Raw genomic sequence first — 72,089 nt, forward strand, 5'->3', positions numbered from 1 at the left:
ACTTTGTGAGGAAGACAGGGAAAAACAAATGGCAAAATCTTAAGTTCACAGGACCCGTAAAGATGCCGTTTGAATATCGTTGTTATAATTGTCATGAACAGGGTCATTTGGCTAGAAACTGTACGAAACCCAAGGTGAATGATGAGCAAACTCCAGCTCAGCCTGCTGCTCCTGTTACACCAAATCGAGAAAGAGCCCTTGTGACTACAACTGGTGTGCCTGCTGATAGTGTCAACAGTGGAAGCCCACAAGTGGGATTGGCCCAAGCTTTGGTGGTTCAGCCTGATTCGCCTTTTGACTGGAGTTCAGAGATCGAAAGATTAAACATTTCAGCTCCTGAGAATCAAGCCACCCCAAGCAATATCGCTTTCATGGCCAGCAATGCTTCTGTGAGTGACGATGTGAAGGCTGCACAGGAGGAGGAGTCGTCAGCTGAAAATTTCGCCTTCATGACTCAAATTCTGTCAGCTCCGGTCAAGGGTCTCACCAAAGAAGAGGTGCTTTCTGTTTTTTGCACTTCTGAATGTAGGGAACGAGTTGAGGCCTATAGAATCCATAACGCTGAGCTAATTGAAGATTATAATGAAATTAAACGCAAAAATTTCACTCTAACGAAAAATGAAAAACTTTTCAAAGAGAAAATCGAAGCTCAGCGTAAGGATATCGTCCAACTCAAAGACGATGTTAGTGTAGCCACGGCACAACTCATCATGGTTAAAGAAAAATTGTGTGAGGTAACTAAGGAACTGGAGGATGTTCAGGATAAATATCAAATTAATGAGTTAAATATTAAAAAATTTGATTCCTCCAGTAAATTAGTCAAGAATCTCTGTGATCAACAATTGGCTTATTCTAAAAAGAAAGGGTCGGGTTTGGGTTATAATCAGGCTCCTCCTCCGTACAATAACAATTATACCTACTTGCCTATGACCGAGGAGGAGATGCTGAATGAAAGTAAAATGACATACGGACCCAAAAATAATAAGCCCTCGGTAAATGTTGAAAGTTCCAAAAACAGTAAGTCATCAATCAATGGCAAATTTACTGAAGAGCAGGTAAAATCAGAGACATGTTTTGTGTCAAAGGGTACTTTTGATCCTAACAGTTCTTCGTCATGTGCAGATAAAGTACCTGAAGTGATATGGGGAGATGTGTTTGGAAGTGAACAAGTTTTAGAATCTGATTCTTCTAAAACTTCTTTTGATGATACTAATTCTGGTTGTGTGTTTGGACAAGCGTTTTTGAACTCTTTTCATAGTTATGTTTCGTCTTCTTTTGGGCCTGATGTTTTGGGCAAAACAGTGAATGCTTGTGATGAACCTTTTAAAACTGCGTGTGATGATGATTGTTTTGAAATTGCTGAAAGTTGTGATTCTGATATTTCTGATTCTCTAGGAGAAAATAGTGTGACCAACGACGTTCCTCAGAACACATCCAGTGAAACCACTGATGATGCTTCACAAGAAAATCAATCACATACTGATTTTTCGTGTGAATCAAATTCAGTAAATATTTCTACTGATGAATCTGAGGGAACATCATTGGATGACAATGATCGAAAGGAATCGAAATTTGTTGATGACGTCTCAGCTTCGATCGAGACTGAAACTCAAAATGATTTGCAAAAAGAGAAAGAAGTTTTCTTAAATGAAAATTTAAAAGAAAATGATTGTGAAGAAAATCATAGGTCAACACCTGAAAACTCTAATCAAAATGATTTTCATGAAGCAGTTAAAAATGAAAAATCAAATTTTTCGGATTCTCATGCTTGTGCCAGTGCTAGTTCTGATTCTGATCCTCAGGTATCTACAAGCTCAGGGAAGGCACAAGCAAGTAAATCAAAACAGAACAAGCAAGCTCCATCTACAAGACCCAAAAGACCCGCAGCCTCTGTGAATCGTCAAAAATCTTCCGCAGTGAAACGGCAAATTTGTTTCAACTGTGGGATAGCTGGGCACATTGCCAGAAACTGTGTTTCTCCATCTTCCTCTGTGCAGTCTAAAACTAAACATGCACAGCATCAGAAAGTCAAACCAAATCGATCTGGTCCTTCTAAGTCAATGACGACTCATCAGTCTAAGACAATGAAGAACGACCATCGTAAGGTCAAGCCTTCTGATCAAGATTGGAATGCAGCCAAACGTAGACATAAAAATCAGCAAAATCATTTTTCTGAAAACAGATTTCAAGCGTTTGGTAATTATGCTAACAACTGGTCTAAACAATATTGGAAACCTAAACCCAAGGCCAAGCATTCCAATCTGCCTCATACACTTCAGAAAAATTCTGTCAATGCAAATTTATCAAATTTCTTAAACAAAGACAATTTAATTTGGCAGAGGGTAACGTATTTCGATGCTCAAGGAAAACCCAGATCCACTATGGGCTGGGTTCCTAAATCTAACTAATCCCGCTATTCGTGCAGGAACAGCTGTGGAGGACTACCGTGCGCCTCTGGTACATGGATAGTGGCTGTTCCAGGCACATGACAGGAGACTTATCCCAACTTGTGAATGTCAAAGAATTTAATGGTGGATATGTCTCGTTTGCGGGAGGTGAATCTGGCAGAATCACGTTGAAAGGAACTGTTCAAAACGGAGTTCTCAGCTTTGAAAATGTTAACTACGTTCCAGAACTGAAGCACAATTTGTTGAGCATTTCGCAAATTTGTGATAGAGGAAATTCAGTTCACTTTACGAAGAAAGGTTGTCATGTTCTCAAGCCTGGGATTGTTATTCCAGAAGACTGGTTCTTGATGACAGCTGAAAGAAAAGGAAACGCTTACGTCATTGATATGAACAAGAAGCCATGTGAAGAGATCACCTGCTTATTCTCGAAGATTTCAGAGCATGATGGTTTATTGTGGCACCGTCGACTAGGGCACGTGAATATGAAAAATCTGAATCGTCTAGCTAAAGGTCATTTGGTACGAGATCTTCCGATCAAGGATTTCATGTTGGTAGAGAAGTGTGTTGCTTGTGCGAAAGGGAAGGCTCATCGAAAACCTCACAAGTCTAAACCAGTACCCTCGACAAAGGCTGTACTCGAACTACTTCACATGGATCTTTTTGGTCCAGTGAATGTGCTGAGTATCGGGAAGAAAGCCTACTGTCTAGTAATCGTCGATGATTACTCTCGCTACACATGGGTGTATTTTCTCAGTCACAAAAACGAAACTGCTGCACTGGTGAAACAGTTTATTACATTGGTTGAAAATCAAGCGAGTACTAAGGTGAAGGTTATTCGATCAGACAATGGAACAGAATTCAAGAATGTTACTTTGGATACGTTCTGCAGTGAAAAGGGAATTGATCGACAGTTCAGTGCGCCTCGAACTCCACAACAGAATGGAGTGGCTGAAAGAAGAAATCGTACTCTAATTGAGGCAGCTCGTACCATGCTGGCTGATTCAAAGCTTCCTAGCTTCTTTTGGGCCGAAGCTGTTAGCACGGCTTGTTATATCCAGAATCATGCTTTAGTTAATAAACGTCACATGAAAACCCCTTACGAGATTCTGGAAGGACATAAACCTTCGGTTTCACACTTTCGTATTTTTGGTTGTCCATGTGTGTTATTACTAATGGACTCAAATGGAAAGTTTGAAGTCAAAGGTGACGAATGTTACTTTGTTGGATATGCTAAAGGCTCTGCTTATAGGGTATACAACAAAGTAACTAGGAAAGTCGTTGAGTCGTGCAACATCGAATGGCTTGAAGAGAATGCTACGGACGCTAGAGTCGGTCCAGATTGGTTATATGATTATTCTGCTCTGTTTAAATCATTTAACATTTTGTCAAGTGATGTCTCAGTTGCAGGTGAATCAGTTCCAAAACAACCATTGTCGTTTGAAGATACAGAGGACGAAGTACAGATAGATGAAATTGTGAAGCATCATACTGTTGATCCGCCGGGAATGGTGTTCACGCAACATCCTACACCGACACCGGTGGTCAATCAATCCCCTGAAGGTGCATCAACCAGTGACTCTGCAATGTTTCCTGATCCAATCCCTGAGGATTGTACAGTCACTTCTCCTGTAATTCACACTACAAGTGCACCTGATGAGGGGGAGTGTAGCAACACCACCACTGAAGAGGAGACGGTACCAGATTTGGCCATACCGACGAGCGTTCAACGCAATCATCCAATCGAAAATGTGATTGGTCCTGTAAATGCAGGAGTTTTGACCAGGAGTCAATCAGGGACCATTAACACTTGCTTATATTCTAGTTATCTTTCTCAAATCGAACCTAAAACCATTGATATAGCTTTGCAGGAACCTGGCTGGGTAGATGCTATGCACGAAGAGCTGAACCAGTTTGAAAAACTTGGAGTATGGAAGCTTGTCAAGTTGCCAGCAGGAAAGCGTAAGCTTGGAACTAGATGGGTTTTTCGAAACAAGCAGGATTCTGCAGGTGTCATTGTTCGAAACAAAGCAAGACTGGTGGTTCAGGGATTTAGGCAAATCGAAGGACTGGATTATGATGAAGTTTATGCTCCGGTTGCACGACTTGAAGCTATCCGGATCTTTTTGGCGTACGCGTCATACATGGGATTCACTGTCTATCAGATGGATGTCAAGACCGCGTTTCTCTATGGAGATGTGAAGGAGGAAATTTTTGTTGAGCAACCGCCAGGATTTGTGCATCCAGATCATCCTGAGTATGCCTACAAGTTAGACAAGGCACTGTATGGGTTACACCAGGCTCCTCGAGCTTGGTATGCCACCCTAACAGAACATCTGTTGGCTCATGGATATACACGAGGCACTATTGACCAGACTTTGTTCATCAAGAGGATAGGCAGTGATCAAATCTTGGTTCAAATCTACGTTGATGATATTATTTTCGGATCAACAAGCGAGGATCTATGCAAGGAATTCGAGAAAGTTATGAAGAAAAAGTTTGAAATGAGTGCTCTGGGGGAGATGACTCTGTTTTTGGGCCTTCAAGTCAAGCAGAGTTCGCAAGGAATTCTGATTCATCAAGGGAAGTATGTGGATGATGTGCTGGCAAAGTTCAAGTTCTCGGATGCAAAGTCTGCTGAGACACCTATGGCTGAGAGACCATTGTTGACTGAAGATGAAGAAGGAGAGTCTGTCAATCAACGTCAATATCGGTCTATGATCGGGTCATTAATGTATCTCACAGCTAGCCGTCCGGACATCATGTTTGCTGTTTGCAACTGTGCACGCTATCAGGCTAATCCTAAAACTTCTCATCTTATTGCTGTTAAACGGATCTTTCGGTATCTTAAAGGCCGACCTCGGTTTGGTCTGTGGTATCCGAAAGATTCCAATTTTGACTTGTTTGCTTTCTCTGACAGCAATTTTGGAGGTACTGACAGTGACAGAAAATCCACTTCTGCGGGATGTCAATTTTTGGGTGATCGGCTCATTTCTTGGCAGTGCAAGAAACAACAAACGGTGGCGATATCCACAGCTGAAGCTGAGTATGTTGCTGCTTCTGCTTCTTGCTCTCAAGTGGTGTGGATGCAACATCAATTGCAGGATTATGGTTTGACATATCTTAACACTACTATTTACTGCGATAATGATGCTGCAATACAAATTGTTAGAAATCCTGTTTTTCACTCCAAAACCAAGCACATTGATATTAAAGTTCATTTCATTCGAGACTGCTTTGACAGAGGTCTGATTACGCTTGAACAGATCGACACAGATGCAAATGCTGCCGATTTGTTCACTAAACCTGTCAGCAGCTCGAAATTCAGAGTGCTTGTGGATTTTCTAAAAATGATCCGTTTTACTGATTGAGCATATCTTTTTTTTGTTTTGTTTTTCGTAGGTAAATTTGTTCATAAAGCTTTCTATTCTTAGGTAGTTTTTTATTTATGCACAAATTTAGGGGGAGAAAAATCGAAAAATACAAAAAAAAATTGAAAAATCGAAAATACAAAAACATTAAAAAAATCGAAAAATACAAAAAGAGTTTCAAAAGGAAGTATGGCTGGACTGGGAAATGAAATGAATTTTCACTTTATGGTCAAGGGCTGACTCATGTAAGACCAGTATCGAAATTGTTTAACTCTAGTATGATGTGTTGGTAGGCTCTATCCTTAAGATTGGAAACAATAGCTATTTCTGTTCAGAACTAAACCAGTACATGACCTCAGAAAAGAAAATCACTTGGAATTAGCTCAAGTCTATTTGAATGTTTGTATGCTTTCCCGATACACACAATTTTGGTCTGATTCTGAAATCTTATCTGAAAAAGTCGTGTACCTCCTCTGCTGCATCCAGATACATGCTGACCTGGAGGTGCTAGGCAACGTCAGCTTCTGCTGCATCCAGATACATGCTGACCTAGCTGTACGTTGTCGATCTGTAGATCAATTAACACCCGAAAGAGGCCCTCTAGTGCCCAAAAGAAACCCAAGAAACCTATATCAAATTGAGAAAACTCATTTGATTTGTATATTATATCATCTCATTCTAAGATCTATTCTGTTCTTTTCTCAACCTATTCCCAGTTAAGATTTCAGAAATTTGGATTGGGCTTGTGAAATATGTGGTAGGGAAACTGCTTGCATGATAGAGTGAGCTGTGCATAATTCCGGGATTTGATTAGTATTTGTTTGGGTGCTCATTATTAAAATATCAAAACATGATAAAATTAAAATACAGGCAGTTATATGGAAAAGGTCTAGGGAGATGAGTTTAAGAGGACAAAAATACTGGCAATCGTCTAGGTTATTCTAAAGTAGATCAGTGTTGATAAGTGAAGTCATGCCCGAGACCCTGTGATTTGATCCCTGAGCATCTATGCAAATTTCCTGATTTATTTTTGTAAATAATATTTTATTATTTATTTTTGTTTTAGGTTTTGTTTTGCAAAATAATGCTCAATGGGTTTGATGGGTTATTTGAAAATCAGATTTTTTGGTTGGGTTGGTTAAAATTATCTTTGAAAATCATTTTATTTAGCCCAAAATGCTAAAAGATATTAAGCCCAAGTTCATGAGGCCTAGGCCCAACAGATTTGGGCCCATGAGAACATTGGCCATATAAATGCTGATCACGAGTCATTATCACCATAATTCACTCGAAATCTTCTCTAATTTTCTCTCAACAATTCCGGCCGAAATCAAGATTCCGACTCGAATTCCGGTTGCGACTCGCAATTAAGGTAGATCATCAACAGAAATTATGACGTCATTGTTCAAGTTTTGCAGGTTTCCGACGAGTTCTTGAAGTTTCCGATGGGTTTTCCGACGAGTTCTTGAAGATTCCGATGAGTTTTCCGGCGAATTCTTGAAGATTCCAGTCGAAATCAAGAACAACTGGACTCGAGACCAACGATTACGACTCGCAACCTCGAGATTGCGACTCATGGTTGCGACTCATCTTGTTCGGTTGCGACTCGCAATCTCATGGTTGCGACTCATCTTGTTCGGTTGCGACTCGCAATCTCATGGTTGCGACTCAGTAATCCTGGTTGCGACTCACGGTTTCGACTCGAAACCTTGGGTTGCGACTCATGGTTACGAGTGAACAGTAACAGTGTTTATTTTTAATTCTTATTTTTATCACTGTTAAATTTGGGAACTCATGTGTTGTTTGTGTATTTGCAGAAAAATGGACCTCAAGTTTATTGCTTCTCACAATCAAGTTGCGTATTTGGCACCCCCATCTGTAAAGCACAAGGAGTTGTACACGTCTTTGATTAAAGGCTTGAATACATGCCGCATTGTTCATGCTCTTCGAGACAATCCGGTAGTGTATGAAAGTCTTATCCGAGACTTCTGGAAGACTGCGAAGGTGGAAATAGTTGAAGGCAAAGGAGCGATAGCTGCTGAAATTGACGGAACAACGATTATTGTGACAGAGCAGGTTATCAGGGAGGTGTTGCAGTTTAATGATCAAGAAGCGGATCCAATCGAGCTTGCTGCTGGGGTAATTGAAGCTATCTTGCCACGTCTAAGCTATGAAGGGAGATTTCCGCCCCTGGTCAAGAAGTTTGTTCATCCATATTGGCGCTTATTATTGCACACGTTCCTATTGTGCATGACTGAGAACCGAGGAGGAACTGATCAACTAAACACAACACAAACGGCTGCATTGATCTGCGTAATTACAAATGAGCCGTTCAATTATTCGCGATATGTCTTAGAAGCAATGAAGAGGAATGCTATCGGGCTAAGAAAGGATAAGTTTCTGATGTATCCTAGGTTTGTACAAATGATTCTGAATGCTCGATATCCAGAATTGAAGAGATCGGGCAACACACTGGAATTAAAGCCCATGGGTCCTTCTTGTTTTGGAGCACTTACAACAAAGAAAGGAACAGAAAAGAAGTTTGAAGGTTTGATTGCTTTGGAGAAGTTCGGTCAGTTTGCTGAGACTGAAGAAGTTGCTGTGAATCCAGTCAGGGCACTAGCCGTACCAGCACGTGCCATAGTAGCTGAAGAGCATGACATCCAGCAAAGAGATGAAAATGAGCCTGAGCCAGAGCGTATCACCATCAACTCTGACGATGAAGGTGTTGAGATTACGTGTGATTCTGATGATGATAACATAGAGCTTCCTCCTGAAGCTAATGCTGAAACCGTTTCTACTGTTACTCCAGTGATTTCTGCTGAGAACTTGGCTCTGTTGTTAAAGAAAGTGACTGACACGATGGGTAATCCTCCTACTAATCTGTCAGTGTCTACTGAAGAGCCTGAAGAAAGCCCAAGGGATTCTGATGATATTCCACTAAAAAGGAAAAGACGGGATCCGAGACCTGGAATGTTTATTGAACAAAGGAAAGATCAATCTGTTACTGTTGCTGATGATGCTGAAGGTTTATACAACTTTGATTTCGAAAGGAATGTTGATGACACCACTACCACGACCACTACAGACAACATCTTTGAGTTTGATGCTGGTACTCAAGGTGATGATACAGTTATGGCAAATGCTGAAGCTCAAAATGAAGCAGTGCCTAATATTGAAGTTCAAACTGAAGCTGTATCTAGTGTTGAGACTCGTACTGAAGCTGGGCCCTCTGAAGCTGTTGGTGCTGGATCTTCCGGTACCATTCATGAAGAACCGGGCAGCTCTAGTGGTAAACGACCTGTTGAACCACTCAGAATGCCTTTTGACAGTGATTCAAGCGATGATGATGAGTTCATAAGTATGAGGGAAATGAAGAAGCGTTTGGTTGTGCTCGAACAAGATTCCATACATAAAGATGCTAAGATCATACAGCTTGAAGACATTATTGTGAAGAAGGATCAACAAATTGAACAACTACAGGGAGATGTTGGCCTGTTATTCAATATTGTTTATGATATGCGAGGCAAACTTGAGAAGAAGTTTGGTCAAGAGTTTTCTGATCCCACCGATGTAGAGAACAGAAAGAAAGCTTTCGAGAAGGATAATGCTGAAAAGGCTGCTGCTATGGAAAAGTACTTTGAAAGGGTTACTGATCCAGAAGCAGAAAAAGCGAAAGCTGAAAGGTTGAAGAAGAAGAGAGAGTTTGTGATTCTGAAAAACAAGAATGCTAATCCTGACGATGAAGATGCGCATGCTACACATCATTTGATGGATGTGGGTGAAACTCTCTATGACAAGAAAGGGAATAGATCTGGTGTAGTTAGCTGGGGGTATGATCACGACCGTAAACGATGGTGGATTAAGAGGAAGGTTGGACCAGTCGAATGGTACAAGCGATCAGGGCAATTTCAGTCATTCACTAAGGTTGATTTGACAGATCTGGTAAATAAACCTTATGTGGATGATAAGCCTAATGGTCCTGGTTATATGTTCTTCGAGAGATTGAAAAGGGAAGTGGCAAAAGGCTTTCCTTCGATGCGTACAGCAGATACCACAGTTAAACCAGCAAAAGGGATCAGAGATCCATACACCAACAAGCGGATGAAGATAGTGCACTGGCCCGCTACTGATAAAGAAAAGACTATTCCGTTGGTAAGGAAGATTCCGAAAGGGGCGTTGAAGACGATGCACTTCTGGGCATATAATGAAAGACTTGGTCAAGCTGTGATCGTTTGTGATGGAGATGAAAGTTACTGTCTGGTGGATCAGATTGATTTATTGAATCTTGCACCTGAAGATCTTGCAGTATTGGCAAGCAACCAAATCCGAGCCACCGAAAAATATGAAGAAATTGCTAAAGGGTGGACGTCTGCTGTAGCCTCTGTGATGCATATTCACAGGAAGGGATTTGGTGGATACAAGGATAACATGAGTGGTGGTCATCAAGGAAGCTGAAGCAAGAAGAACTTGCATGCATAAACCTAGGGGGAGATTGTTGGAACCTGAAGGTTTATTCATGCAGGTTAACAAAATATAGGGATTGATCTTGTAATTAGTTTAATTATGTTTTGGGTTAATCTTATGTGGGTTGGGCTTGTAAGTGTGTCGCATGGGCTTGAGTAGTTTCGGCCCTTATGTTTTGTATTTAAACACCTTTAATCAATAGATTAAGGGTTGTTGATACCGAATAGAAGCAGGGAGCGACACCAAGCAAGGAACCGAGTTCCTACCGATCTTGTATCAGTCATCTTCAAGTTGAATGCAAGTTTGGTTTGTTTTGTTTTTCATTGTGTGTTATTTGATATATATGTTGTTTCTTGAATCACCTTTGTGTTTGGTTTCCGCACTCTCACAAAGTTAGATTGATATCATTGTGATCCTCACGGGTTTTACAAATTCTAATGTAAATAACCAAGTTAAATGATGTTTCGCATAACCTGCGAATTTAGATCAGGCACTTGTCAAACTGCTTGAGATTAAGAAGCACCAGACTGTCCAACGCAAATATTCTTCTGACTGAGAGAATATAAAGCTTACATAAGAAAGCTCAATTCAAAATATCAATGTTCAATTCAAAAATCAAATTGAGATGAAACCAACAAGTAACAAATAACAAGTTTAAACTAAATTGAAAAACCATTTTTTTTGTTTTTTATTTCTATTACTAGGTTATAGTCCCTTGTTTTACAAGGGTTAACAAATAAAAAAAATATTAATATAAATAAAGATGAACCAAATGTCACAAAATGTGAAACTATAATATGCATATAAGTTATAATACATATACAAAAACACAAATTAACATACCTATAATCAATCTCATTCAAATGTTGCATATGGACTTAGGAATATGTGTCAAGATGGTGGTGTGCTGATTTAGAATAGACTTATATCATATGATGCATAGGTGTCTTAATTTATAAGCTAGGAATGATGCTTAGAAACTCGCCTAGTTTAATCTATCAAACTTTAAACAATTTTAGTGATTTGTATTTGATACTATGTTTTGGTTGATGTTCGATTTTAGACAATGAAACTTGACTAATCTATAATGAAACTATTACTGTTATGGAAACTCATGAGCAATCTGAACGCTTAGTGCCGCACCCCGATGTTTCCGCCATCGGTTGGGGTGTGACACATAGGCGGTTGGTCGGGTGGGAACCAGAGCAAATGGTTGGTTAGGAGCCTTCGTTTGGTTCGGGTCGCCGCTTGATTTAGGAGCGAAACCCTGGTTATAGGGATACGTGGTATAGAGAGTGGTTTTTTTTTATAAAATATAGAGTGAAAAGAATGATGGTAGAGAGATTAGTATAAAAATAAAGGGGATCAAAGGTTTATATAAAGGCTTAAACTGTTTTTAAAAAAAATATTTAAGAATCTTAGCGTTACGGTAACATTCACAATCCCCAACAAATTTCAAGCCGTTATGCCTATCGCGAGAACCCGATTTTCGAACCCATAGCGCCCCAGCGGACGATGTTCCCGAGCGCTATGAGACGTTTTGGATGGATGTGGCGCTCGAGTACACAGTGTTAGAAGTCTAGGAAGATGAAAGATAAATATATCGATTAAATTACATATTTATCTTCTATGTGTAAAGTTCAAATAACATAAATTGGTTTTTGCTTAATAATATGTCATTATAGAAATGATCTAATGTGTTATTTAGTAAAATGAAAGTGAGGATGTTATATAATATAAGAAAGAATAAGAAAGTGTCACTAATTATTTAATAGAATATTAATAAAGTCTGTGATCTACGCATATACTTTTTTTTTGAATGGCTAACGAATAAAAGCTTCACTCCTGGGGTAACTTATTAGCAAAAGGTTTCCCAAGGTAACCCGCTTTCACAGACAACGTTAGATAGCCTAAGCTCACTATCTTCTGCTCTAGAGAAAGCCCGTCGCATGAAGGTCCATTATGGTAAACCTCGATTGGGAACAAATTCAAACTTAAGACATGTGGCCTTCAACCCAAATCTTTACTTCCTCTCCATTGCTAGTTGAGCTACATCTCATTGACGATATACACGTATACTAATATTTTTAATGATATGAGTTAATTTTAACTACTAGCAGTAGCTACTCAAAAGAATATTTGACTTAATATATTTTAGGACACTTATGAAATAATTATTTATTTTAATAATTTGGTAGGGGAGCGCTAAAATGAAAACCACCTCCAGTTGTAAGAAGAACCGAAAGAACCACTTTTCAACCATTAGATCTTCAAGATCAATGGATGAGATTAAAAGTAATTAAAAAGTATTATTAAATATTTTTTGTCTTATTATTTCTTTAATATTTTAATCCAAAAGGTTAGTTTAGTAAATTTACTCAATTTTGTCTTTATTGTTTTTTATTACTATTTTTGTATTATTATATTAGTTTTTATTTTTTAAAGAAATTTTTTTTATTAAAAGCTTTTTAAATTCAGATTTTTTTACAAATTTTTTAATATTTTTACGTTTTACGTTTTAACGTTTTTATGTTTTACGTTAAACTTTCTACGTTTTAAGTTAAACTTTTTACGTTTTACGTTAAAATTTTTTACGTTTTACGTTAAACTTTTTTCGTTTTACGTTAAACTTTTTACGTTTTACGTTTTACGTTAAAAAGTTTACGGTTTAACTTTTTTTTTTTACAAAAACTTTTTTGCGCAAAACGAACGCACCCAAGAATCGCAAATTCAGTAGGTGTCTCAGATAGATTGTTATCGTCATCGACTGGGGAAAAAATATAAAAAACCAACAACATCAAAACAAAAGTGTATCTCGAAAAAAAACGGGGTTTGGCTCAGATTTTCCGATAATCAAAAGGCTGCAAAGTGGGGTTGCGGTTCAAAAACCTACCCTCCACCATACTTGTCACGCCATCGTCATCAAAATCTAGGTTTTTTTTTCATCATCGCCACCCAACCCAACAGATCAAACCCACATAGTTCACTGACCAAAAATCACCAAATTGTTTTACCCTGTTTGACTATTACTCAACCTTACCAATAACCCCATTTTGTTTTCAAAATGCAAGGAATAGCAGGGAGCCAGGGATATTAATTTGGAATTTAGAAGAAAGTAAATACGACATGAAAACATGTCCAAAACATAATTTATAAAACCATTGGAAAGCAAACAAAAACCTAAAAGACTGAACCAAAGTTGATTGTCAACAAAGTAAAAGTATCCAAACATCAAACAACCAGATTACAGATTCAAAATCTTGAACCCCAAAATTACTCTCTCATCGAAAAATCTAAGCTTTGGAGGCAGTCTTTTCTTTTGCCTTTTGAATCTTCAACACCTTTTTCACAATCTTTTGTTCTTCAACCAAAAAAGCCCGGATAATCCTATATAATAACCGAATAATCAGGGTAAAAGGCTGCAAAGTGGGTTGGGTGTTGCCCTGTTTGACTGTTACTCAACAGATCCTCCACTCGCTCGTCTCCCTCCCACGCACCGATCTGTACCGACCACCACCACCGGCACCGATCTGTACCGTCCACCACATAGGTAACATCTGATTCCGGTAAGTGAGTAAAGAGAGAGAGAAAGATCTGACGGGATGGAGTCTTGTGGCGGTTGCGGCGGCGGAGGAGTACTTGTGGTGGCGGAGACGGTGATTGAGCATAAAGAGAGTAACATCTGGGGATTTCAAATGTCAGTGACATTTGAGGATTTCAAAGAGAAAGAGACATTTGGGGATTTCAAAGATCTGGTTTTGTTAATGAAGATGGTGGAGGGGATTTCACTTTTGAGATCCAGATGGGTACTGAGAGAGATAGATAGATGAAAGATGAGAGCATTCACATCCATTCCACCATATTTTCACCCTAAATTACACTAAAAAACACTACATTTTCTCTCTCCTTTTCAATTAAATTATATTCTTTTATACCTTTATCATTATCGTTACTCTCTCCTCCACTCATAACCACTTTCAAAATATATTAAAAAATTATAGGGGGTGAACAGTGTCCCTCCAAATATACAGATGAACAGTAACATTTTCTCTCTACTCCACTCACAACCATTTTTTATACTCTTTATATTATAAAAACTCTACACACAGACTTTGATGGAATGGATGTGAATGCACTAGAGATTTAAATGAGAGATGAGAGAGGTAATTAAAAAGTCAGTGATTTAAATGAAGAGAGAGAGGAGATTTGACATTTGGGGTAAATGACCAAAATACCCCTTTTCTGATTGGTTGAGAGTGGTTCTCGCGGTTCTTACAACTGGGGGTTGTTTTCATTTTAGCGCTGTATACTAATAAGTAATAATAAATGTGTTTTAAGTTTAAAGTAAATGTGGATTACAATAAATTTGTGTGGATATCATAATTTAAAAATTAAATGGTATACCTAAATTTATTTTATATTTTGATTTATATTTATCAATTATATTTAACAGATAAATTGGCGGTTCATACCATTCGATTTCAAATAGTTCTAAATGTTTTACGGAATGGTCAAAAATATGCCCGGAAACTTCCTGTAAAATTTTCAGATCCAACCAAGCTTCCTAACCAGGGTTTCCGGTCACCGAAAGTTTGATCAAACATGATTTTAAAACCATAACTATGGTTAACTAATGAACCCCAAATTTTGTGTGGATCATTCCTATGCTAGATACAAACTCTCTGGAAAATTTGAAGATTTATTGAATCTGTTTGCTATGTTTCCCGAATTAACGCTATTAAATATCAATAAATTCAACAAAAAATCTCAAATTTTGCAGAGACTCTTTGTTTATTGACCCTGTAAAATTTTGATGAGCTAACAATTCCTACGCCACAGGTTATGTTCAAACAAAGTTTAGTGCACTTAGATTCGGTTTATGGGTGTTATATCCTTCTGTTTCTCGAGTCTTTATACGATTTCTATGCTTCCAGATTCAGATTCTGAGTAAGAGTAGATACCATACCTACGACCATATACAAGACAAACATGTACCCAACATCACATATCAAGCCTTAAAATTTATCTTTTTTCGGTTAGGGTTTTGATTAGTTGTTTCTTTCCGAACCTTTGTGTTTTGGATCCATAAACCACTAACTTTTCACCATGAAACCTCATGAACTAACTTTTTGATCATATTAAGAGTTTAAACAACCCCCTCATGGGCAAAAGATTACTATGTATGGATCAAAACACTTTCTTTTTGTTTATAAGCCTTTTAACATGAAAAGGACTCAAAACCACTTAGAAAAGGCATAATACCTTAAGTTTTTGGCTGGAATTTGCTTAGAACATCAGTAGTGGTGGCTTTGGTCAAGATTGATCTTTCAAACACCGGAGGAGTGGTGTTGTGGTAGATTTAAATATTTATCAATCGTAATTAATTTTAACACAATTTCAAGCTTAAGTTTGTAAAAGACGATAAGATACGATCACTCACTACGACATGTTATGCAAGTACACCCAGTGCTGACGTATTATAGTAATGGTAAGAAATCGAGATCATCAAAGACACAAGAGTCTAGTCAAACTAAATGCGTGAACAATTGTAATGGTGCGTGATCCATGGACAAGTTTGCCGAAACTTATATTGGACGCATATTTGTGTGGTTGTGATTCGTGTAGATGCATATAGATATAAGTAGACAAAACTAGGGTGAGGCTCGATTAGGGCATGTTCCTTCATAACATACGGATACATATTTGATGGATAATTCAAACATAATTATGTTATATAAATAGAGTTAGGATCCTGTAAAAAAGGCCCAAAGTGTGAGAAATGTAAAAAAGAATATCAGCCATTAGATCTTTTGATCTAATGGTTGAGATCAATAGGGACCAAAATGTAAAATATTTATATTGATTTGGATTGAATTGAAATATCTAGGGGCAATTGTGTCTTTTTATCTTCATTTTGTAAATCAATTCAATCCAAAATCCCTGCAATTTCGTTCTCTCTCTATCATACGTTCCTAATTTCTCTCTTTCTCTCTCTTTCTTCTTCCATATTCAGAACATAATCCCTGCAAACATCACGAATCTGAAAATCAAACATCAATATGAAGATCAAACGTCAATCAGAAGATCAAACATCAATCGGAAGCGGACCGGCAGTGGTGGTCGACGACGGCGGTGGCGGGCCGGTAGTGGTTGGGTTCGACGGCGGCGGGTGGTTGGGTTAGACGACGGCTGCGGTTGGGAACCATGAGATTTTACTGTCGGGTGGTTGTGTTCGACGACGGCGGTGGCGGACCGGCAGTGGTGGTGCCGGCAGCGGAGAAGAAGATGATACAGAGATGTAAGGATTATTAAATGGTGTTATTTTTTACTGAATGGTGTTATTTTTTACTGAATGGTGTTATCTTTTATGAATGGTGTTATTTTTTACTGAATGGTGTTATTTTTTACTTAATGGTGTTATTCTTTTCTGAATGGTGTTATTTTGTTTCTCAATGGTGTATTTTTCTTTTTCCGAATGGTGTTATATTTATTTACTGAATAGTGTTATATTCTTGTACTGAATGGTGTTATATTATTTACTGAATGGTGTTATTTTGTTTACTGAATGATGTTATTTTTTGTTTACTGGATGGTGTTTTTTGTTTCTGAATGGTGTTATTTTATTTCTGAATGGTGTTTTTTGTTTACTGAATGGTGTTATATTATTTTGTAAAAACACCATGAATTGAACTATGAATTTTTTTAAAACACCATGTCATGAACATGCTCTGATTCTGTGAATGATGCAAAAAAAATTAATATGAATGATGTTATGGACGGTTATAATTCCTTAAATCAAGGATTTTCTCTCTCCAAATCCTTAAATCAAGGATTACCATATTTGAATTTGTTAATGCATTTACAATCATACCCTTTTCAATTAATTTAGATATAATGGTTGAGATTCTTTCTTACCTTTCTCACACTTTTAGTCTTTTTTACAATAACTCCACCCTATATAAATATATAATTATGGTCGCTAATATAAAATATTACACGTGCTTGTGCTAAGAAGTTAGTATACATGTTATGTCCGACTAACGTATCTAACACGACTCGTGGATTCTTTTAAAAACCTATCATATTTTTTTAACAACTAATTTCTTTCTTCTAAAATACTTGCACTTCCCAGGAAGGAATTAAAACTTAGCCAAAACCTGGTAGAAAACCTATGCGTACTATTTTTCGGGTAGAGATATTGTTAGGGTACAGGGTATAAGGAGCGGTGACTTAGGCGGGGAGTGGTGGTCACCGATCGGTGACCACCCCCACTTGATTAACTTGGGTGTTTGAGTTGGAGAGAGGGTGTGGAATTCGGTGTGTAGTCCCTGATTGTGTTGAGAGGAAAGGAGAGAGGAGAGACCAATCAAGTTTTTTTTTTTTTTTTTTTTTTTTTTTAATTGAGGGGTGTTTAACTATACCTAGTGATTGAGTGTAAAATAGAGAGTAGAATGGGGAGTTGACATGACATAATATTATTGGGTAGAATTTCACTCAAACACCCTAGGGTGATTGACTACCCTTAGGGTGTGGTTTGAGAGTATAAAAAATTAGTGGTGGGTGTGGTTATTTATATTTGTTTAAAAAGTGATTTTTTTTTTTTAAAATTCAACCGTTGCAAATGTAGCCGTTCCTCAAACATCGTGCCAATTCAACGCGGTGAAGAAGTGCCGAAGACCCTCCCCGAATCGGGTCCCCGCGGTGATGGCGGCGGTGTTCCCGATCGGGGAATGGGGTCACCGCACCCTCTCCCCGAGAGTGCCCTCTGTTCCCGAGTTAACTTAACGAGGGATAAGAAAAGAAAGCAAAAGTGAGAAAGGAAAGGATGAGAAAGGAAAAAAAAGATATCTTTCCCACCGTTTCCTTCCAAATCGGAAGGAATAAAAAATTAAAGAATTTAGCCAAGTTTTCCTGTCATTTCCTTTCTTTTCCTTCTTTAAATGAAACTTAGGAACACGACATGTTTATTTTCGTTTCTTTTCCTTTCTTAAATGAAACTCTGGAACAAAAAATATTTTTACTTTCTTTTTGTTTCTTTTCGTTTCCTTCCGTTAGTAAACTCTGGAACACAGTAGTTAAAAACAAAAAATAGTTTGTCTGGTGCTCCATCATATAAAAAACCTCCAAACATAATTTTGAACTGGGGATTCAACAAACAAACGTTGCATCGTGTAGCTAGCAACAATGGAGGTCGATCGGATGGGGAAAGATGAAGAAACCCTGGCCTCGAGTGTAGTAGATTCATCCATACAAATTACTGTACGTATCTTAGTTTCGCATTTAATATGAATATGAATGTCCACATCTCAACTCTCTCATCAACCTACTCCGATTGCTCTGTATCATCACCACCATTAAATGTGATATCTTTCACGCTTTATGCTGTTGTACCCCGTGTTCCAAACATTGTACTCTGCCATAGCCATAGCAGTTGGCTTTACGCAGTTAATTGCTTCAGATATTTAGGGATCAAGTTGCAAAATAATATCTAGGTCATTCAATTTACAAGTTGTCTGACCTCAGACCATGGATAAGTGGTAAGGGTGAATAATGCCCCCACCCTTGGGCGTTTTCCGCCATGTGGCAGTACAGTCAGCAAGGGACATTATTGGGCGTTTTTCTAAAATGGGCGTAGTGGGATGTGGGCATTAGGTTAAAAGGGTGTAAACAATTAAATAAAATAAAAAAACTAACCAAAAAAAGGTATTGGTCAAACCTAAAGAAGATAGCTGTGATTGGTGGTTTCAAAATTCATCTAGCGTGTTTCAAATCACGCCGGTGGCTTTTTTTTGCTAAACAACACCGGAAAACGCCCCGGGGGTGGGGGCTCGGCGTTGTTGGGCGTTATTGGGGGAAAAAAACGCCAGAATCCTTACCACTACTGGTGGTCTAATGGGTTTGAATTGGGGCGTTATAGGGATGTGAAGAGGGAGGTATAACGCCAAATGAGTAGAAAATAATTGGAAAGTAATGATTGAAAGGGCATTAAAGTGTTACACATTTTTTGATTGGGCGTTATGATGCTGATGTGGCGGAAAATGCCCCTTATGGGAGGCATTAACCATTACGGATGTTCTCTGTACCCTTGTTTGTAGGTAATTTAATTTCCATCCACAAAACAGGAATTTAGTTTTCAAAATGTGCTTTTTAGGTTATAGCAGTAGAACTTTGTGTTGGTGGGAGACTTTGAAGAAAAATGAATTGAAGAAAGGATAAAAGCATCAATGGTTTTAACTTTGAAGTGGTCCTCTTGTGAATCCATTGACTTGTTGACTTTTGTAGTCAAAAATGATTTTTTATTTGAAACTGGGGTGTAGTCATAAGTCATATCCTTTTTGAACCCACAAATCTGCCTTAAAGTGCAAGTTTACCTCTATTTTTCAATGTTCTGTTTTTTTCTTTCTAATTGAAGTGGTGGTATTACTATACAATTGCTTTATTGAATATGTAGTAGTTATTGGTTAGGATGTGAACATGTATTCATTTTACTAGGCACGTGAATTGCTTTTTGTAAGTTTCTATGTCCCCCATTTAGTCTTACATGTTGACTACAACTTTTAAATTAGGAATCCATCTATATATATGTATATGTTTATGGATATATGGTAGTAACAACTACATTTTTTTTGAACAACTACTTTTTACACCTAAATATCACCTAACCTTTATTAATAGTCGAGTTTACAACTGATTTTAGTTTTAAACATTCTCTTCCCTAGTAAAAACATATTGACTCTCAGACATTTTATATTTTTTTTATCGTTGTCTAAAATATACACTACCATGTAGAAAATTCTAATGTGATTTGATTGAGTAGTTTAGTTAGTTACTTACAACACTCATGATATCTTCTCTTAAAAATTAATTTCTATATGTTCATGGTGTATCTAACCAATTAAGCACCTGTAATATCTGAAGTCATTTTGCTCATGTAATTCCTTACCATATTCAAATAGAAAAGGTTTTATACTAATAATAATACCATTAATTAAATGGATAGAGCATGTTTTCCCTAGTATATATGGGTGTGAATTTCAGACAAGACACAATAACACAACATCAAACCATCATGAAAGTGTTGGGTTTTGGTCAATTTCGTGTTGACCCGTGAACGCGTTTAGCAAACAGTTGGGTTCTGTCGGCATCTAAGCTGGGCATTTTCACAATTTAAAGAGTTGTTGAGTTTTGACTAGGGTTTAAGTGTCTATAACTGTTGATCAGAACAAATTAATTATGAAACTAATCACTATCAGTTACACATCACTAGTCATAAAAAGAGTTTGAAGAAGTATGCAAGTGGTAGGGCATTTAGACATTGGTGCAGTGGGGCAGTAATAATACCAGTGGGCCAATTATACACTTAAAAAATCTGGTTATTTTCTTCTTCTGCATTGTATTTCGACTCTTCATATATTTTTGTAGCATGGTTTGTGAAAATTGAGGTTCCTGATACTACTGCCTTAAGAAATGGATATAAGAATTAAGCTGTTACTTGTGCTAGTATTATTCATACATGTATTGCTTGCATCTGGTCAGAATCAAGATAGTAAGTTCTTTATTTCATCGATCGTATCACATATGTTTCAAGAATGTTTCGGGTTTTAGTTTCATCATGGGTTAACTGAGTTTTATTGCTTTCATTCTATTTTAGTAGTTTAACAAAGTTTAGAACACCAACTATGCTTTTACAATGCTTTCTTTTATAAAGTATTTTCTTAATCATCAAATTATTACTCTTTTAGGTAAGTCTAATTTAAAATGTATCTTCTATAAATCAAATATTATTATTCCTAATATCCTAATGTTTCTTATATGAACCTCTCCAAAGCCACTTAACAAGTCCAATTCAAAATGAATATGAGGACAACCGTTTTGCTCAAGTTTAACGTTGACTGAATAAGTCAGCAAATTGCCACTTCATCTACTCTTTTGAAGAAGAATTGTTGTCTTAGAATGCCGTTCTCTTTTTCTTGAAGTTAAAATTTGAAATAAGATTGTTTTTTCAGGACAATAAAGATTTATTAAGTTTATTTAGTATTGTTTACATAAACTGATGAGTTATTCTCATTGTTAAAATGTTTGGGGCCAAATATTTATTTCCTTGGGATCAAGTGAATATAGAATAACTTTCCCATTCTTTTTGTGAGAACATTCTTGTTTTACTAGCTGAAGATTTATCCAGATATAGAAAATAACTCTATTATGCAGTTGTATATCTACAAGCTCTTATGGATAATTTGAAGAATACACCACCTAGTTGGGTCGGGTCTGATCCATGTGAGGACAAATGGGATGGAATTACCTGCACTGATTCACGTGTCACATCGATGTGAGCTTTCTCACATATATTGATGACCATCCAACTTTGTTGATTTATAATATATACGCCGTAATCCCTTCCATTTCAGCACTTTAGCAAGCATCAATTTAAGTGGTGAGATTTCTGGAGACATTGGACAATTATCTGAATTGCAAATGCTGTATGTCTCCTACCTAAACTATTCTTGTTTTAATCTCCTTGCAATAGAATTTCAAATTTTATGAATTAATGTGACTGACATGTAGGGATCTGTCTTACAATAAGGGTCTGACAGGATCTCTTACTTCAGACATTGGTAATTTAAACAAGTTATCAAGTTTGTAAGGACTTTTCTTTAAGTTCACGAATTACCACTTTACAGTTTATGCTTCGTGGATGACATACGCAGCTTTGTTTTTAAATTCTGTTCAGAATTCTGGTTGGTTGTGGTTTCAACGGTCCACTTCCAGACTCACTAGGATCTCTGCCCCAACTGAGCTACTTGTAAGTAATTTGAAAAGGGTATTTAGGTCATATGATATTAGAAAGATGAGAAGGCTCCCCTTATTTTTTTGTTCTGTAATTATTTGCAGGGCCTTGAATTCTAATGGCTTCACAGGACGAATTCCACCATCAATCGGGAAGCTTACTAAACTTTATTGGTTGGATATAGCTGATAACAAACTTAGTGGATCTATACCCGTTTCTGATGGACCCACCCCGGGCCTTGATTTGTTGGTCAATGCAAAGCACTTGTACGGTAGTTTCGGTATTTTCATTCAATTATCCTTATAGCAATTAAAGAATCTCAAATTATGGTTTTCTTTTGCATTTAATCGCAGTCACTTTGGAAAGAATCAACTCTCAGGTGAAATACCACCTCAGCTCTTTAGTTCAAAAATGACACTTAAACATGTGTATGTTATCGTAAACCTTGTTTGATTACCGATTTGAGATGTGATTGTTATCTTGGGTTGATTTAAAGTTAATTGAGCAGGCTATTTGAAGATAATCAGTTAACAGGCACCATTCCTTCGACATTAGGATTGGTTCAGACTCTCGAGGTCTTGTGAGTATCTTTCTTTGGCTATTTCATGCTGAAAACTACAAACATTTGTAGAGGTGGTAAATTTACCTCTAGTAGTTTATATTAATTAATAACTTAAACTTTGCATATGTAAAACAGGCGATTAGACAGAAATCAGTTAAGTGGAGATGTCCCGTCAAATATCAACAATCTCACGTTGATCAACCAGTTGTAAGTTGGCCAACATAGATCTTCAAACAAAAAAAAAGTAATCATATTTATCCTGGTATTTGCATATTCTTAACTCACCAAGAAAACGTTTTACTTATTTTTTGTAGGTTTCTATCCAACAACAAATTGGATGGCCCGTTGCCCAATCTAACTGGCATGGCAGTCTTAAACTATTTGTAAGCGCCCAATGTTGTTTGGTTTTAATAATTTTACCATAAACTTATCAAGCAAATAATTGTTCTGCAAAACTTCATTGCAGGGACATGAGCAATAATTCTTTTATAGCTTCAAAAATTCCTCCATGGTTTTCATCCTTGCAGTCTCTAACAACATTGTACATTTCTCTTCCTCTTACATGATCAATCGTTCTACATTTCGTTTCATGATAAATATGGTACTTCTTCTGATATGAACCGGACATATTTTTTGTTGTATTAAAAGGATAATAATCTTAGAAATTGGACAAAGCTCCTTCGAAAGTTGACAAGCACACACACCCGATACTACAATATTTAACAAACTTACTAATGGTCTGCTTTTGAGATAGACTAACTCTTCCGCATGTAGAACGTTGTACATTGCTTTGAATTGTAAAATCATATCTTGGAAATTTTCTGCAGCACCTCAATTTACTTGTTGTTTGTTAATTTGAAATATCAGGATGATGCAAGAAATAGGGCTTCAAGGAGAAGTACCCGTTGAGTTTTTTAGCATTCCACAGCTCGACACTGTGTGAGTGGCATCGTTATTTATTTCATCGCATCATGTCACAGTTTCATTTTCTAAACTAAAAAATTTCCCATTTTTTACAGGGTACTAAGAGACAACAAGCTTAATGGCACCCTGGATTTTGGAGCTTCCTATAGCAACCATCTTCGGCTCATTGATATGAGCAATAATAACATTTTAGGCTTCACACAAAGAAGCGGATACCCTAAAAATCTCATGTATGCTTTATATGAATGACTACTTCTTTGCCCAAAAACATTTATGTATCACACAAAGAAGCGGATACCCTACAACTACTAATGCATTTGCGTTCTTTTTCAGACTGACCGGCAATCCAATTTGTACGGAAAATGCAAGAGAATCATTTTGTGAGCATTCCACAGAATCCAACTCCACATATTCAACACCACCCAACAATTGTATTCCTGCAACCTGTGGTTTGTATCAAGTTTCAAGCCCAAATTGTAAATGTTCATATCCATATACTGGAACCTTAGTTTTCCGCGCTCCTTCCATTTCTGATCTGGGCAATTCAACTATCTTTACATCCCTTCAGAGTTCCATGATGACTTCTTTTGAAATGCATAAGCTCCCAGTGGACTCGGTTTCACTGGGTAACCCCACCAAGAATGCAGATGACTACCTCGATTTAACCCTCAATATTTTTCCATCTGGTGATGAACGTTTCAATAGGACGGGAATTACGCGGATAGCATTTATGCTTAGCAACCAAACTTATAAACCTCCACACGCTTTTGGACCCTACTTTTTTATTGCCGACAACTATGATTCCTTTTCAGGTACATCTAAATTGTTTCCTCCCAACGAGTGTCTAATCTATGTTTCGAGTAACCACGAATCACTTGCTACTGCTTACAGGCGGACCCAAAAGAAGACATAAATCAATGAGCATTGGAGCTATTATTGGAGTATCAGTTGGTGGTTGTGTTCTAGTGTTGTTTGTTGTCATCGCTGGAATTTATGCTTACCATCAGAAAGGAAGAGCTGAGAGAGCTATCATCAAGAACAGTCCTTTTGGTATGTGCGCAAAAAAAAAAAAAAAAAAAAGGCACTATCAGAAGACGGCTAACAATTAGATATACTCTTGCAGCTTCTTGGGATCCTGATAAAGGGAGTGGCGGCCGTCCTCAACTAAAAGGGGCAAGATCTTTCACATTTGAAGAGCTTAAGGCATGCACAAACAATTTTAGCGCAGCAGCCAACGTGGGTTCTGGCGGTTACGGGATGGTTAGTTATATAAATATGGAAACTGACTTTTTTTTTTGTCACTTGATGGACCAAAGTTGGTAAATATTTTTGCTTATTATAATGTGCAGGTCTACAGAGGGAGTCTTCCAAATGGGCAATTGGTTGCTATTAAAAGAGCTCAGCATGGATCCACTCAGGGAGGACTTGAGTTTAAAACAGAGATTGAGCTTCTTTCAAGGGTTCATCACAAGAATCTTGTTAGTCTAGTCGGTTTCTGTTTCGATGCAGGCGAACAGATGCTGGTTTATGAGTTTATCGTTAACGGTACCCTCAAGGATAGCCTTTCAGGTATTATTTCTTTATTTCGTAAAATATTATATATAATATGAAAAAACTACATTAATCTATTTGAACAGGGAGGACTGGGATAAGGTTGGATTGGATGAGAAGACTTAAAATAACACTTGGAGCTGCAAGAGGTTTGCAGTATCTGCATGAACTTGCCGATCCGCCCATAATACATAGAGATGTTAAGTCAACTAATATTTTACTTGATGAACGCTTAAACGCCAAAGTTTCTGATTTCGGTCTTTCCAAACCGCTTGGTGAGGGTGACCAGACACATGTCACGACTCAGGTTAAAGGGACCATGGTTAGTCAAGTTTCTTTCTATTATCAGGGAGTGTTTGGATATGGAACTAGGAGGAATCAAATATAATCTGATTATTTGGATCTGACTTTATTGATTGATTAGTTTTAAATTTAACAAACGGGTCAAACTGTTGCAGGGCTACATGGATCCTGAATACTACATGACTCAACAATTGACCGAAAAGAGTGATGTTTATAGCTTTGGAATAGTAATGCTGGAGTTAATAACCGCAAGAAACCCGATTGAGAAAGGCAAGTACATTGTGAGGCAGGTGAAGGAAGCAATGGACACCGAAAAAGACTTACATAACCTCCGCGAGGTTCTCGATCCGATCCTCAGTTTGAGCACTGAGCAACTGCAGGGTTTGGAGAGATTTGTGGATGTTGCATTGAGATGTGTGCAAGAAACCGGAAACCGACGACCTAAAATGAGTGACGTTGTGAAAGAGATCGAAAATATAATGGAAATGGCGGGAATTAATCCAGATGCTGAGTCCACATCCACATCAGAAAGTTATGAAGGGAAAAGCAAGGGAAACAATCATCCTTATTTGAATGACTTTTCCTATAGTGGAGGCCTTCTACCTGCAGATTTAGAGGCCAAATAATTAATAGAAGGTGGCAATTTTAACCCCTTCGTAAATGGATTGTTTTGGGCTATGCTTTTATTCCTAAATGTGTCAACCGGGTGAGTTGAAAAGTTAGCTAAAAGAGACCTGGGTCGAAAATCGTGTGTACGTGTTTTTAATGCGTGGAATTCCAAAATCGTTTACTCCAGATATATGGTTTATAGTTATTGTATTCACCGGTAACAAAATGAACGATGTGATTTTAATGATGACGACAAGTGTTTGCAAACATGAATTGTATATGCATGTATGATTCGTGATATTCAGGTGTATTGGAAAGAAGTATTTTAAAAAGTAAATTGCAATTTGCGTCCCTGTGGTTGTCTGGAAGTCACAGGACCTTGGAGTCTTGGTGCAGGTTTAATTTAACTAGTATTGGCTCGTAATTTAGTTTGGTGTCTTTCTTCTTCTATAAAGTTGTAGCCTCAGGTAGCTTCGTGTGTTTGTTTTGGTGTATGTTAGGTTTGGGTTATTTGTGTGCTACCCCTCGCTTTGGTTGTGTTCCCGAGTTTAATAAAAGTAAGAAAAGAAAAGTAGAGTTTAGTAGAGAAAAGAAAAGAAAAGAAAGGAACAAATAAAAATTATTGTGTGTTTCAGAGTTTCAAGTAAAGGAAAGGAAAGAAAGCAAAATAAACATTTTTTTTTTTGCATTCCCGAGTGGAGAGGAAAAGAAAGGAAAGTGACAATTTTACTATTATACCCTTTTAAGTAATACTGAAATAAAAATAACCCACACATTCTCGTGTTCTTTAAAGCATTTTTTTATCTTCAATAACAAATTAAACTCCATTACAACCAACCTAAACTTGTGTCCCATCATGCAGGAAAAGTGCTAGGGGTGCAAACGATCCGAGCCCAAGCTTAACCAAGCTTGAGCTCGTTTAACATATGAAAGCTCGAGCTCAGCTCGATTCAAGCTATGACTTTAAAACCTCGAGCTCGGCTCATAAGTAATTTTTCAAGCTCGCCGTCGGCTCGAGCTCGACTCGTTTAGTATTTTGTTAATTAATTTTATATTAATTATAATTATTTAATTTTGACTTCAAGTTAATTCAGATTTATTGTACTCAAAGATATTAGTTTTAGTAGCAGATCTTGCTACTTTTCTTTGCAAAACTTTACTGTCATTTTATGCACGGTCCAATCTAATCTGAACCTAAAGTAATCTAAAGATAGGATATTGAAACTATGAAAATGAATTTGTATTTCTATTAATGCTACAATATGAGATTCACTTTGGTATCTTGTAGTATAAAGTAAATAAAATCAGGTTAAACTTTCTTGATTCAAAATTCAACCACATGTTCAATAGGAGTATACCGTCTGTTAATGCCATTAATGGCATGATCATGATAACAAAGGAACCTGAATGATTTAACTCTTGATGATCTCCTCAACTACAGATGGAAGAATATAAATATTACACAAAGATACAACTAACAAACTGTTATCTAATAGAACCCAACCCATTACATGCTACAAATAATTCAAAACCATGTAACTAAGCACGGTAAGTCCTTGTTCGACCCTGTACCCACGAAACCTTACAATCGAGGATCATAGGGTTTGAGTTTGAAAAATCATTTAAGAATCAATGTTCGATCCTTCTTACAAGGGTTCTATGCACCAGTTCAGCTGGTTAGAGTCCAGATCCATCGGTGATATCCGCAAGGCCTTTTTATGGAATTTACGAAGGCTTGTTCGGTGCCCAATACTTATATACGAGTGCAATATACGAGTTTTTATAAAAGATACATCTTTTTTATTATTTATCATATAAAATTAAATTTACGCAACCCGTGTAATACACGGGATTCTAAGTTAGTTCATTAAGAATTCAAAATCCAATTCCTTTACCACTCAAACACATCAAGAATAGAATTGGGATTTGAATTCCAATAAATTCTGAGAAGCAAACACTTTAAGAGTTGCAATTAAGATTCTAGTTCCATTGAATTATATCGAACCAAACGTACCCTTATTGTTCTATGGAAATCAACAAGAAACAAAACGTTTATTCTGCATATTTGAAGACATTATTATTGCTTCTACTCAACACATCATGAATGGATAAACGTGTTTTAATCAGATACTAAACCTACTCCTATATATAATGTGAAAAATTGAATTTTGATCTAACTTGTTACATTGGAATGTTGGTTGTATTGAACTCTTTATTTGTGTTTAATTAAAAGCAAGACTACATTATTAAATGAACTTCATGATTTGTCTAGTTCCGTCTGTAGATTAATGTAGTAGCTAAAGATAAGACAATAAAACATAATTCAAACCTGGATTTGATTTAATAAATAGATATTTTTTCTATTCCAATACATAACCGGAAGATATAATAAAATAAAATAGCAATCTAATTCTAGCACAAGTTGAAATGAACAAACCTATTAAATTTCATTATGGGGTTTTTCAACGTTAGATAGCCAAGCTTTTTGTAAAACTTATTTGACCAAAGTTGTAGCCAACACAACTAGGAACTTTCATATTGGATTCAAACATTTAATGATAATAAAGAAATAACAAGTTGGTGTGTGTAAACAAGACCACGTCTTCATATACGTGTCTCAAAAAGCCGATGGATAAATTGAATTCTTCCTTAAAACTAACCCAACTAGTCAGTCATCTAATATCATATTCAAAACTAATAAACACTACGTCATATTGTTTAAAATCTTTTTAAAAAGAGCTTTAGCCCTCTTCCACTAATAATTAACCAATACTACCGTGGAAGATTAAATCATGTTTCTTTTTTATCAGTAGTTAGAATTTTTATTAAAAAATTATTAGACGAAAGATGATTACATGACCTATCCATCCCTACATGAAGGATGCCTCATTGTACTTGGTTAAGTTTATAAGCGTTCTTATCTTGTTATTTTCTTAATTATTTATTTATTTAATCAACATGTAAATTTTAATATTTACAATATTTATCAGCGGTGATTATTAAACCAAATTTTTAACTAAATAAATAATATCCAAACCTCCTATTATCTACTAATATTTATATTATTAATTGACCGGCAAATATATAATAAACAAAGTGTTTTTGATGCAAAAGGTGTCCATGTACATACGACTTATTCTTGAATTGGTCCCACCCGGGCACCCAACTAGAAATCAAAGTCGGACAAAGCAATTTAAAACAAATATCAATATCAATTGTTGTTGTTGTTTTATCATTGTCATGAAATAATTAGTAAAACTAATCCTCCTAATCTCCATTCAAAGAAGGAATAGTAAACGACTGCTGCACGCTCTATTAATTAATTAATTCAGCGCTGCTGTCTGACAGAAACTTCCTCCAATTGTGTTCCAAAATATCTCATTTAATCCGGTTTCCTTCTCCATTTTCATCATTTGTCTTCCGGTTCATGATTCAACTCTCAAATGGAAGCAAGAATACACCAATTTCTTCTGTTTCTGTTCATCTGCTTTTGGTTTTCAACAGCACAAAACGATGATGGTACTGTTCTATTACTTTCATAGTATCAATTCTTGTTTGATGTCCGGACAGTATGATCTGGCGAACACCACTTTATACAATATATGAATATTTTTCCATTGTCACCCATATGAATCTGATGATGGCAGGTACAATTCTGCGAGCTCTGAAAGATTCAATGGACAATACACCACCCAATTGGGAGGATAATCCCGACCCGTGTAGCGGGTGGGACGGGATCAGGTGCAGAGACTCGCGCGTCATCTCCATGTGAGTCATTCTGTCTGGCATTAACATCATTTATCTAGCTTCTTTAAGCAGTCAGCACAGTATGTGATATATTTTAATATTATTATTATAGAACATTGGCAAGCATGGGTTTGACTGGTACCCTCTCCGGAGACATCGGGCAGTTAACTGAATTGCAGATTCTGTAAGTTTTCCGTTAACTGGATCCTAGATTTTGCAGGGATATTGAAAGCACATTTTTATTGTTTTTTTTTTTTTTTTTTTTTTGGTATGCAGAGATCTCTCTTACAACCAATTGACCGGGTCTCTGACTCCACGAATTGGAGACTTGAAGAAACTAACAAATTTGTGAGTAATTTTAATGATCAAAATGATCCGAGGCTATGTTCTTTAGATGTTAAATTGATTTTTGTTTTTTCTTGGTTGTTAGACTCTTGGTTGATTGTGATTTTACTGGTCCACTTCCAGAAACCCTTGGGAATCTAGAAAATCTCGTCTTTATGTAAGTTGTTGTTTTCCTCTCTTTTATATCCGCTCATCTAAACCTACTTTTAAATCTACAACAAACCACATTATAGTTAATACCGCTCGCCTACAAGCCCCTTGATTCATCTTTAACTATCACATATTTTTTTCGTTCAACTCCCCTTTTATGGCCGGAAAAAAACGAGCATAAAAGGAAACAATTAAGAGTTTAATCCCATCTAAAGTGTATTTATAGGGTATAAAATATCCTAAACCATTTTGTTTTAAACAAGTTAGTATATGTTAACTTCAAACACATAACTTTTTTACTTATATTTATGACACAAACTACTACAAAAGAAAAAAAGTTGAGTCAACCCTACCCTGACCTTAAGCAATTATTAACAAGAAATGGGCATCACAGTTAAGCTTGTTTGGATGAAAAATTATTTCAGCTTCAAGTCCCTAACGGGGTAACAAAACGCAAAGCTAAATGCTCTTTACGAGCACAAAGTACGATATTGGCTAGTATGAGGGGCCATATTTTAAAATAAATAAATAAACAAACAAACAAAAGTATCGGTTTTGTCCAAACTCATTTTTCCATGACTGGCCGGCCATTTTACGATATTCAAGTTTTTAACGAAAGTTAAGAGTGATTAGTTTGCCCATAATTCAACATTATGCACTGTGTAGGTCTCTGAATTTGAATCGTTTCTCGGGATCGATTCCGCCTTCCATTGGTAACATTTCAACTCTTTACTGGTTGGATCTAGCTGATAACCAGCTCACCGGAAGCATACCAGTTTCTAGTGGGACAACTCCTGGACTTGATATGCTGACTAATGCTCTTCACTTGTATGTTTATTTTTTCCAAATCAAATCATTTAGTAAATATATTTATTTAGTGCTCACTTATGTCTGTTTTCAGCCATTTTGGAGGGAATAGGATCTCGGGTGCTATCCCAGAACAGCTCTTTCACTCAAATATGAAACTAATTCATCTGTATGTTTCATCATAACAAACTATCTTATTCTCCCCTGATATATCACACTCGGTTGACTTACTTTCTTTCTTTCGTGTTTTTACAATGCAGTCTATTTGAAAACAACCAGCTTACAGGCACCATCCCCGACACGCTTGGGCTTGTGAGAACACTAGAAGTTGTGTGAGTGACTTTATACAGAGATTTGGTTAGTATTTCATGATTTTATACCCTTCATATTTTAATGTCGTTTTTTCATGTGATATCAGACGTCTTGATAGAAACGCTTTAACCGGGAATGTTCCATCAAACATCAACAACCTTACCGGTCTATTTGAGCTGTAAGCATAAGAAGAACTTTGACTTGGTTAATGCTTCCGTTTCAATTCATTTTCTGATAAACTTACATTTAGGTTCCTCTCAAACAATCTACTGACGGGTCCTGTGCCTGATTTGACTGGTTTGACTTCCCTCAACTATCTGTAAGTCGGATTCATTTTCAGCCAACTCATTCCTGACTACATATCCTGATCTCACAATGTCGGGTTTCAGGGATTTAAGCAACAATACTTTTGATCAGTCGGACGTTCCTTCTTGGTTTTCAACTTTACAGTCTTTGACCACACTGTAATTAATATCCATCTTAATTCACCATTTAAATCTCTCTTTTTTTGAACCAAAATGGCAGATTACTTACCTGTTTATACTACTACTTTACAGTAACATGAACAGGACAAGCCTTGTAGGACGGCTGCCGCGTGACCTTTTCCGCATCCCTAATTTACAAAATGTGTAAGTTGAGAGTTTGTCGGTTTTTATAGTTATATTATTAGTAGTTTATCATCACTTTTGATTATTGGTAGTCTATTGGAGCCGGGGGTGTTAGTGGGAGCAACCTCTCTATCTCCTGGGATATAGAGGAAAGGTGTGCCCTCATCTCACCCTCCCCATACCCTACCAATAGCTTGCTATGTGTGGAATTTTAACGGGTCCGTTTGTATTACTTGTTGAAATACTTACGATTTGAAACCCATGTTTTCGTCAGTGATTTAAGTGACAACAGACTAAATGGCAGCTTGGATCTCGGCAGTAGCCAAAGCAACCAACTACAACAGGTCAATTTGCAGAATAATCAAATTGATGTCTTCCAACAAAGCGGCCAAAACAGTATTGTAGTAATGTGAGTTTTTCTCATTTCAATGTCATCTTTTCCAGAAAAAAAAAAGCCCTCTTTCCTAACTTGAGCAACTAAAACTTAGGATGCTGAACGGGTCATGTTCGTGGCTGGGGGGTCGACTTGACACGAACCTGAAAATCGTTATTGACTCGTGAACCAAAAGGGTCTTAAAGGACTGACACGAACATGACTAGTTTAACCAAGATTTTTTTAATCTTTAATCTTCGTTTATTTTTGCACATTAATACTCTAAAATTAGAAATGTATATAAAACAATTCTGTTTAAATTATAAAAGTTGATGTAAATTTCTCTTTTAACTTTTATACTTTTGCATCAAAATACCTGACCACTCTAACACATTTAAAAATTGACATGTAAATGGGTCACCCTGTGACCCTCAAGGTCAATCCGAACCTAACCTAAAATTAGAAATTTACAACACAATACAAAACAATTTTGTTTATATTACAAAAGTTGATGTCAATCTCTCTTTTAGTTTTTAAATTATTACGATAAATTAACTGACCACTTTAAGTTATGACATGAAAACATGTTTAAGAAATAATTTTCGTGTAAACGGGTCAATCCATACCCGTTTAGGTTTTTTGCAACAAAATACCTGACCACTTCGTTTTTTTTGCACATTAATACTCTAAAACTAGAAATTGACAACACAAATATAAATATATATAGAACAATTTTGTTTGAATTACAAAAGTTGATGTCAATTTCTCTTTTAATTTTTAAACATTTGCACCAAAAAACCTAATCACGTTAAGTTATGACATGAAAACATATTTAAAAAAAAAAAAGTGATGTGTAAATGGGTCAACCTCCATATTAGTCCGAACCTAACCTATTTTGCTAAACGTACACACGGGCTTGACCTGAAACTGGTACGGACCCATTTAGACCCTTAACTAAACGGGATCTGTTTATGATTTTTCTGCAGACTTGTAGGAAATCCGATATGTATGGAATCAGGAAATACAGGTGCCGAATTTTGCTCCATTCCGCCAAATACTGATACTCCTTACTCGACACAACCCAACAGCTGCACGCCTACCTCATGTAGGTCAGGTCAAATTTCAAGTCCAAACTGTAGATGTGCATATCCCTACACCGGAAGCCTTTTCTTCCGAGCTCCTTCGTTCTCTGACCTTGGAAATTCTGCTATCTACGAAGCTCTCCGTAGTCAACTGAATGATTTTTACCGGAGCACTCAAATGCCAGTTGACACTGTTTCGCTCCGGGATCCTAGCAAAACATTGGACGGTTATCTCAGGATCATCGTACAGATTTTCCCATTTGCAGATAATCAGAGGTTCAATAGAACTGGGCTACTAGACGTTGGGTTCTCGCTTAGTAACCAAACATTCAAGCCTAACAACACCTTCGGGACCTACTTTTTCCAAGCTGCTAACTATGACTTCACTGCTGGTATTTTTTTCCACTCTAAATCTGTATACAAATATAGTTGTGAACTAAAAAGTAACGGTCATTCAACTTATTTTAGGATTTATACCATAAAAAACAAATATAATTTATATTTATTTTACGAAAAAGTCACTGAATCCATTTTTGCTATATTAAACTCCATCAAATTGTAAAAAATATACGATAAAGCTAATTTAATTTATATGTGCTTTTACATAATTAATGACTTGTTAACAATTAAATTGATCAATATCTGATAACGTGACATTCAAAAAACATATTGAATGCCACGATATCAAATTTTGTTCAACCTAAAAGTTTACTAGTGAGGATTTAAAAATAATTACACAAGAATGTGCTTTTTAGACAACTTTAAGGAAATTAATATGCAAAAACAGTTTTACAAGTTGAGGCCCATTTTCCTACCTCTCCTTTACATTTATGTATAGTTAGTCACTTATCAGACCATATGTTGTGTGGTCTCACAGGAGCATCAGGGGGAAATTCATCCAACACTGGTGTTATCATAGGATCGGTTGTTGGTGGTTGTGTGCTTGTGGCAATATTGGTGCTTGCAGGAATATACGTATTGCGTAAAAAAGATTCAGCTGAAAGAACGACTCACGAGAGCAGCCCTTTTGGTATAATTTACTATGATCCTCTAACTTAAGTGTTTGGATTACCTTTAAATATATATAATCCAGATTCTGATCGGTTGTCTTGTAAAATTTGTAGCATTATGGGATGAGAACAATGGAAGTGGTGCAGTCCCTCAGTTGAAAGGAACAAAAGCTTTCTCTTTTGAAGAGCTTAGCAAATACACAAACAACTTTTCAGAAATAAACAACATAGGAACCGGTGGATATGGAATGGTAAGCCCGCACATGTGTGTAAAAGTGGGCAGATCAGACGGGCTGGTTTGACTTTAAAAATATTCATTTGACCCGTCTCATGCAATATGGATAAAGATAACCCAATGGTACTTTATATACGTAAAGGGTTTGAAATTGATACCTCTACATGTATAGAGTTCAAAGAAGATGATTAACGTTGGTCTTTTTACATAATGAGTTGATGAGATTATTTATTTATTGTGTGTAGGTATACAAAGGCAGTCTACCAAATGGGCAGCTAGTCGCCATAAAAAGGGCTACACGGGGATCAACACAGGGTGGACTTGAGTTCAAAACTGAGATTGAACTTCTTTCAAGAGTTCATCACAAGAATCTTGTCAGCCTTGTAGGTTTCTGTTTCGATCAAGGTGAACAAATGTTGGTTTATGAGTTTATTGTGAATGGTACCGTCAAAGACAGCCTTTCAGGTACCTTTATCATTTCATTTACAGCTAAGCACGAGATATTCATTTAATATTCTAACATGCTTGATACACGCAGGGAGATCTGGATTTAGACTGGATTGGATAAGAAGACTTCGAATAGCACTGGGATCTGCAAAAGGATTACAATACTTGCATGATCTTGCTGATCCTCCAATCATACATAGAGATGTCAAAACAAACAATATCTTGTTAGATGAACGCTTAGTTGCAAAAGTGGCAGATTTCGGGCTATCCAAGTCACTTGGTGATGCGAATAGGACTCATGTTACTACTCAAGTCAAAGGGACAATGGTCAGTATATGTTTTTGATAATTAGTTTCATAATCTGTAACAAGTGTTCATTTTAAATAATAAAACAAAGTTATGTATGTTAAGAATATGATCCGAAAATGTATGCCATTTGGTTCGATGCAGGGTTACATGGACCCCGAGTATTATATGACAAACCAACTGACAGAAAAGAGTGATGTTTATAGCTTTGGGGTCGTATTGTTGGAGCTAATAACAGCACGAAACCCGATTGAGAAAGGGAAGTACATTGTGAGAGAAGTGAAAGAAGCAATGGATAGAAGTAAAGAGCTATACAACCTACAAGATGTCCTTGACCCGACCATCGGTTTGTCCACCCAACTAAAAGGTTTGGAAAGATTTGTAGACATCGCGTTGCGGTGTGTGGAAGAAACAGGAGATCGAAGACCGACGATGAGTGAAGTTGTGAAAGAGATTGAGAGCATTATGGAAGTTGCGGGTCTTAACCCGAATGCTGAATCGGCATCAAATTCAGCTTCCTATGGTTACACGAATAAGGGAAGTGAACATCCTTATACTAACGACGGTCTTTTTGCTTATAGCGGTGACCATTTCCCTGCAAAGTTGGATCCCAAGTAGAAATACTTGCACATGCAACTAGTTCCATGAATTGTTGGATTGTTAAATGTTTTGTTATTTTCTTTTATTTGTGTAAAATGAGAACTAGAAACTATAGTGGTTTTATGCATTTGTTTATACGTTGTACACATAATATTGGAAGCTATTCAATTTTTTCATTCGCCCAATGTAATAACACTACTATGTCGCGCAGTGTTACGTGTGATTCAAAAGTGAAAGCAGTTACGGGGAGAGTGGAGCTTTACTCAATTCCTGAGTTATTTATAATTGTGGATAATGGCCTCCTTATAAGTACAATTAAAAACCTAACTAACATGTGAGTGTTTAGTTGAGTTGTTAGATACTTATTTTCATTTTCGGTCCTTTCTTTCTAACTAAACGGCACTATGCCGCTTCTAATATCGAATTACACGTGACAATACTCCCCTTCTAACTAAACGCACCCATCGTATACGTAATACAACTTTGGTAAGATACAGGATATCATCCAAGGATACAAAGGTTCTCAATACTTGAAATTGGTCATTATCTATTTAAATCCAAGAGATGTGTGTGTGTGAACAAGAAAGTAGTACACAAATTGTAAAATGTAAACCAAAATCAATAACAAGGAAGGATCACTTATGTTCCATACCCCGTCAATGATGCAATCTATCTCATATTATGGATACTCTAAAGATCTCTATCCAAAAAATTGCTCCAATTAAGGTTACCAAATGATTAGATGCCTCTTCAGAAAGTTTCCATGATCATATCACAAAACAACCACCTAAAGTCATTCTATGAAGATCAAGTGATGATGTGTGTGTTAGTACAATAAAGTGAGAAGATCCCTGTCATAGGTCAAACACCACCACAATACTGGAAAGTTTCCATGATCGTGTCATATGACAATCACCGTAATGTTAGAATTAAAGTGTTACGTGATAACTTTAGATAAGAGATTTAACACACTAATCACTATGGGCCCTTTGGTTTGATGATATCTCCTCAAAGGTAGTGACAATATGCGAAACCTAGTCTTTACAAAAATAAAAGTATACTACCTCTTATTGTAAAGCAGGAACCTTCAAAAACCAATCCACAAATCACAATGTCTAACTACCATTCCTGGTAAGTTAATATGTTATAACTACATATGTTATAACTACATAGACATAAAAAAATATGAATGGTTGAGTCAACGAACATAAAGTTAGTAACTTGTTTTAAAGAGTTCATTCTCAATGAAGAAAGTTCATCATTCAAAGCCACTAACACAAGTTGTTTTAAAATCTGTAATTGAAAACAAAAGAGCTATTGTTCGTGTAGGATCGTTGTTGAACCCAAATGAGTCAATCCGAAGAGTTGTTTATCCAATTCAGAGGCGGAATCAATGAATTAGACACTCAAACTAATTATAATGCTTTCTTTTATTGATCTAACAACGTTTACAACCTGAAAGCAAATTGGCAGCACTTCGTTACAATTTTCAGAACCGTTACCAAATGAACATCAAGTGCACTATTTATAGGTGAAAGGTTTCGCTTATTTGGGCTGTCCATTGAAGCGAAACTGTTATGGTTTCGCTTATATGGCATGTCCATATAAGCAGAACCTCATGCTTAAACACTTAATTTCGTTTCTCGAACCTCGTGCACCAGATATCCTATCCTATCTTATACTATTTCATGATACAAGACGAAGTCAATAGACGCAATGCACTAACAGACTCCTCCTCGGATATTGACGAAGTCTTCAGTGACCATTCTCTGTTATGACACCTCTTCAGTCTTGATCATTTTGCCATCTCAATCAGATTGTAACAACGTAAGCATCCATCATTCTTTCTTTTTGAACAGCTTCTAACTTTGACTCTTTTACCAGGATCTCATCACTGGCTCTATCATCAACAGCTTCATTATCAGCTGGCTCCCCCTCTCGTTAAGCTTCCGTGCTTTTAGGGATCGACACCTCTCTTTCCTGCTACAAACTCATCCTCACTGTCAGCTTGTCTTCAGACTCCCCCTCAGACTTTGCTTCCGGGATAGTAATCTAGTATCTTTCTTATCCTGCAATCACTCAAACACTATATAAGTAACGACATTTTAAAAACCATCAATCAAATTCCCTAATCCATTCCCCCTGTCAACAAACTTTACAGATATGACAGCATTAAAGAATCCTACTCCCTCACAGTTTATCATCTAAGTTCAAGTTAATGATCTTAGAGATATCACAAACTGTTTTTGAATTTTTGATTTTCAATATCAAGTCTCAAATTAACGAACTTGTTTTATTTTCAGAAACACAATCAGCTTACTAAGATTTTGAAACTCAGCATTTCAGATATCGGTTGTCGAAAATAAAGCAGAAATCAAAATCTTTTTGTATTTTCTGAAAATATAAAGCAATAAGAAATATATACAAACATATTTACAGATAATATTTTTGTTTGAGTATGCGTCAGAGGATCATATCAGTTTTTGACAAGTTACAAGTACCGTTGAGCTTAATTACACATTAAGAATTAAACAATTCACCTCGATTGTCGATATACTGATCCATCTTAAATTTTCATACAAACTTCAACTGATTCAGGATACGAATTAGATGTTTTAAGAACTTAAACTTATTCATGTGTCCCACCTCTTGAATATACTCCCGAATCCAGAATCCCAGATATTCAGTCTTACAGGTGAGTATACCACAAATGATATCTGTAAGGGGTTAAATGCGAGGGCCGTGAGAGCTCAGGTCGATACTTCCGTATACGCAGAGAGATGACGGCTTCGACTTTCTGGTGTGTCCCCTTTAGAGAATCTTTTAATTACAACACCAGCGACTATCAATTTTATTGTTTCATCAGCTTGCTGAGGGCGATGCTGTGTTTCAAGCATTTGCAGAAAGTATTATTCGGGGACTAGGTCAGTACTTCCATACAGCAGAAGTCCCGGAATAATACCCCAGATATCACTGAGTATAAAGACCTAGTATCTCAGAATATGGGATCTTTCAAACGAAATTTTAGGGGTTACCTATATATCCAAGTAGTGTTCCCCACAAAATAAGCAAGTGTTTGAATTTAGATTTATATCCCAAAAAAATCTACTAAATGTGTGAAAACCTATCGACATATCATCAGTGAGACTGTTTAACGCTATTAATCATTACAATTCTTTAGCATACCGTAACTGTCTACTGATGTACTATCATTTCCTCTTTTTACGCAAAAACTCAATTTTGAATTTTATCATGTTTTTGTATTTTTCAAATTTTCTAACGTTTTTGTATTTTCTGACAATTTTTCTCCCCCTAAAATGCAAAATCATTAAAAGAAATTTGACAACACGATACTGATAGCTTTGTCTCGCCATCCATGTTCAGCTAGTCATGTACTGAATTATACTAAAAGCAGTAATTACCCCCATGATTTACAACACATTGATTTTTACAGTTTGAAAACCGTTTTTCAATCTGATGAATGTAATCATGTTTGTTCAGCCGTGAGGGTTTCGGCGTATTCAATCAACTTTATTCTAACAAAATTAAAACAAAACATATTTTTGGTTTTTACTTTTTGAAGGTTTTTTTTAGGGTTTTAATAATATTGTTTATTTATGTACAAACAACACAAACAAAACTCCCTGTTCAACCAAACCAGGGTCCTGCAACCTCCTCCTATGCCAGGCTGCTCCAATTATCATGCTCACAATCTTCAGCTTTGTTGACCACCTGCACATTTCAACAATTTGATTATTTGAACAATTTGGCCCAGGTCTGTTGGACCTTAGGTATTTTAACACAATAATTTTCATTCAATTTTGGAAATTCTTTGTCATTTAAAACTTTTTCAGCTTTGATTCCAACTTTTTCATTTTTTACCGACGACACTTGTTTCTTAGCACTCCACACTTGACCTCCCGGAGTACCTTTTTTGTAAAAATTTGTCTCTTTTTGAACCTTTTGATTTTGAACAACATTTTTAGGTTTCCAAAACTCTTGAAGTTTTGTCATATCAACAGATGTTCTCCAACTCTGTGTTGTTCTCAATCTGGGTGTGTGAGAATTCCAGGTCTGTCTTGAATCGAACCTGTTCGGGTTTGATTTCCAATTTTGATTTGAAGCAAACTTGTTTGTATTATACCTCCAAGTTTGTCTCGAATCAAATCTGGTTAACCTTGGTTTCACACTCTCAGATTTCTGTTTTTCAACATCAACAAGCTTTGGATTTGGACACTTTCGTGCAACATGTCCAATTTGATCACACTTAAAACACACTTTCTTTGAAACATCCTTGGCCTGTTGTTGTTTCTTTTTTATAGCATCAAACTCCTCATTAGACTGTTGTCTAAATTTGAGTTTTTCCTCTTCTTTCAAGTTTTTCCCTTAAACAAAATTCATCTTTTGTTGCAAATTTTGTTGTTTACTTTGATTCCAGTTTTGTTTCCTTTTATAACCCAAACCAGCCTTCATGCTTTTCTTCTTAGAACCAGGGTTGTTATAAAAAGATTTATGACCTTTACCAGCAAACTTTGGAATCTCAGACTTCTCAATCTTAACCATTTTGAAAACTTTATCGACCTTTTCTGAAATCACATTCTGAATCGGGAATACAACATCTAAGAATAATTTGTCCGATCCAATCATGGTATAAACCAATCCCTTTGAATCTTCATTCAAATTTTTCTCAGATTTTGTGTTTTTCAGATAACCATCATAAAGATTTCCTTCATCTTCATCCTGTGATTCAGACTTACCTTTTGCAGATTCATCTTTCAAAACACTATCAACCACCTTACTTACCACCTCGGAATCATCAGCATCATCAGATTTGGTGTAAGTCACATCGATACTTTCAGGTAATTGGTCAGCTATGTTCAAACCCTTTGCCACCTTTTCCTCATCATAAAAAGTATAATTGTTTCTCAATGGTGGTGGTACCTGGTGAAATTCTGAACCAATAGCCTTTTTGCAATTATCAGTATCTTTGTCATCTGGTGTGATATTGAAAATGCGTTCGAGAATGTACGAAGAGTTATGATACCTTTGAAGTTTTGTAACAATCTTTTCTTTTTCAGCCAAGACTTGTTTAAGATTAGCAATTTCATCAACACACTTGTTCAATTCAATTTGCTTTTCTTTAAACTTTCTTTCATACATTTCTTTTGTAACTAAAGTTTCAGACAATCTTTGATCAAAACCTTTGACTTGGCTTTTCAAAGCATCATAAGCCTCTTGTACTCCCTGACTCGACCACTTTAAAGAATCATACTGTTTTTGTAAATCCTGAAATTTAGATTCTTTTTCAACACAATCAACACATTTTGCTATATACTTTTCTTTCAAAACCTTATTTTCTTCTTCAAGACCTTGACATTTGAGTGTTAGCTTTTCAACTTTTAATTTCAAAATATCTTCTTTGTCAATCATTTCTTTACATTTTATTGTGAAAACATTTTCAAGTTTAACAATGTCATTGTCTTTTGTTTTTATAATGTCATCTTTTTTAGTACAAGCTTTGCATATTTCTATGCAATTCCTGCACTTGTTTTCTTTTTCATCAACTAAACCAACATTCAATAAGTCAGAAGATTTTCTTACTTCAGGCTCTTCAAGCACCAATTCTTCTGTCTTAGCTTTCTGATCTTCCACTGTCTTCTCCTCTTTTCCTTCTTTAAGTGCTTCCTCGATCTTCTGTTCTTCTTCAGCTTTCTGTCCCTCTTCCGCAATCTGTTTCTCTTCAGTTTTCTATTCTTCTTCAGCAGCAGTCTTCGCAACAGCTTTTACTTCTTCAATCATCTTCTTTAATTCTTCTTCTTTTCTCTTCTTCATCTCTACCACTTTCGGTAGACTTTCTTCACAAACCTCTCTTATCTTCTTCTCCAAGTCAGGCAAATACTCTTTATCAGATAACCTTCGTGTGTTGAACGTAGCTTGCCTTGGAAGTAGATTTGTTACAGCTTTGAAATCCACTTTTGAAGGGTCAACAACCGGATTACCCCGTGGATCCATGTAACATTCAAATTCTTCATTCCATCGTTTGGCTCTTTGGGCTTCTTTGAAAGGTTCGTTTAATTTTCCAATTTCCCATCTTGCATAGTCTGCTTTCCACCATATATCAGGATCAGCATCAGCAACAAATGCATACCCAACAGCATCTTTTTCTGGGCAAACTTCTTGACTCCAGTCGTAACCTTCATCGTCATATATAACTGCAAGAGCCCTTGATTTTTCTTCTGGCTGTTTCAATCTTGGTGGCTCAGACTTGTTCTGATGGTAGATCGCTTTCTTGTAGTAATCTTCGTTGAACGGGTTCTCAGAATCATCAGCAGCATACGCATTTCTGCACTCGCGCTTGAAGTGACCTTTTTGTTTGCATTTGAAACATGTCACTTTGGATTTGTCAAATCCCAATTTGGTAGATGGTCCACCAATTGACTTCCTCCCCGTGATCTCCATGAACCGCTGTGCTCGACGAACCGCACTGGCCATGCACCATCTTATATCCATTAGTTCCATCTCCTCGGGGTCTATTTGATCATATTCTTCTTTTGGCAAATTGGTATTGCCAATCTTCCCTGCAACGAGGCTTTCATACGATTCCAGTACAGATGCCAAGAAAACCATCTGTTGTTTCGCCGATTCTTCGCTGAAATTCTGCCCATTCTTCAAATCAACTGCGATATTACACTGGAATAGTTTCTTTGAAGCAGATTGGTCTGAAGTGTTTGAAGAAGATCCACTGTGAAAACCACTGTGAAGACTTTCATTGTTCACTGAATTTGAACTTTCTGCAGAAAACGCTGTTTTTGGAGATCCAGCCTGTGGTATATTTCCTCTGTAGTAAAGCTCCACATTCTGCTGATAAGCTGGAGTGTTGACTTTGGATCTTTTTAACTCCAGTTCATGACTTTCAAGCCTTTCAATCAGCAAATCCACTTTTAGATCATCAGGCTTGATTGTATTCTTCAGCATTAGAGCGAAGTATTGCCAATCTTGATCATTGGGCAATGAATCAAACAATTTATCCACCATCTCTTCTTCAGAATATTTGATTTCGCATCTAGTCAGCTCCATTTTCAGATGTCCAAATCTCTCTATCATTTTACAAACAGATTCATTTTTCATACAACTGAATAAATCAAACTCTTTACGCAACAATTTCTTTTTGTTTTTGACAATTTCATTACTACCAACACACTTTTTCCCTAACGCTTCCCACAAACTCTTTGACGTTTTCTCTTGTTCAAGTAACGAGATAATATCCTCTCTCACTGACTGTTTGATTAATGTGATCATTTTATATTCAGCTACAACATTTTTTATATCAATGTCAGTGAAATCTTTTGGATCTATCAACTCTCCTCCTTCTTTAACTGGTTCAATGTATCCATTTGTCAATTTCAACCAACCTAACCCTCAAATCTGTTTTTCCACCAGTTATAGTCTTCAACTTTCATTAACTTTGGTGGCTTCTGTTGAATTCCGTACATGTTTTCGAACTTCAAATTCTCCGAAATTTCTCTTGAATATTCTTTCAACTCAGATCTTCTATCTGACGATTCGGAAGTGAAAGCGTTGTAGAATGTGTTGTAGAATTCATCACCGTTGTTTGACATCTTTAATCACCTGAAAGCAAACAAACAAACTTAATCAGTTTAAACAATATCAAGAAATCTGAAATTCACTGACACTTGATTGTTGTGAAATAATCTTGACACGATAAAGTTCACTTTCAAATGAAATATGACACACGGGCAAAATCAGATCGAATGTATAAGCGAAACCCTAATTGTCAGTATAAGCGAAACCAGCAGATGACAAATAAGTGAAATCTGGTTGGACAGATAAGCGAAACTCCTATTTGACTAATAAGCGAAACCTTATTGGACCGAATAAGCGAACCACACGAGCGAAATCTCTGAAGCGGAACTATCAAATGTTCGTTCAAGCGAAAGTCAATTGTCCATTCAAGCGGAACTACACAGTTCAAACAAGCGGAACTAATGACCTTTGAAGCGGAACCTTGACAAACGTTGACACTCAAGCGAAACTATCAAGGTGATTTGAAGCGGAACTAATGTATTTCAAGCGGAACTATGTGCTTTTCAAGCGGAACCCTTTGAACTTTTGTTCACTGAAGCGAAACTATGTGTATCAATAAGTGAACCTACACAATGTCCACACAAGCGAAATCACATCCGAATGTCATTTTGTCCATTTTTAATCCGAATTTCAGCTTCAAACTTTTAAGGGTTTGTTATTATCCACTAATACACATCTTGTGAAAAATTTGGTCAATTTTAACCGTGGAAACTTGTCCAGATTGAAAAAGAAGGTGTAGAAGATAGAAAACAGATCCAATTTGAGCTAAACTCTTCTTCCTCAGCTCTGATACCACTTGTAGGATCGTTGGTGAACCCAAATGAGTCAATCCGAAGAGTTGTTTATCCAATTCAGAGGCGGAATCAATGAATTAGACACTCAAACTAATTATAATGCTGTCTTTTATTGATCTAACAACGTTTACAACCTGAAAGCAAATTGGCAGCACTTCGTTACAATTTTTAGAACCGTTACCAAATGAACATCAAGTGCACTATTTATAGGTGAAAGGTTTCGCTTATTTGGACTGTCCATTGAAGCGAAACTGTTGTTATGGTTTCGCTTATATGGCATGTCCGTATAAGCGGAACCTCATGCTTAAACACTTAATTTCGTTTCTCGAACCTCGTGCACCGGATATCCTATCCTATCTTATACTATTTCATGATACAAGACGAAGTCAATAGATGTAATGCACTAACAGTTCGTCCCCCCCCAAGGAAATCTATGGAAAAATATCAACAACAAACTTGATATATTCAAAACAAAAGTTGCAAGACAATGGAATTGTCACACGCTGGGTGTGATCCGAATGGTATCTTCATTGCACAGCGGAAGCAGGTAGCGCTAAGACTTCTATAAATGAACGCCGCTAAGTACTCGAATTCCCATGGATTCTCCTATTCCAACCGCGCCATGATTTGAAAAGTAACCTGAGAAAGAACATGCGAAAAAGTCAACATAAAGTTGAGCGAGTTCATAGTTTGTTTTGAAAAGATTTAAAATAAATCTGTAAATCTTTTTGATAACCGGTTTAAAAGTTGTTGAGAAAATATAGTAAAATCATTTTCTCGGCATGATATATGAAAACTGTGGGTCTAGCCCACGAGAGTCTTTGTGCGTTGCATGAGAGAGAATATGCCGAGCCCAAAAGAGTCTTTGTAAGCAGGACCAACCAATCCTCTTACTTATACATAAGTGAAAAACGTTACCAAGTTCGTAAATCCATGTGTTATGAGTTTGTGTCAAATGAATCTTAAAAAGATTTGAACGTTTATGTATCGAAATCCGGTATGTAAAGCGTCAATGAACATGCTGATCATTAATGTGTAGCTAGGACATTAATATGTGTGCCGACGTAGGAAGCCACCAACCCATAAGCGATTTAGTACCGGTCCACCCGGCGAGGGTAACAAAGGAAACTCCATGTGGCCACACAAAGACCCATGAGTGGGGCTCGCCCTGTACCCGATAGATCTACCCCCTTTGTTCCTTGGTCTTAAACAAGATTAATGGTGCTTTAAGTATGAGCCTATTCGCACGTGATCTACTAGTAGCTTAACCATACCAAACTGTCACACCCTGGCTTTGCGGAAGCGTGGTTATTTTGGTGTGACTTCTTAATACCATAGCTTAACCATAACAAAGCTATATGAAATAAAACCATGCAAGATCATCCATTAAATTAGGTTTTAGAAACCAAATACAACAACATTGTCTGAAGACGTTGACACATGCAACGTGAATTAAAATCTAATAACATAAACATTGTCCACAAACATCAACATGACATAAACACAGTTTAAGGACTGTGACTCGTCTAGGAAAAAGTCACATCCCCTAAACCCGGATGACCTCGTAACTAGTGCAGTGGGAAAACGTGTCATACCGCGCCAGATCCTTTAATTCCCTGAAATACATGTAAGTTGAAAAATCAACAATAATGTTGAGCGAGCTCATGTGTAAGTGAGTAAATAAACCTTTGTATGTATAAAAACCCTGGTATGTAGCAAATAAGGAAAAAGAGATCACCAATGGTTTGCAAGACCATTGATATGTGTGAAGTGCAAGTAGGAAGACTCAAACCTAGCGGATTTATGCGTTGGGCACAAAGTCACCCCGAGGTCCGTACTGTTGGGCCTGGGGCTGGGCTCGCTACACCCAGATAGATCTACCGCTCCTGTCCCTCGGTCCTACCCTGAGGATTAATGGCCTCAAGTTTCCGCCTACCCACTCACATAATCTAAGTAGTAAACCTCCTTACGCTAATCATACCATGTATAAAGTACTTGTAATCAAAGTAACATGTATTTCACCCCCGCAGTTTAGAAAACTGAAAACAGTTAAGAGAAAAGGGGGACATGAACTCACAGTGGTGCGTCTCTACCAAGTATATCTCCTGATCAAGCAGCTGTGCGACGACCTACATGTACTAACTCTCTTAGACGGACGGCCGTGCCTTAGCTTTATGGTGTAAGTTTTTGGGAAATAGTTAGACAACTATTTCATGTTTACATTCTGTATATACTTGGTAATTATTTTCCTTCCCAAGGATGGGGGATTTAATACATGAGCGTTCGTATAACTTCGGAATATATCATTAAGTCTCATTAATATATATTTTACTTCTTATTCCAAAATATAAATATTCTTCCCAAAAATATTATATTTTAATACATATGATTTTTCCCAAAATAATACCTTGACAAAAATACGCGTTCATAATATTTCCTTAAATGCGTAAGTTACGTTTTAAAGGTCGGGTGGTATAAACTATACCGTTGTAACTTAAATATTTATCGTAAAGGCGTTTGTATTATTTTGGATTCGCTAACACGGTAATATTATTTTTACCCTAAAAATAATATTTGTATATTTCACAAAATAATCATAAACACATAACAAGTGACGTTATGAAGAATATATATGTCACACCCCCAAAATCCCACACGCGGAGTACCACCGCTTGGGAGCGTGACATGACCAGGATCTTAACCACCAATCATATTGAACGTGTATTATATTTAAGTAAAGCGGAAGCATTTAAGTAACCCAAACATAAATATTATTGTATGAATCATCATAAGTGTTGAAATAGCATTCACGATCCTTTGCCCACAACGACCTGCTCCTCCCTGTGCAAGCTCCATAATGTACCTAAGGTCCTGCAAGGCATGCAGCAGAGAGTCAACAACTAGTTGAGCGAGTTCACAGAAAGTAAGTTCAGTAATAGAATGGTATAGCAAGCATTGCATTCGTTCATCTAATCATGTATCGTATTAGTTCGTTCGTTGTTCATATATAGCATTGGTTTCCATCGCGGACCCTCTAGGCATGTATGCGAAGATTAAGAAAGTTCTCAAGTGTACTAGACTATGTATATTTGTATCGCTGGCCACCCTGGCATGTGTGCGAAGTTCTAATATGTTTAGTTCGCAGCCTTCCCGAGGCATGTGTGCGAAGATCAGTCATAATTATCGCAGCCAACCCTTGGCGTGTGTGCGAAGATCTGTTCACGTAGGTATACTAGTCTAGCCGTATCTTATCATTCACCATCCTCACCCTGAGGACTCATATCATTAAGTTCCGTTAACTAAGTATGTACGTATATTTCATTCGATCCCATTCCCACCCTGGGAACCCCATGCCTTGGCTGTGTGAACTCACATTGGGTTGCTCGGCAGATACATAAAGAGAGAGAGAGAGAGAGAGAGAGTTCTTGAACTAACAGTGGTCAACCACGTCATAACAGGGTTACCACATAAGTCAGGTTTGGTTCAAGTATCGCACGTATGTATCACATAAATTAACACGTTGCAAGCATGCAAGGATCATGGTAAACACGTATGAATCATAGCAAACACGTATAGCACGTTTATCAGTCAAAGCATATCATAATCATACTTGTGTGTCTCGGATGGTTGGGCCATTGAGCTTGTGCGAGCCCAACCATCTTGTGCAATATAAATGTCTAGCCCAATCAATACCCGGCCCAACATATAACGAATCAAATAACATATCAGCCCAATAAAAGTCCAATGGTGTACACGGCCCAAATACAATCACGCATGACAGTCAATTGCATAAGTCCAAAATGTTTGGCCCAAAGTGATTGGGTCCGTGACAGTGTGAGTCCAAAACAGTGTACGAGCATAACTGGTCTCGAGTCGCAACCAGCGATCTCGAGTCGCAACAGAGGATTACGAGTCGCAACGAGAGGTTTCGAGTCGCAAGGGATGGTCTCGGCTCATCATGGTCTGGTTACGAGTCGCAACAGGACTCGCAACCTTGGTTACGACTTGTGCTGCTTGTGCTAGTGTTGTGGTTTCGAGTCGCAACCGGAGGTATCGACTCGCAACCGTGTTGGTCTATCAATCTGTAACAATTTCCTGATTTCATGCAGATCGGTTACAAGCATTTATGCAAATCAATTGTTACCAAAATTATCATTCTATCAATTAACACAATTCCTATTATCCAACTAGCAAACCATCGATTAAACAGGATTTTTAACACTAAATCCGTATGAACCCTAATTCACAACAACATGAACAATGACAACATTCGTAACACTTAATCATATGATCATCATCAAATCAAACCGAAGAACATCATACAATAAACCTAGCATATAACATAACCGTACATGTTAGCCGATTAACAAACATCACTAACTATTATCATAAGCAATCATGCGAACAAGGATCCTCGGTTATTAACAACATCAACATACAATATTCATGCGAAACATATCATTCGGTTATTATCACACAAATCATACATGAACACAATCAAACATATACTAACCGATTGGATTGAAACAAAGAGAAGGTGAGCCGAGATCCTTGATCCGAAGGATAGTTGTTCGCCGTTGGGTTTCAAGCAAGACGAGAGAGAGAGAGAAGTCTAGGGTTCTTGTGTGTGTGTTCTTGGTTGCAAAGTTGTGAAAACTAAACCCTAAAGGGATGTGTATGCATATATACGTAATAGGGAAGTGGGCCGAAACCCCACTTGGGCGATCTCATGGTCTCGAGTCCACTTAATGGACCGAGTGGGTTTTTGTGTAATTGAATACTATTCGGTTTAAGCAAACATATCTCGCAATCACATAACCACGTAACACATAACATATCATGTATTCATTCAAGTAATATAGTTCACGTGAGCATATAACGTTACACAAGATAAGTCTAGAGTACGGGTTGTCACATTATCCCCAACTAAAAGGAAATTTCGTCCCGAAATTTGGTATGCACTCACTGAGGAAGCTAGATACGTTCAATAGTTCACTGGTTTTTCCTGGGGTGTCACATCCTCGCCCCGTTGATCTGGAATTTCGTCCCGAAATTCCGAAGTAGTAGCTTCAGCCTCAGTAGTGGTTGCATTGGTTTCGAATAACTGGGGGTACTTTTCTGTCATCCTGTCTTCGCGTTCCCAGGTGTACTCTGGGCCACGTTTGGAGTTCCAACGAACTCGAACAAGAGGGATTCTCTTGCTTTTGAGGACCTTCACATCCCGGTCCGTGATTTCTACTGGTTCCTCGACGAACTGCAACCGCTCGTCGATTGTGAGTTCTTTGAAAGGAATGATGAGGTTTTCATCTGATAGGCGCTTCTTTAGGTTCGATACATGAAAGACATTGTGAACTGCCCCGAGTTCAGCTGGTAGGTTCAACTTGTAGGCTACCCTGCCTATTCGTTCTATGACCTCAAATGGTCCGACATATCGTGGATTCAGTTTGCCCCGTTTGCCAAAACGAACCACACCCTTCCAGGGTGAGACTTTTAGTAAAACCCGGTCCCCGACCTGAAATTCCAATGGCTTTCTACGCTTGCCCGCGTAGGCTTTCTGACGGTCGCGTGCTGCCGCCATGCGTTGTCGTATCTGTGCAATCTTTTCCGTGGCGTCCATTACAATCTCTGGACCCGTAATCTGACTATCCCCCACCTCTGCCCAACAGAGAGGTGACCGGCATTTACGCCCGTACAATGCCTCGAAATGGAGCGGCTTGAATGCTGGTGTGATAACTGTTATTGTACGAAAACTCCACCAAAGGGAGGTGCTTTTCCCAGCCGTTGCCGAAATCGATAACACATGCCCTAAGCATGTCTTCAAGTGCTTGAATCGTTCGCTCAGACTGCCCATCCGTCTGAGGATGATATGCTGTGCTCATGTCTAACCGTGAGCCGAAAGATTTGTGCATCGCTTGCCATAGCTCTGACGTGAATCGTGCATCGCGATCCGAAATGATGGATGTGGGCACCCCGTGCCTCGAAACAACTTCCTTAAGATAGACGTCTGCGGGAGTGGAGAACTTATCCGTTTCCTTTATAGGTAGGAAGTGTGCAGACTTGGTGAGTCGATCCACGATCACCCATATGGTATCATTCCCCCGCTGGGATCTAGGTAGGCCTGTGACAAAATCCATGGAAATTTCTTCCCATTTCCATTGAGGTATCTTAGGCGGCTGAAGCAGGCCCGCTGGTTTCTGGTATTCAACCTTGACTCTCGCACAGGTCAAGCATTTTCCAACGTACGTAGCGATGTGAGCCTTCATGCTAGGCCACCAGTATGTAGTGCTGATGTCGTGGTACATTTTGTCCGACCCTGGATGTACCGAGTAACGAGACTTGTGAGCTTCATCCATCACAAGTTCGCGTAGACCGTCGTAAAGCGGGACCCAAATGCGCCCCGTCACATAGTAGGCGCCGTCTGCCTTCTGTTCCATTTGCTGTCGTGAGCCGCGTAAGGCTTCAGCCTTGACGTTTTCGGGCTTCGATGCTTCTACCTGAGCATTTCGTATCTGTGCTGGCAGGCTAGACTGGATCGTAAGCTGTAGCGCTCGCACGCGCTGAGGTAGAGTGTCCTTCCGACTGAGGGCGTCCGCCACAACATTGGCCTTGCCTGGATGGCACTTGATGGCGCATTCATAGTCGCTAAGTAGTTCAACCCATCGTCGTTGATGCATGTCCAATCCTTCTGCTTAAGGATATGCCCGAGACTCCTGTGATCGGTGTAAATCGTGCACCTGGTACCGTACAGGTAGTGTCGCCATATCTTAAGCGCGAAAACAACAGCTCCCAGCTCTAAGTCGTGCGTCGTGTAGTTCCGTTCGTGAATCTTAAGTTGGCGTGAAGCGTAAACAATAACCTTGTCGCGCTGCATTAACACACATCCAAGTCCCCGAATGGATGCATCACTATAAACCACGAAGTCATCTGTGCCTTCTGGCAGAGAGAGGATAGGTGCACTGCAAAGCCTATCCTTTAGGTGCTGAAAAGCAGTCTCATGGGGATCTCCCCAACGGTAGGTAACACCCTTCTGTGTCAGTAGCGTAAGCGGCTGAGCAATCTCCGAGAAATCCCTGGGTAAACCGTCTGTAGTACGTGGTGCAGGTCAGTTTCTGGTCGAATCTACCTTGGATGGATCGACATGGATCCCATCCTTGTTCACTACGTGGCCTAAGAAGTGGACTTCTCGAATACTATGACGAACTTGTCTAGGTAGGGTTTGCACACCCTGTTCATAAGGTCCTTAAATACGGCAGGTGCGTTCAAATATATCAAACCATCCATCATATCAAACATAAAGTATAGTAGTTAAAATAATTCATAAAACCCAATACGATTGATGTTCAAACCAAACTTTGTTTGAGTAACAGAGACATAATAATGAAAACCCGAAATAAGTTATAAGTTCAAATATCGTTCATTGCGTCTCCTCGTCCTAGCACTAAAGCTCGACCTCTTGCCTCGTTGCCATTGTTGTTGTTGTTCCCGTTGCCCTGGTTATTGTTGTGGTTCTGATTCTGGTTCAACTGAGGGCAATCGCGTTTGTAATGACCTTCTGCCCCACACTGGAAACATCCCCGGTTTCCACGCTGTGGCTGCTGCTGCTGTGGGTTTTGAGGAGGTGGTGGTGGAAGTTGCTGATTCTGGTTTGCAGGTCGTGAGCTCCTGCAATCTTTGGCTTCGTGCCCTATCTTGAGACATCTCTGACAACGTTCCTTGCGACACCTTCCACTGTGATGCCTGTTACACTTGTTACATAGTGGGTGTACTCCCCTGTATCCACCCTGCTCCTGACTGCCAGATGATTGCTGACCCGGATTCTGGTAGTCATTCGTCCTGCGTTGCTGTGCTTGAGACTGAACGGAAACTGATCCCCTGCTGGAATCCCCATCCCATTTCCGTTTGTTGTCGTTGGGTGTAGCAGAAGTAGCAGCTGGAGTGACTGTAGCAGTAGTGCTGACACGCTTAGGCAGTTTATTCTGATCCACTGCCTGGTCGGTGATGCGATGAGCGAGACGCTGGATTTCCTGGATGTTATCGAGATTAGCCGAGGTAACATGGCTCTGGATTTCTGGTGCCAACCCCTTGAGATACATCTCGATGCGCTTGTATGGAGGGTCCACCATAGTTGGACACAGAACGGCCAGCTCATTCGACCGTTTCGTATACGCTTCGATCTCTGACCCAACCATTTTCAGATTATACAGCTCGTCTTCCAGCTTGTGAATGTCTTCACGCGTACAATACTCACGCTTGATGAGTTCCTTGAAATCGTTCCATGGGGTGGCGTTAGCAGCTGCCAACCCTAAGATCTGAACTTGGGCGTTCCACCAAGTCAGTGCTATTCCCTCCAAGGTGCCGGTGGCAAACTTGACCTTGCGAGCCTCAGGGCACTCGCACATTTCGAATACTGATTCTAACTTTTCAAACCAATGGAGGAGTCCCACTGCCCCCTCTGTGCCGCCGAAAGTACTTGGACGACAGTCCATGAAGTTCTTAAAGGTGCAAACTTGCTGCGCTGGTTGACCTATTGTGTACGAATAGGGCAAAGTTTAAATACAAGGGCTAGCTTAGGAATGTAGGATCTAAAGATCCTAACGTAAGTTATGACTACAGGGTATACTACCTGCTTGAGCAGCTGCAAGTGCCGCAGCAACTTGAGCTTGAACGAGAGCCTCTAGCTGGGCTTGAGTCATGCTGATTCGTCCAGACATGATCTTCATAGTAAAAGTAACGTAAATGAGAGTGGTTCGCGAGTAGGGCGATGACAGAAAAGTATAAGCATGTAGGTGTTCTCATGTAACAAAGTCATGTGTATCTAAGCGTAATGCGAGCAAAGTTCTAAGCAGTTCTAGCAAACAGGCAATAAACATAAACCTTATTACCTAGGATGTCGAGTCTTGCATGTGGAGCGAAGCGTCGTTGTGGATCGTTGAGAGCACTGTTCTGGTTATAGTCTGGTTTTAATAAAAACGTTTTCCCATATTAAAACCTAGTTCTCTATAACCAATGGCTCTGATACCAATCTGTCACACCCCCAAAATCCCACACGCGGAGTACCACCGCTTGGGAGCGTGACATGACCAGGATCTTAACCACCAATCATATTGAACGTGTATTATATTTAAGTAAAGCGGAAGCATTTAAGTAACCCAAACATAAATATTATTGTATGAATCATCATAAGTGTTGAAATAGCATTCACGATCCTTTGCCCACAACGACCTGCTCCTCCCTGTGCAAGCTCCATAATGTACCTAAGGTCCTGCAAGGCATGCAGCAGAGAGTCAACAACTAGTTGAGCGAGTTCACAGAAAGTAAGTTCAGTAATAGAATGGTATAGCAAGCATTGCATTCGTTCATCTAATCATGTATCGTATTAGTTCGTTCGTTGTTCATATATAGCATTGGTTTCCATCGCGGACCCTCTAGGCATGTATGTGAAGATTAAGAAAGTTCTCAAGTGTACTAGACTATGTATATTTGTATCGCTGGCCACCCTGGCATGTGTGCGAAGTTCTAATATGTTTAGTTCGCAGCCTTCCCGAGGCATGTGTGCGAAGATCAGTCATAATTATCGCAGCCAACCCTTGGCGTGTGTGCGAAGATCTGTTCACGTAGGTATACTAGTCTAGCCGTATCTTATCATTCACCATCCTCACCCTGAGGACTCATATCATTAAGTTCCGTTAACTAAGTATGTACGTATATTTCATTCGATCCCATTCCCACCCTGGGAACCCCATGCCTTGGCTGTGTGAACTTACCTTGGGTTGCTCGGCAGATACACAAAGAGAGAGAGAGAGAGTTCTTGAACTAACAGTGGTCAACCACGTCATAACAGGGTTACCACATAAGTCAGGTTTGGTTCAAGTATCGCACGTATGTATCACATAAATTAACACGTTGCAAGCATGCAAGGATCATGGTAAACACGTATGAATCATAGCAAACACGTATAGCACGTTTATCAGTCAAAGCATATCATAATCATACTTGTGTGTCTCGGATGGTTGGGCCATTGAGCTTGTGCGAGCCCAACCATCTTGTGCAATATAAATGTCTAGCCCAATTAATACCCGGCCCAACATATAACGAATCAAATAACATATCAGCCCAATAAAAGTCCAATGGTATACACAGCCCAAATACAATCACGCATGACAGTCAATTGCATAAGTCCAAAATGTTTGGCCCAAAGTGATTGGGTCCGTGACAGTGTGAGTCCAAAACAGTGTACGAGCATAACTGGTCTCGAGTCGCAACCAGCGATCTCGAGTCGCAACAGAGGATTACGAGTCGCAACGAGAGGTTTCGAGTCGCAAGGGATGGTCTCGGCTCGTCATGGTCTGGTTACGAGTCGCAACAGGACTCGCAACCTTGGTTACGACTTGTGCTGCTTGTGCTAGTGTTGTGGTTTCGAGTCGCAACCGGAGGTATCGACTCGCAACCGTGTTGGTCTATCAATCTGTAACAATTTCCTGATTTCATGCAGATCGGTTACAAGCATTTATGCAAATCAATTGTTACCAAAATTATCATTCTATCAATTAACACAATTCCTATTATCCAACTAGCAAACCATCGATTAAACAGGATTTTTAACACTAAATCCGTATGAACCCTAATTCACAACAACATGAACAATGACAACATTCATAACACTTAATCATATGATCATCATCAAATCAAACCGAAGAACATCATACAATAAACCGAGCATATAACATAACCGTACATGTTAGCCGATTAACAAACATCACTAACTATTATCATAAGCAATCATGCGAACAAGGATCCTCGGTTATTAACAACATCAACATACAATATTCATGCGAAACATATCATTCGGTTATTATCACACAAATCATACATGAACACAATCAAACATATACTAACCGATTGGATTGAAACAAAGAGAAGGTGAGCCGAGATCCTTGATCCGAAGGATAGTTGTTCGCCGTCGGGTTTCAAGCAAGACGAGAGAGAGAGAAGTCTAGGGTTCTTGTGTGTGTGTTCTTGGTTGCAAAGTTGTGAAAACTAAACCCTAAAGGGATGTGTATGCATATATACGTAATAGGGAAGTGGGCCGAAACCCCACTTGGGCGATCTCATGGTCTCGAGTCCACTTAATGGACCGAGTGGGTTTTTGTGTAATTGAATACTATTCGGTTTAAGCAAACATATCTCGCAATCACATAACCACGTAACACATAACATATCATGTATTCATTCAAGTAATATAGTTCACGTGAGCATATAATGTTACACAAGATAAGTCTAGAGTACGGGTTGTCACAATATATACTAAATATATATTTATCAAGTTTTATTTTGTGAAATTCCACCTCCGATATTTTGTAAATAAAGTCGTGGCGAAATCTATAATTTGAAAACAAGTCAAAATGTATTTCTAACACTTATAGTGGAAATATTTCTAAGTGTTAGGTTTTTGGAAAAATTTCGCAAGAGTCTCCCCTGTAACTGGAGGTGACCACGCTTTCAAGCGTATCATTTTCTTTTATAAATCAAACCAACAATCTTCTCATTCAATCAAAACAATGTTCAAAGCATCGAACTAGTCAATAAATATGTAAATCGCCAGAATCACATGAACTTGTAGTTTTTCCAAAACTATGAAGTAAATCCCATTACTTTTAGTGGATCTTCATATAAATCAATCCGGTTTCGCAAAAACCTCGCTTTTAAAGAAATTCCATCTTTACAACTTCTTGTAAAATTTTACAAACCTAGTTCTTTGTCGAAACTTAGCGTTACACAAGTGTTTACACACTTGTGTGTTTTAAAAATCATTCGTGTTTGTGTAAGATCCGGTTTCGGAAAATATGATTTCTTTGACACTTGGTCCTTTGAAAATACCGCTTGTAGATCCGTAGATCTACTAGTTTTAAACACTTTTTCATAAGAAAAATCGTTTTTACACAAGTTCATGATTCGTGTGTGGTAGAGTTTCATCACTTAACCCTTGTTACATTAAAACAAACTGTATGTCATGATCCATGATCATGACCAATCCGGGTTAGACGATGATCCGAGCTACCACAACATAGATCGGCACTAAATAATTACACAAAACAAATCTTCCAAGATTTACACAACCCTTGTGCTATTAACCAACATATTCATCATGTTTAGTACACTTTTACATCTCATCTTGTATGTTTACGAGTTTTATCCGTCATATATCGTTTTAACCACTTTAAAATAGATCGAGAGGGTGTTTATAGTAACTTACTACTAGCTCGAGGCTAGGGAAGATTCTAGTCGAAGAATGAGTGGATAAAAGAAATGAGATGAGGTCCTTCGAGTTCCGAATGCACCAAGCCTCCTCGTGTGTGATCCTTAGCACTTGTATGATCTTGAAATAGCTTGAACAAAATCGAAATATGGATGGATGATATAGTGGTGTTCGGCCGAGAGTTTATAGAGAGGAGAGGGAGAGTTTTGATGGTGAAATGTTAAGTGAATGAGATGGTGTGCCAAGACTAGATCTTATAGGCAACTTCAAGTTCATAATCCAATGGTTCATGTGCTTTCTTGATATGGGACAAGTATGATTAAATTAATCAAATGAAGGACATGAGGTGTCCCTCTTGGGGACGGTTTGGTTAGGGGGGGGGGGTTACCCGGTTCATTTCCAACTAAACATTAGGTATTAGTTAGTTAAGTTAAGTTAGTTTAGGGATTAACCCGGTTACTAACGTGTTATGCATTAAAGCGGGTGTTAAGGTATTCGGGGACCCTAACTGGCTCAGAAAAAGATAAACAATGTAAATGGCAATATTTTCATGTTCCGGGTAAAGTCCGGTTGTTCGGTTGGATAGTAATCCATTGAAGCGCTTAGCAAAGCTTTAAAGTGTCGTTATTATTATTTTTAGTAACACGACTTATTCCCGACACTTTGGAAAGTGTCTAGTAATATTTTTCTCATGTTTTGGCACTTTATTAGTTAACCAAGTGCTGAATTTTGTACTTAGAGTACGTTTTAGGCACATCCTGTCACTGTAACTTATTCCTAGAGACGCAGTTCTACAACCCTTATATCCCTACACTCTCTACTAGTGTAGTAAAATATTTCTGGCTCATACAGGCCTTAGAGGCAGTGTCTACCTGATGCTGGCTTTATCAACATGTTTTGATAGGTTATCCGTTCATTATGCTACTGTGCTTTTGTGCATCATGTTTGTCACTAAAGTTCAGCATGTAAATAATGTAGTGACAGTAAATAAAGTATGATGCAGGTATGTGCATGTATCAGTAATCAAGTAGCAGTTTATCCACAATTTCAGGTACGCACAGTAAATAAGCAGTAATTAATTATTAATTAAGTCATACGGATACCTGATTTAGTGAGGGTTGTCACATTCTCCCCCCGTTAGAAAAATTTCGTCCCGAAATTTTAAGTTCTGCTTCTAGAAGCAGGGTTCTTGGGAAACAAGTGGGGGTATTTTTCTTTCATTCGGTCCTCACGCTCCCAGGCGTATTCAGGACCATGTCTGGCAATCCATCTGACTTTGACGACCTTGACACTACTCCGGCGGGTTTTGTTCACTTTCCAATCCGTAACCTCAACAGGTTCTTCAACGAAGTGGAGCGTGTCGTCAACATGAATTTCGTCAGTGGAAATGACAACGGTATCTTGAGTTGAACTTTTCTTCAGATTTGATACATGAAATGTATCGTGAACTCCATTCAGTTCGGCAGGTAAGTCCAGCTTGTATGCTACTAGCCCAATTCTTTCCAAAATTCTGAACGGACCAATATACCGCGGGTTCAACTTTCCACGCTTCCCGAAGCGTGCCACACCCTTTTAGGGTGATACCTTCAACAAAACCATATCACCTACCTCAAACTCTAGAGGTTTTCTTCTTCGATCCGTATAACACTTTTGACGATCACGAGCCGCCTTGATGCGATCTCGGATCTGTGCGATCTTATCTGTGGTTTCCTGTACCACATCAGGACCAACCAATTGTCTATCACCCGCATCAGTCCAACAAAGCGGTGATCTGCACTTACGGCCATAAAGAGCTTCAAATGGCGCGGCACGAATACTGGTGTGGTAGCTGTTGTTGTATGAAAATTCAACCAATGGCAAATGTTTATCCCAGCTACCGCCCAAATCCATAACACATGCTCTCAGCATATCTTCCAAAGTCTGAATAGTCCGTTCGCTTTGACCGTCGGTCTGTGGGTGAAATGCAGTGCTCAGATTCAATTGTGAGCCAAAAGCTTCTTGGAAGGATTGCCAAATCCTTGATACGAACCTTCCGTCTCTATCAGAGATGATTGAGAGAGGTACTCCATGGCGCGTAACGATTTCTCTCATGTAAATTTCAACCAACTTGCTCGTATTATCCCTCTCTCTGATAGGTAAGAAGTGCGCTGACTTCGTTAATCGGTCCACTATTGTCAAACCCCGACCACGTAGGACAACAAACCGTGGTGAAAACGTCGGGGAGTGTTGCAACAGAAGCTATTGTTTCACAACCATGGATACAAAAAGTTTTTTGTTTTATTGATAATATTAAACATCGCATTGTCTTAACATAGAATAAACAAGTTTTACATCGTCTATCACTATTATTATGTCACTAAGGCCTCGTCCAGATCCTATGTGATGCATGCATCCTTGTAGTCATTCAAGCATCAACACCTGAAACATATGTAAAAACTTAGTCAGCAAAGAAATGCTGGCGAGTACATAGGTTTTATAGGAGTGTCGAATTCATGGCTAGTTTAAGTGTTGCAATACTTTATTAAAAACTTTGTTTTGAAAAGAGTATAATATTGCAACTTAATTAACCAACTCAAATCAAGCGGGTTATAGTTTATAAAACCTCGTAGCCATGATTCTTAACCCAAAAATATTTGCTTTAGAAAACCAACTTGTAAAACATCTTGTAAAAACTCGTTAAAAACTCGTATAGTTTATATCTCTTAGAAAAACATCGTTGTGTGACATCGTTTCAAAATCGTTTACCCAAGTGAACTAAATAACGCCACGATATGTAATATGATGAAAACACTTATATATAAGAAGTACCAACGGCATATCTACCATGTTTTCACCACATTACCCCCGTCTCGTTATCTAAACACTTAACCAAAAACCAATCGTTTATCGAAATCGTTTAACATCGTTTCCAAATCGTTCCCAAATCGTTTACTCGTTCCCAAATCGTTTCCAATCGTTCCCAATCGTTTACTCGTTTCCAAATCATTTAAATCGTCATCGTTTTAATTGTGAAAACTTATATATGGTCGTCTCGTTAACAACATTCAAACCTTTGTGACTCGTCCATCGTTCAACTCGTTCTCGTATTAACAAACCACCAAAGGGTAAGTTAACAAACATCAGATTCAGTCGCTACCCACAATCCCCACACATAACCATGGGTGTAATAAAGTAACGGGATTTGTCAGATCCTATGGTACCATAACCTAATACTGGTCGGCTTGATCAATGCTAATGAATGTCATTCGTTATGTAACTACAACCAATAAGTTCGTTCACTTTATCGAAATCGTTCTTAGTTTAGTAAAAATTGTTTTAATCGTTTTTGAAATCCTCGTTTAAACTTTGAAAACATTTCGTACATATGAATCACCCCAAAACATTTAAAAACAGTAAAATAGGGGAACTATGTACTCACAAGTAGTGCAAAGTATCCTCGATCAAATAGAACTTCAACAAACTCGAGCAAACCAGAGAAATCAAGTAGCTCCTAGTAATGGAACCACTAGTCAAACAATAGACGCCTAAATCGGAAGATCGGATAGAATGAGGTCTTGTAAACCAAATGAGTGTTGGAACTCATGTGATATGGTTTAACAAAGCCTACATCCTAAATCGGAACCTAACCTAAGTGCTTTCGACCCATCGCGACCCATTAAGGTAGCTTACGCTACTTTAACGCGTCGTGCACGCAAAAGCGCGTTCGAGACGTCTAACTAGTCCTATGACAAGTATTATATGCCCATACATGTTTAATTATGTTACATAATTAGTTACGTGTCAAAAGTTTAGGTTACATATGCTTAATTACCAATTATGTATGAAAAGGGTATTTTGGTAATTTACCAAAGGCATATAACTACCTATCATGCGACTAATTAAACCTAAGTGACCATAAGGTATAACCTCGAAAGGTTATTCCCTATGCTACTATGGTCACTAAACATGTTTGGTCGGATCCTAATGATCGACCAAACGGGTCGTGTTCGAAAGTCTAAGCGGGTGTTTAGTCCGCTTGACTTACGACTCTACACAAGCACTAAACTAACAAGTGACGAGCTAAACATGTCGAAACATGTTTAGTTAAGTTAGAAAACAAGTTTTGATATCAAAACAAACGGTTTTGATATCCTAGAGTAGTTTGGTTACAAAATACGCGAGAAAACGTATTTTGGCCGAAACTACGACTCGTCACTGAGCCTAGATAACGTGGTAATCAGTAGGTATAGTCACTAGGGACTATAACCATCGTGATTACGCTCACGTTATGAAGTTCAAACGAACTTCGTGTTGACCATAAACTGGTCAAAGCAGAAAGTCAAACACAGTTTGACTTTAACGATAGAAATGAACGAAAAGAACGAAGGAATACTTACAAAAGGTCCCCGCAAGCTCTTGATTCGATTTACTCTCAGGTATGAAGCATAAACTTCAACTTAGAGAGCAAAAATCAGATTCAAGTGTGCTTTGGGAGTGAAATGGGTTTGGGTATTTATAGGAATTCAAGTACCGTTAAGATCGTTCGTCGAAAAATGTGCTTTGATCTAGACCTTACATGTGGGCACATGGTTTTCAAAACCATGGGAATACTTAAAACCATCAAATGGTATTGCAAAACAAGGATCAAAACCATCCATGTGTGGCACATTGTTTTGAAATACCATGGATGCCTAAAAAAATGGACCAAGTTCAATGTATCTGCTAGAATTTTCAAAAATGGTCCATGCACTTGTAAAACTTGATTTTTTTGGCACTTTGAAACCCCTTTAACCTCATTTCAAGGCTCTAAAATGATATTAAAGTATAGGGAACTTAAAATATGCTCAAAGACATCACGGATGTCGGTTCGTTTGGCCATACGGTTGCGTTATTCGGTTAATTACGACGGAAGTCGTAATGAAGGCAAAAACGATCCAAATTAAGCGACGAATGGAATTTTATCATGCCAATCACTAAAATAAAATATTTTAATGATTACATAAATTTTTGGACGTCTGGTTCTATTCAGAACGTAAGATATGCGCAAACATGCAAACTTATGCACTTTTGACGCTTTTAGTCTCTATTGATCAATAAAGTTTATTTTAGCATACCGAACCCTTCAAAGCTTATTTCTAAGCTATGTAAAGGATATTTATGGTATATTTAACTTATGATCAAGTTTCGGAGTGTTCGTTACTATACAAATCGGTATAGTTTCGCAGTTTGACACAAATAGTCCCTGCGATCGAACAAACTTGTTTTCGACACACCAAACCATCCAAAACTTATTTCTAAGTTATGTGGAGGTTATTTAAGATATGTTAAGCCTATTTCACTATTCCGGAGTTTTTGTTGCATTAAACTGGTTATATTTACGCATCAGTGCTCGTATAACCTTCCAGAAAGCGATTTAAAGCTTGAAATTGGAATCGAATCGAATTGTAAAATCACCAAACACAGATACACACAAAATAATACCAAAACACATATAATAACACCAAAGCACATTGTTTTATTAATAATCAACATTGTTTTAAATCGTACAGAGATTACAGAGCATAGTTGTCACAGTCTCCCCTACTTCAGGAAATTTCGTCCCGGAATTTTAACTAGAGGAAGCTTGTGAAAACAATTGCGGATATTTGGTCATCATTTGATCCTTACGTTCCCAAGTAAATTCTGGGCCACGTTTGGACTCCCAACGAACTTTTACCAAATGAATCTGTTTGTTCTTCAACTGCTTGAATGCACGGTCCACTATCTCCACGGGTTTCTCGACAAAGTGCATCGTTTCATCGATTTGGATCTCGTCGAGAGGTTTGTGAAGATCAGCGTCAGCTAAATACTTTCGCAGATTGGACACGTGAAAAGTCGGATGAATATTTCCAAGCTCTCGAGGTAGCTCTAGTCGATAGGCAACCTTCCCAATTCTTTCCATAATCTTAAATGGTCCCACATATCGAGGTGCAAGTTTTCCTTTCTTTCCAAATCTCACGACTCCTTTCCAAGGTGAAACCTTGAGTAGGACACGATCTCCAACTTGAAATTCCAAGGGCTTGCGTCGCATATCCGCATAACTCTTTTGACGGCTTCGAGCTGTCACAAGATTATCGCGGATTTTCTTGATTTTATCAGTTGTTTCCAAAACGAGCTCAGGTCCAGTAAGCTGAGCTTCACCGGTCTCGTTCCAACAGACAGGTGAACGACATTTTCGACCGTAGAGAGCTTCGAATGGTGCCATATTGATGCTAGCATGATAACTATTGTTGTAAGAGAACTCGATCATTGGCAGATGAGAATCCCAATTACCACCAAAGTCTATCACACATGCTCTAAGCATATCCTCCAAAGTTTGAATTGTCCTCTCGGATTGTCCATCTGTTTGGGGATGATAAGCAGTGCTTAGATTTAGTTGGGTTCCCATAGCAGATTGCATGGACTTCCAGAAATGAGATGAAAATCGAGCATCACGATCAGAAATGATATCCAAAGGAACACCATGTCGTGATATAATCTCATCCATATAAATCTTTGCAAGTTTATCAGCAGATAGATCCTCGCGAATCGGAAGAAAATGAGCTGACTTCGTTAATCGATCGATAACAACCCAAATAGCATCGTGACCTTTAGATGTACGCGGTAACTTAGTGATGAGATCCATCGCAAGGCTCTCCCACTTCCAAACCGGTATCTCTGGTTGTACAAGCAAACCAGAAGGTCGTTGATATTCAGCCTTGACTTTAAGACAAGTTAGGCATTTCGCTACATATAAGGCAACATCTTTCTTCATACCAGGCCACCAGAACTTAGTACGAAGATCCTTGTACATCTTATCAGCACCAGGATGGATAGAATATTGAGACTTGTGAGATTCATCCATCACTAGGGCGCGAAGATCATCTTGTTTCGGGACCCACAAACGATCCTTGAAATAAAGCAAACCATCGCCTTTTGCTTCGAGTTTAAGCTCAAGCTGATGTGGCAATTCCATACCCATCAAATTTTGTGAGACACAAGATTGCTGAGCTTGAAGAACACGAGTTTGAAGATCAGATAGTGTTTGAACAGAATGAAGCTTGACTCGCTCTTTTCGACTAAGCGCATCGGCCACGACATTCGCCTTACCAGGATGGTAGCGAATCTCGCAATCGTAATCATTCAAGAGTTCAACCCAACGTCGTTGCCTCATGTTCAGCTCTTTCTGATTAAGAATATGCTGGAGACTTTTGTGGTCTGTGAAAACCACACACTTCGTGCCATAGAGGTAATGTCTCCAGATTTTAAGTGCGAAAACCACAGCTCCTAACTCAAGATCATGAGTCGTATAGTTCTTCTCGTGGATTTTCAGCTGTCTAGATGCATATGCAATAACCTTACCTCGTTGCATGAGGACGCAACCAAGGCCTAAGTTGGATGCATCGCAATAGACAACGAAATCATCGTTTCCCTTGGGCAGAGATAGAACAGGAGCATTACATAACTTCCGCTTCAGTGTTTGGAATGCTTCTTCTTGTTTGGGTCCCCACTCAAAAGGCTTATTCTTCTGAGTCAAAGCGGTGAGTGGAACCGCAATCTTTGAGAAGTTTGAAATGAACCGACGATAATAACCAGCAAGACCAAGAAAAAATCGAATCTCTGTAGGCGTCGTTGGCGTACTCCAATCCTTAATAGCAACAATCTTGGATGGATCCACATGAATACCCTGCTTGTTGACTATATGACCCAGAAACTGAACTTCTTTAAGCCAGAATTCACACTTGGAGAATTTAGCGAAAAGTTGTTCCTTCTTAAGGAGTTCCAACGTTAAGCGAAGGTGTTGCTCGTGATCGGCTCGAGTCTTCGAATAAATGAGAATATCGTCGATGAACACAATAATGAACTTGTCTAAATAAGGTTTACAGACCCTATTCATTAAGTCCATAAAGATAGCTGGAGCATTCGTCAAGCCGAAAGGCATGACTGTAAACTCGTAATGCCCATATCTCGTACGAAAAGCAGTTTTGGGAATATCTTCTTCGAAAACACGAAGTTGATGATACCCAGAACGCAAATCGATCTTAGAAAAACATGAAGCACCTTGCAGCTGGTCAAAGAGATCATCAATTCGAGGTAGGGGATATCGATTCTTGAGGGTAAGCTTGTTAAGCTCACGATAATCGATAAACATTCGGAAAGACCCATCTTTCTTTTTCACGAAGAGGACTTGAGCTCCCCAAGGTGAAAAGCTCGGACGAATGAATCCTTTATCAGATAACTCTTGAAGCTGTTTCGATAACTCTTGCATCTCTGAAGGTGCAAGACGATAAGGTGCTTTCGCAATCGGGTTGGCATTGGGTACAAGGTCGATATGAAACTCAACTTGACGAACCGGAGGTAAACCAGGCAGTTCATCGGGAAACACCTCTGGTTAATCCAGAACAATCGGAATATCCTGAATACTCTTACTCTTGTCTTTCTCCTCGGTGACATGTGCTAGAAAAGCAACATATCCTTTTCTCAAATAACTCTGGGCCTTTGTACACGACATAAGCTTCAAACCGCCAGATGGCTTCTCGCCACGAACTTCCAAAATATCGCCAGAAGACAAAGGAATACGGACAATCTTATCGAAACAAACCACCTCAGCGTGATGTTTGGTTAACCAATCCATTCCAACGATAATGTCGAAACTCCCAAGTTGCATCGGTGTGAGGTCAATAGGAAAAAGATGGTTATCAAGGTTCAACTGACAATCACGGATAACAGAATTGAGAACAAGAGGTTTACCAGTAGCAACTTCGACAGACAAGGGTTTCCTCAATTTAGTTCTAGGTATCGCAAGCAAAGGCTCAAAAGATAACGAAACAAAACTTTTATCGGCACCAGAATCAAAAAGAATAGATGCGGGTCGATCGTTAACAAGAAACATACCATTGACAACCTCGTTGTCAGCCCTCGCTTCGTTTGCATTCAAATTGTATGCTCGCCCTCGAGCAGGATTCACGTTGGCGTTGACGTTCGCATTCGGATTCGCATTAGCATTTGCCATCCTCGGACAGTTGTTGCGGAAGTGGCCAAACTCTCCACAATTAAAACATGAACCTGGTGGGAATCTAGCAGCATTCCCTTGTGCCGGAGCTTGAACCTGGGCAACCTGATTTTGTCCTGAACGACAAACATTGGCTAAATGCCCAAGTCTACCACACGTCGTGCATTGCTTACAAGCTTGTTGTGAAACATGATGACCGTTGCAGCGAGCACAATGAGGTGCGGTACCGGCATACGCCTTTTTCGCAGGAGGTTGAGCTGGTGTGTTCTGTTCAGTCTGTGTCGTAACAGCAAAGTTCTGTGCACCCTTTCGCTTCCTTGATTTCTTCGACGACTCACCTTCTTTACCTTTACCCTTCTTCTTGTCTTTCGCAGAATCAGACGATTTCTTCTTGTCACCCTTGCGGGTGAGTTTACCCTTCCTGACTTGGGATTCAGTTAGGGTAGCAGATAACTCGATCGCTTGACGAAGGGTAGTGGGTTTAACAGCGGTCACAATATCCAGCATAGAATTGGGTAGACCATCGATATATCTTTCGATTGCTTTGTCTGGTGGGGTAACCATGGTGGGACACAATAGACTGAGTTCCTCAAAGCGATCTGTGTATGCACGGTGCTCAGCCCCATCTTGTTTTAAATCGTCAAACTCTCGCTCCAAAGTTCGAATCTCGTGACGGGGACAGAACTCTCTCATCATGAGAGCCCGAAGCTCATCCCATGTTTGTGCCAACGCCACTTCGGCACCCCTATCGCGCATAATACCATTCCACCAGGTAAGCGCTCGCTTCTCAAACACGCTTGAAGCAAATTCAACCTTACGTGCATTCGGACACTGCACATGCCTGAATATGTTCTCAATACTCTCGAACCACTGTAGGAGCGCAGTTGCTCCTTGCGACCCAGAAAACTTTAGAGGTTTAGCAGAATTGAAGTTCTTGAAATTACACTGCGCATTGTTGTTGTTATTGTTATTGTTGTATATCTCGTGAACTTTAGTTATAACATCGGGAAGCACAGCAGCCACTTGCTGAGAGACCAGGGCTGCGATTTCTTCAATGGTGAAAGACTGTGCTTCACGTCGTGGATGCATTGTCTAACAAGGAAATATGAGAAACGAGTAAGGTTGATAATTAGGAAAAGCAAAAGATGTATCGACAAACACAAGGAAGGCGATCATTTGTCCGTTACCTCGAACAAACAAACGACTCGCAGTGACTAATCAAAGTAAATGAATCAAAATAATGCATCGCGAAGACATGCTCGCCTATAAGTGAACACTCACCCCAAGAGTTCCCAGGTAAGAGTGACTGGTCTGATTATGTGGATTTGTATGAACACTCTAGCCTTAGACAAAAAACTCAAGGTACAGGCATTCACTCTTCCAGTTTGCACGTGTTCACATTATTTTAACCCAAACTTTGACGAGATTTTGAAAATTCAAAAGGCACTAAGCCAAATATGAATCAAACTGGAAGGGTTCAAAACCATAAAACAGAGGGTTCAAAACCTAGTAATCAATCATCCTAGAACGGATGATTAATTTTCGAAGCAGATTCGGATTTGTGTTCTCGTTGTGGTTATCACCTAAGGATAGGTGACGGTTTTGTTTTAAAATCTAAACACAAGTAAACTTGTGTTAGGGTCCTAAAGTTATAGTCTAGGTCAAAGCATTACTAATAACCTAATTCCCTATAACCATTGGCTCTGATACCAACTTTCTTCTGTCACACCCCGACCACGTAGGACAACAAACCATGGTGGAAACGTCAGGGAGTATTGCAACAGAAGCTATTGTTTCACAACCTTGGATACAAAAAGTGTTTCGTTTTATTGATAATATTAAACATTGCATTGTCTTAACATAGAATAAACAAGTTTTACATCGTCTATCACTATTATTATGTCACTAAGGCCTCGTCCAGATCCTATGTGACGCATGCATCCTAGTAGTCATTCAAGCATCAACACCTGAAACATATGTAAAAACTTAGTCAGCAAAGAAATGCTGGCGAGTACATAGGTTTTATAGGAGTGTCGAATTCATGGCTAGTTTAAGTGTTGCAATACTTTATTAAAAACTTTGTTTTGAAAAGAGTATAATATTGCAACTTAATTAACCAACTCAAATCAAGCGGGTTATAGTTTATAAAACCTCGTAGCCATGATTCTTAACCCAAAAACATTTGCTTTAGAAAACCAACTTGTAAATCATCTTGTAAAAACTCGTTAAAAACTCGTATAGTTTATATCTCTTAGAAAAACATCGTTGTGTGACATCGTTTCAAAATCGTTTACCCAAGTGAACTAAATAACGCCACGATATGTAATATGATGAAAACACTTATATATAAGAAGTACCAACGGCGTATCTACCATGTTTTCACCACATTACCCCCGTCTCGTTATCTAAACACTTAACCAAAAACCAATCGTTTATCGAAATCGTTTAACATCGTTTCCAAATCGTTCCCAAATCGTTTACTCGTTCCCAAATCGTTTCCAATCGTTCCCAATCGTTTACTCGTTCCCAAATCGTTTCCAATCGTTCCCAAGCGTTTACTCGTTTCCAAATCGTTTAAATCGTCATCGTTTTAATTGTGAAAACTAATATACGGTCGTCTCGTTAACAACATTCAAACCTTTGTGACTCGTCCATCGTTCAACTCGTTCTCGTATTAACAAACCACCAAAGGGTAAGTTAACAAACATCAGATTCAGTCGCTACCCACAATCCCCACACATAACCATGGGTGTAGTAAAGTAACGGAATTTGTCAGATCCTATGGTACCATAACCTAATACTGGCCGGCTTGATCAATGCTAATGAATGTCATTCGTTATGTAACTACAACCAACAAGTTCGTTCACTTTATCGAAATCGTTCTTAGTTTAGTAAAAATTGTTTTAATCGTTTTTGAAATCCTCGTTTAAACTTTGAAAACATTTTGTACATATGAATCACCCCAAAACATTTAAAAACAGTAAAATAGGGGAACTATGTACTCACATGTAGTGCAAAGTATCCTCGATCAAATAGAACTTCAACAAACTCGAGCAAACCAGAGAAATCAAGTAGCTCCTAGTAATCGAACCACTAGTCAAACAATGGACGCCTAAATCGGAAGATCGGATAGAATGAGGTCTTGTAAACCAAATGAGTGTTGGAACTCATGTGATATGGTTTAACAAAGCCTACATCCTAAATCGGAACCTAACCTAAGTGCTTTCGACCCATCGCGACCCATTAAGGTAGCTTACGCTACTTTAACGCGTTGTGCACGCAAAAGCGCGTTCGAGACGTCTAACTAGTCCTATGACAAGTATTATATGCCCATACATGTTTAATTATGTTACATAATTAGTCACGTGTCAAAAGTTTAGGTTACATATGCTTAATTACCAATTATGTATGAAAAGGGTATTTTGGTAATTTACCAAAGGCATTATAACTACCTATCATGCAACTAATTAAACCTAAGTGACCATAAGGTATAACCTCGAAAGGTTATTCCCTATGCTACTATGGTCACTAAACATGTTTGGTCGGATCCTAATGATCGACCAAACGGGTCGTGTTCGAAAGTCTAAGCGGGTGTTTAGTCCGCTTGACTTACGACTCTACACAAGCACTAAACTAACAAGTGACGAGCTAAACATGTCGAAACATGTTTAGTTAAGTTAGAAAACAAGTTTTGATATCAAAACAAACGGTTTTGATATCCTAGAGTAGTTTGGTTACAAAATACGCGAGAAAACGTATTTTGGCCGAAACTACGACTCGTCACTGAGCCTAGATAACGTGGTAATCAGTAGGTATAGTCACTAGGGACTATAACCATCGTGATTACGCTCACGTTATGAAGTTCAAACGAACTTCGTGTTGACCATAAACTGGTCAAAGCAGAAAGTCAAACACAGTTTGACTTTAACGATAGAAATGAACGAAAAGAACGAAGGAATACTTATAAAAGGTCCCCGCAAGCTCTTGATCCGATTTACTCTCAGGTATGAAGCATAAACTTCAACTTAGAGAGCAAAAATCAGATTCAAGTGTGCTTTGGGAGTGAAATGGGTTTGGGTATTTATAGGAATTCAAGTACTGTTAAGATCGTTCGTCGAAAAATGTGCTTTGATCTAGACCTTACATGTGGGCACATGGTTTTCAAAACCATGGGAATACTTAAAACCATCAAATGGTATTGCAAAACAAGGATCAAAACCATCCATGCGTGGCACATTGTTTTGAAATACCATGGTTGCCTAAAAAAATGGACCAAGTTCAATGTATCTGCCAGAATTTTCAAAAATGGTCCATGCACTTGTAAAACTTGATTTTTTTGGCACTTTTAAACCCCTTTAACCTCATTTCAAGGCTCTAAAATGATATTAAAGTATAGGGAACTTAAATATGCTCAAAGACATCACAGATGTCGGTTCGTTTGACCGTACGGTTCCGTTATTCGGTTAATTACCACGGAAGTCGTAATTGACGCAAAAACGACCCAAATTAAGCGACGAATGGAATTTTATCATGCCAATCACTAAAATAAAATATTTTAATGATTACATAAATTTTTGGACGTCTGGTTCTATTCAGAACGTAAGATATGCGCAAAAATGCAAACTTATGCACTTTTGACGCTTTTAGTCTCTATTGATCAATAAAGTTTATTTTAGCATACCGAACCATTCAAAGCCTATTTCTAAGCTATGTAAAGGATATTTATGGTATATTTAACTTATGATCTAGTTTCGGAGTGTTCGTTACTATACAAATCGGTATAGTTTCGCAGTTTGACACAAATAGTCCCTGCGATCGAACAAACTTGTTTTCGACACACCAAACCATCCAAAACTTATTTCTAAGTTATGTGGAGGTTATTTAAGATATGTTAAGCCTATTTCACTATTCCGGAGTTTTTGTTGCATTAAACTGGTTATATTTACGCATCAGTGCTCGTATAACCTTCTAGAATGCGATTTAAAGCTTGAAATTGGAATCGAATCGAATTGTAAAATCACCAAACACAAATACACACAAAATAATACCAAAACACATATAATAACACCAAAGAACATTGTTTTATTAATATTCAACATTGTTTTAAATCGTACAGAGATTACAGAGCATAGTTGTCACAACTATTACCCAAATAGTGTCATGACCTCTTGGCGTTCTTGGCAACTTGGTAATAAAATCCATGGAGATTTGTTCCCATTTCCACTTGGGGATTTTTGGTTGTTGCAAAAGTCCTGAAGGCTTCTGGTATTCCGCTTTCACCTTAGTGCACGTTAGACACTTGCTCACATAAACAGCAACATCGCCTTTCATCTTAGGCCACCAATAATAATCTTTAAGGTCTTGGTACATCTTATCCGCTCCTGGATGGATAGAGTACCGCGATTTGTGAGCTTCATAAAAAATAACCTTCCTTAAACCACCAAACAGAGGAACCCAAATCCTTTTCTCAAAACATAACGTTCCTTCCTCGTTTGGTACCAATAGCTTCTCCATCCCACGGAGATATTCTTCTTAAAGGTTCCCTTCCTTGAGAGCTTCTTTCTGCGCGGCACGAATGCGCAAGGGAATATCGGTTTGAATAATCATCTCCAAAGCCCTAACCCTTATGGGCTTGATCCTTTCTTTTCGACTTAGGGCGTCGGCGACCACATTCGCCTTCCCTGGGTGGTACTTTATCTCGCAGTCGTAATCATTCAACAACTCAACCCAACGTCTTTGTCTCATATTCAACTCCTTCCGGTTGAATATGTGTTGTAGACTCTTATGATCTGTAAAAATTGTACATTTCGTACCATAAAGGTAGTGTCTCCAGATCTTTAATGCAAAAACCACTGCGCCAAGTTCCAAATCATGTGTGGTATAGTTCTTTTCGTGCACTTTCAATTGGCGTGACGCGTAAGCAATAACCTTTTGGCGTTGCATCAACACGCAACCCAATCCTTGACGTGAGGCGTCGCAGTATATCACAAAATCATCTGTACCTTCTGGTAGTGCTAAGATTGGAGCATTGCAGAGCTTATCCTTCAATATCTGGAACGCTTCTTCTTGTTTGATTACCCAATCAAACATCTTATCTTTCTGCGTGAGGAGCGTCAATGGTTGAGCGATCTTCGAAAAATCCTCAATGAACCTTCGATAGTAGCCAGCCAAAACCAAGAATTGTCGAATCTCGGTTGGCGTCTTTGGCGTTTCCCAATTCTTGATCGCTTCGATCTTGGTTGGATCCACGTGGATTCCATCTCCATTCACCACGTGTCCGAGAAATTGGACTTCACGTAGCCAGAACTCGCACTTAGAGAATTTGGCATACAGCTGTTCCTTCTTCAGCAGCTCCAGAATAGCTCTTAAATGTTGTTCGTGCTCAGCCTTTGTTTTTGAATAAATCAAAATATGGCCGATAA

The 72,089-nt window shown here is 38.3% G+C and overlaps 2 protein-coding genes across 3 annotated transcripts; both read left to right on the plus strand.

Annotated features, from left to right (window-relative positions):
• Positions 1–18,365: 18,365 nt before the first annotated feature.
• LOC110924907 (probable leucine-rich repeat receptor-like protein kinase At5g49770) lies at positions 18,366–26,247 on the plus strand. 2 transcript variants are annotated; one of them, XM_022168890.2, is made up of 19 exons: positions 18,366–18,502; positions 21,452–21,572; positions 21,652–21,723; positions 21,809–21,883; positions 21,975–22,046; positions 22,136–22,297; positions 22,385–22,459; positions 22,540–22,611; positions 22,729–22,800; positions 22,908–22,976; positions 23,060–23,134; positions 23,461–23,532; positions 23,613–23,747; positions 23,851–24,329; positions 24,409–24,567; positions 24,641–24,777; positions 24,867–25,086; positions 25,155–25,390; positions 25,527–26,247. In XM_022168890.2, the coding sequence occupies exons 2-19, from the start codon at positions 21,472–21,474 to the stop codon at positions 25,995–25,997; spliced, it is 2,754 nt and encodes a 917-aa protein (XP_022024582.1). In that variant the 5' UTR covers positions 18,366–18,502; positions 21,452–21,471; the 3' UTR covers positions 25,998–26,247. The 2 variants fall into 2 exon arrangements, with proteins under 2 accessions (XP_022024582.1, XP_022024574.1); XM_022168882.2 differs by lacking the exon at positions 18,366–18,502 and adding an exon at positions 20,144–20,789.
• A 2,999-nt stretch (positions 26,248–29,246) lies between these two features.
• On the plus strand, positions 29,247–36,187 carry LOC110924921 (probable leucine-rich repeat receptor-like protein kinase At5g49770). The gene is made up of 19 exons (XM_022168899.2): positions 29,247–29,499; positions 29,628–29,748; positions 29,840–29,911; positions 30,004–30,075; positions 30,158–30,229; positions 30,889–31,050; positions 31,124–31,198; positions 31,290–31,361; positions 31,448–31,519; positions 31,592–31,660; positions 31,731–31,805; positions 31,899–31,970; positions 32,224–32,358; positions 33,309–33,796; positions 34,282–34,434; positions 34,529–34,665; positions 34,895–35,114; positions 35,188–35,423; positions 35,547–36,187. The coding sequence occupies exons 1-19, from the start codon at positions 29,424–29,426 to the stop codon at positions 36,018–36,020; spliced, it is 2,853 nt and encodes a 950-aa protein (XP_022024591.1). The 5' UTR covers positions 29,247–29,423; the 3' UTR covers positions 36,021–36,187.
• Positions 36,188–72,089: the final 35,902 nt, after the last annotated feature.

The sequence above is a fragment of the Helianthus annuus genome, chromosome 4, assembly GCF_002127325.2.
Source record: "Helianthus annuus cultivar XRQ/B chromosome 4, HanXRQr2.0-SUNRISE, whole genome shotgun sequence".
Lineage (NCBI taxonomy): Eukaryota > Viridiplantae > Streptophyta > Magnoliopsida > Asterales > Asteraceae > Helianthus > Helianthus annuus.

What these genes read in the sequence shown, in the direction of transcription:
- LOC110924907 (XM_022168882.2), top strand. Translation starts at nt 20,711, where the DNA reads ATGGATATAAGAATTAAGCTGTTACTTGTGCTAGTATTATTCATACAT. An exon ending in ATTCCACAGCTCGACACTGT is followed by an intron (nt 23,533 to 23,612) that starts GTGAGTGGCATC and finishes CATTTTTTACAG; the next exon opens with GGTACTAAGAGACAACAAGC. An exon ending in CATCAAGAACAGTCCTTTTG is followed by an intron (nt 24,568 to 24,640) that starts GTATGTGCGCAA and finishes ATACTCTTGCAG; the next exon opens with CTTCTTGGGATCCTGATAAA.
- LOC110924921 (XM_022168899.2), top strand. Translation starts at nt 29,424, where the DNA reads ATGGAAGCAAGAATACACCAATTTCTTCTGTTTCTGTTCATCTGCTTT. An exon ending in AATATGAAACTAATTCATCT is followed by an intron (nt 31,199 to 31,289) that starts GTATGTTTCATC and finishes TTTACAATGCAG; the next exon opens with TCTATTTGAAAACAACCAGC. An exon ending in GTGAGAACACTAGAAGTTGT is followed by an intron (nt 31,362 to 31,447) that starts GTGAGTGACTTT and finishes ATGTGATATCAG; the next exon opens with ACGTCTTGATAGAAACGCTT.